Source organism: Lissotriton helveticus, chromosome 9 (assembly GCF_964261635.1).
Source record: "Lissotriton helveticus chromosome 9, aLisHel1.1, whole genome shotgun sequence".
NCBI classification, from domain to species: Eukaryota; Metazoa; Chordata; class Amphibia; order Caudata; family Salamandridae; genus Lissotriton; species Lissotriton helveticus.
The window spans coordinates 636,260,390-636,332,478 of NC_136070.1; the positions used below are offsets into that span (position 1 = coordinate 636,260,390).

At 45.7% G+C, this 72,089-nt stretch overlaps 1 protein-coding gene across 1 annotated transcript; it reads left to right on the forward strand.

Annotated features, from left to right (window-relative positions):
* The first annotated feature begins 9,631 nt into the window (after window positions 1-9,631).
* LOC144781726 (uncharacterized) lies at window positions 9,632-27,555 on the forward strand. The gene is made up of 11 exons (XM_078660701.1): window positions 9,632-9,786; window positions 13,596-13,727; window positions 14,742-14,822; window positions 15,626-15,709; window positions 17,055-17,138; window positions 17,567-17,773; window positions 18,551-18,622; window positions 19,639-19,681; window positions 21,820-21,882; window positions 24,041-24,220; window positions 25,390-27,555. Exons 2-11 carry the CDS (start codon window positions 13,698-13,700, stop codon window positions 25,644-25,646), a joined length of 1,101 nt encoding a protein of 366 aa, XP_078516827.1. The 5' UTR covers window positions 9,632-9,786; window positions 13,596-13,697; the 3' UTR covers window positions 25,647-27,555.
* The last annotated feature ends 44,534 nt before the right edge of the window (window positions 27,556-72,089 follow it).

The window sequence follows — 72,089 nt, forward strand, 5'->3', positions numbered from 1 at the left end:
CGTTGAAGAGGGTGGGGCTGAGTGAGGATCCTTGTGGTACGCCGCAGATGATTTCAGAGGCCTCGGACTTGAATGGTGGGAGGCGGACTCTCTGGGTTCTTCCGGAGAGGAACGAGGTGATCCATTCCAGTGCCTTTCCTTGGATTCCGATGTTTCTGAGGCGCTGTAAAAGGGTGCTGTGGCAGACTGTATCGAAGGCTGCGGAGAGGTCGAGGAGGATGAGGGCGACTGTGTCTCCATTGTCCAGTAGAGTTCGAATGTCGTCTGTTGCTGCGATGAGGGCGGTCTCAGTGCTGTGTTTTGCTCGGAAGCCAGATTGTGAGGAGTCGAGGGATTTGTTGGCTTCGAGGAAGGCGGCGAGCTGGTTGTTGACAGCTTTCTCGATGACTTTGGCCGGGAATGGAAGAAGTGAGATGGGGCGGTAGTTTTTGAGTTCGGTGGGGTCTGCTGTTGGTTTTTTCAGAAGGGCGGTGAGTTCAGCGTGTTTCCAGTCTTCTGGGAAGGTAGCGGAGTTGAAGGAGCAGTTGATGACGTCTCGGAGGTGCGGGGCTATGACGGAGTCTGCTTTGTTGAAGATGTGGTGAGGGCATGGGTCTGTGGGGGATCCAGAGTGGATGGAATTCATCAGGCGGATGGTGTCCTCAGTGGAGATTGGGTTCCAGGCGTTAAGGGTGTTAACTGGGGGAAGATGGTCAGCAGATGGTAGGGTGGGTTGGTTTCCGGGTTGGTTGTCAAAGCTGTTGTGGATGTCTGCAATCTTGTTGTGGAAAAATGAGGCTAGGGAGTCGCAGAGGGTTTGAGAGGGAGTGATGTCGTTGGAGTTGGCCGAGGGGTTGGAAAATTCCTTGACGATGTTGAAAAGTTCCTTGCTGTTGTGGGCGTTGTTGTCGAGTCGATCCTTGAATGCTGTTTTTTTGGCTTTTCGGATCAGTTGGTGGTGTGTACGGATGGCGTTTTTGAAGGCGTCCTTGTTGCTGGTGGATAAGTCTTTTTTCCAGGCCTTTTCAAGGGAGCGGCATAGTTTCTTGGATTTCTTGAGGTCCTTGTTGAACCATGAGGCCTTCTTGATTTTGTGTTGGCGTTTTTTCAGTGGTGCTAAGGTGTCTGCGGTGTTGGATAACCAAAGGGTGAGGTTGGAGGCGGCTTCGTTGGCGTTAGAAGAGAGGGCAGGGGAGGTTTGAAGGAGCGATGAGGAGATCTGTTCCGTGGTGATTTTGTTCCAGTTTCTTTGTAGAGTTGGTTGGAGGTGGATGATGGGTTTCGGCTTGTTGTAGGTGAAGTGGACGCAGCTGTGGTCAGTCCAGAGGAGCTCCGTAGTGTGGTTGAAAGAGACATGGTTGCTAGAGGTGAAGATGGGGTCGAGTGTGTGACCTGCGATGTGGGTGGGGGAAGTGACCAGTTGTTTAAGTCCGAGGTTGGCGAGGTTGTCTAAGAGGGTGGCGGTGTTGCGGTCGTTGAACTTCTCAAGGTGGAAGTTGAGGTCTCCCAGGAGGATGTAGTCTTTGGAGGGGAGCGCGTGTGGGGTGATGAAGTCCGTGATGTCTTCACTGAATTTTGCGCGGGGTCCTGGTGGTCTGTAGAGGAGGGTGCCTCTGAGTGTGGTCTTGGGGTCGATGTGGATCTGGAAGTGAAGGTGTTCGGAGTTGGCGAGGTTGGCGTCAGAGCTGGTTGAGATGCGGATTGATTTCTTATGGACGATAGCGATTCCTCCTCCTGTTTGGTCGGTGCGGTCTTTGCGTGTAATCTTATAGTCGTCAGGGATAGCGATGGCGATGTCAGGGGCGGAGGAAGCGTTCATCCATGTTTCCGTTAGGAAGGCGACGTCAGGAGAGATGGTGTCTAGTAGGTTCCAAAGGTCAATGGCGTGCCTGTGGACCGAGCGGGTGTTGAGAAGGATGCATTCTAGGTGGTTGGGGTCGGGAATCTGTGGTGTGGTCGGAGCGGAGACGTTGACGGTGCCGCTGAATTTGCAGGAGAGGCAGGAGAACGGTCCATGGGTGCGTCCTGGAGCGGCTTGGAAGCAGTTGGGGGCGCGACCGGGGTTAAGGGCTAGGAGGGTGGCGGCATCGTAGGTAACGCGGGGGGGCTGGGCAGTGCGAGGGGCAGGGGGTCTGGCGCTGGGCGCGGTCCAGGCGCGGACGGGCGTAGACGGGCTTACCTTTGGCGCACCTTCGGCGTGGACGCTGCGCGTGGGGGCATTGGCCATAAATGGATGGTGGGGGGAGGGGCGAGGGCGCTTCAGCTGGGAGGCGGGGCGGGCTAAGGAGGACGATAAACAACAGCAAAATGGAGGTGGAGGGGTCAGGGCGGCAGGAGAGCTTGGGGGGGACACGCAAGGACTGAAGCAGGGTCGCGCTGGTCACCAGGATGCAAAGTAGCACAAGCGGCGATGAGTCAATAAATTAAACTGCAGAGTCACGCTGGTGGAGTTGCACTGTGAATGGGCAGATCGTCAATTACAGCAAATTAAATGTTCAAAGCTGCGAGCAAAATGGGCAGAGCGGCAGGAGCAAAACAGCCAATATGTGTTTCACCACATAGCAGCGCACAGGCCTGGGGCCTTGTCAAGGCTGAAAAATATCATGGCCATGAAGGTGCATCAGAATCATTACAATAAGTATTCCTAAAATATCTCCAAGTATTAAAAGTTACTTACCTTCGGTAACAATGTATCTGGTAGAGACGATTCTAGCTGCAGATTCTTTCACGTAGAATTATCCCAGGCGTCAGACTGGATCCGGAAAACTCTTTTGCCACAGCATCCCTGCGCGCCGGGGGCGGGGCCGCATCACGGGACTCCGCCCAGGCATCGTCCGCGTATGTGACGTCAGCGAGGTCACATAAGACCCGCCCGGCGTGCCTAGGTCAGTTTTCTTAGAAGAACTTTTCCGCACCACAATGCAGAGACACCAGATGAAAAACTGTGGAAGCATGGGAACAGTATACGAAGAGCAGAAAATTTGGAAAATAAGTGGTGACTAACAACACCACAAGAGCAGTGTCCACACTGCAGAACCCAAAGGCAGGGAAAGGAGAAAGAACAAGCAGAGCCCTTAGCAGCCACCCTGCCAGTACACAGACAGCCTCTCATCCCCTTGCCCCAGAGGCATGGAACATGCGTGAAGTCATGACACACATAGCAGACCTACCACCCCCATCCTGAACGAGGAAGGGGCACAGTCCCAAGACAGAAAGGGACAACAACATCCAAGCCACCCCAACATAGAGGGTAACCACCCGCAAGAGAACAAGGGCAAGGCGTGGCCGGTTGACCCCCAATCAGAGGTTAGCAATGGAAGGAAGGGAGGGGAGGGGAGGACAGAGTTAGAAAACAAACCCCCAAGTCTGGAACAGCCAGAGCAGCAAGGCACCTGAGCATCGGAACCCCATCCTCCAAGAACCAAGAGAGGGAATGAACCGCCCCCAGACGGAGCCACCTGTCAAGAGCCAAGAAGGCACTCACAGGAGACACAGCCCTCCACCGAGAGGCGAGTACCGAAGACCAATCCAAGGTTCCTCGCAGAATGGGAAGGAAGGGCGGGCTGTGAAGGAATCTGCGACTAGAATCGTCTTTACCAGATACATTGTTACCGAAGGTAAGTAACTCGTACATCTGATAGAGACTACTAGCCGCAGATTCCTGCACGTAGAATAGATACCCTAGCAATACCCCCCGGGAAGGACGGTCTGTGAAATGACCCCACCTGCTTAGACAGAACAGAGGGTCCAACAAGGGACCACGTCTGTGGACCACGTAAGAACCTCACCCCTACCAGGCAAGGGGAAACCCCCACAAGCAAAACACCACCGACCCCCAGAGGATGTAGGGGGGAGAAGAAGGCTGAAGAGGGCCTCACACTCATAGCAGAGGAACCAAGGGCAAGGACAAGAAGGCCGAAGCACCACACTCCCCCACAAGGCAACATAGCTTCCATCCAATTCCAAGATAGGAAGAGGAGAAGAGGAAGAAGTCTAGAGGACCCAAGGAAATGAGGGAAAAGAAGGCGAGCCCACTCCAGGTGGAGAGCAACATGCCAGCCAGAACGGCGCCGGCAGTCAAAAGCTGCCAGAAGCAAGAAGAACAGCCCGGGGTCCCAGGAAGGCCGGGCAGGCGGCACCTGACAAGGAAGAACACAGAATCCTTCCAGACCTCAGGACAGGAGCAGGAAGAGGAGGAGATGCCCGGGCACACCACTACGAGTGGCCGCGCACAAGACCTCAAGAAGTAAGAGCAACTTACATAAATGCCATGGAGGACAAGCACACGAAGGCGACCAGAACTTCCTATTAGAGCGCAATCTATAGAAGAGCTACCACTACCCTACATAGGGTACGTCAAGTCCCGAGATATGGGAACACTCTTTGGAAAAAACTTCCGCAGCAGAGGAAAAACCAAAAGAGCCACGGGGAAAACACCCCAGCGGAAGACTGGACAAGCAGATGGCCTAATCTCAGGGCCAAGGCTGCACAACAACCAGCAAAGACACAGAAAACAGTCAACAAAGGGCTGTCCAGCAGCCAACTATGCCAAAGTCCCAAGGGAGGACGCAATGGCCAGAAAACACACCCCTCAGCCAAAGCAACCGGCGCAAGAAGGCCCAGAGTCAGCCCAACTCAGCAGTCACAGAGGAGGGGAAGGAGGAGGAGGATAAGGTGGAGGAGGAGGACGGAGCCCTGCCAAGAGCCTTTGGATGGCGGAGTCACCCGGGGCATGGAACAACAGGCTGCCATCAAACGGGAGGTCGATGAGTCGCTCCCGAATATTCTCGGGGAATACCCCATCCCGAAGCCAAGCATGGCAACTGAGAGCGACTGAGGAAGATATGACCCGGCCCAGCAGCTATGAGATGTCCAGAGCGGAGTGGAGAATAAATGCCGCAAGCTCCTGGCCATCTAAAGCATGATGCTGTAAGTCCACCTGACCAGTATCTTGGGACGCTGTGGATACCAGAGACTCAACAGAGTCCCACAAACAGGAGGAGGCCTTAGCCAGAACACACAATGGCAGCGCTGGTCGAGGCGAACATGTTGTGCCCCCAACAGTCCAGCCAGTGGGCCTCCCGGGACGTCGGAGTCAACAGTGGCGGCAGGGAGGGAAAAGCAGTCCACAAAACAGGGTTGGCAGCAGACGGGTTAAAGGAAAGACACGCCGGGTCACGCGGCGCCGAAAGGTGCCGATGCAGAAGACGCTGAGGCGCCGGATCCACTGAGACAGGACGTCTCCAAGCCCCCCCATCAGGGAAGAAAGGAGCGAACCCTCAAAGGGAAGTAAGATTTCCCTTCCACCAGAGCCCTGATGGAGGACCTCCAAGAGATGGTCTGCCGGAAAGTGATCCACACGGGCCACCCATGCGCAGGATGCCCACAGCCGTGGACACCGCGTGAGCAAAGGCCGCACTTGCCTCCAGAGGGCCCCGTGGTGGAGAAAGCAGCTCCTCCGTGGGCGACGGCTGCAGACTAAGGCAGCCGTCCCCGAAGCCAAGCGGGACGGGCAAGGGCCAGACCTCGAAGTCAGAAGGAACCGAGGAATGAGGGACCTGCCGCTCTTCCGACAGACACCTCTGCCTCTTGAAGGGCGGCTCTCCGCCCTTCGACGACGCCGGTGAAAAAGATACCACACGGTGACCAGTCTCCGGGGAGGACGACACTAATATACTGCCTGCCTCCGGAAAAGAAGGAGCGTCCGAAGACGAATCCGCGACACGAGCCCTGCTCGGAGTCGTAGAGTCTGCGGCTTGAGGCAGAATGTCGGCACCATCCAGCGTCGCCATACAGGGTTCCTCCAAGTCACTCCGCTCCAGGGACCGGAGTGGGGCCGGAGCCGAACCGGCCCCGGAGCCGCACTGGAGCGACGCCGACTCGACCTCCGCAGAGGCAGCCACCTGCATGGAGGAACGAGAAGGGCCTGGGGAGTGCCACAAAGCCCTCTGCCAGCCGCGGGCCAGAACGCAGCAGAGATCGCCCGGCAACCCACGTGGTAGCGCCAGGGATGATTCAACCTCCGACGAGGCAGCCGCCTTTGGGGAGGGATGAGAGGGGCCCGGAGAGGAACGAGGGGTCCTCACCCAGCCTTGACCCGTAGCGGGACAAGAAGGGTCCATCAACCCCTGTGGCTCCGCACGGTCCAACTGCTGCCAGCGCCATAGTGGCATCACCTCGGCCTTAGACAGGACCACCTTGTCAAAGGACCAAGAGGGGCTCAGGGGTGCGACCCGAGCCCCGGCGACCTACCGCATTACCACAAGGACTCCCACTGGAGTTTGCGGCTAGGCAGAGGCGCCGTGGTCTGAAGGAGGGACACCCGAGGGGCCGCACCCCAACAGCACCACATCCACCAAGCCTTGGTCTTAACCAGTCGGAGCTGCCGCCGGCGCCGCGGAGGGCACCGCGCAAGGCAAGGGATCCGTCGACACCCCAGGAGGGGAAGGAGGAGGAGACACCAGCGAGGCCTGCAAAGCCGCCGCGTATGTCTCCATCTGGACTCTCAACGCCCCGAAACCAGGAAACGGTGGACAGGACGACACGCGGGGCTGCATCACCCACGGAGAGTCCAAGCCCCCAGTTGGCCAGAAACCAGCCCCCGGGGACAAACTGCGACACTTACCCACCGGGGAGTGATGCTCACGGGACATCAGAGAAGGGCGAGGACGACCACCACGGCCATATCTGAAGCCGTCCGCCGAAGCAGACCGAGGGGAGGACGTCAACCTGGAGAGATGCGCAGAGAGTAGTCAATCCGGCGCTCCCGGACGCGATTTAGGCTTCAACTGTTGGCACGCCGCACAATCGGTGGTGCCGTGATCCTCTCCCAAACACCACATGCAAATGAGGTGAGGGTTCGTCGCCGACATAAGACGCCCACAAAACGTGCCAGTCTTGAAGCCCAAAGGCATTCGCACACTGTTCCACAAAGAAGGACAATTTGAAGAAAAAAGGGCCCAAACAGGCCCGTAGCAAAGACCGGATACGCGTTGCACACGGAAAAGGAAAAAACTGACGTAGGTGCGCTGAGGCGGGTCTTATGTGACCTCGCTGACGTCACGCATGCGGACGATGCCTGGGCGGAGTCGCGTGATGCCGCCCCGGCGCGCAGGGATGCTGTGGCAAAAGAGTTTTCCGGATCCAGTCTCATGCCTGGGATAATGCTACATGAAGGAATCTGCGGCTAGTAGTCTCTATCAGATAACAGAAATATCTAGGTGTGATATATGCTATCACCATACAAACAATAGCCCCGCTGTGCACTATTTGAGTATAAGTCTCACGGTGTGATTGATAGGTATAATAGTAACTGTCAAGATTCTGTGAAGGAAAGTTCTATTTTCTTTACTATTCACCTGGCGATGTGATAAACCAGAGGGCCAGTAAGTGCAAGATTGAATCGAGCAGGTTATAAGAGGACCTCTGACAAACAACTATATGAAGCATCAATAGACTAGTGGGTCAAACAATCCCAAAAGCAATACAGGAGCTAAGTAATCAACTCATACTGTAGGAAGCATAGCAGAATATGTGTTAGGTTAGTAAAAATAAATAAATTGTGAAACCGTCAAGGGCAGGGTATTAGGACATGTACAATTCCTAGAGAGACAAGGCGAGGATATGTTAAATGCCACTGTGTCTGTAAATCAACAAGCAAGTGAAGTATGTCCGGATAAAAGACAAGTCACATCATTGTACCTTGTGCGGGCTTGAAAATTAGTAACACATGGGAATTTTCCTTCACAGAACCTTGACATTTACTATTATACCTATCAATCTCACCTTATGACTTTTGTGACATAGCGGGTGTCTCTCAAACGTGATAGTGTCCTTGTGTGTCAAAGGGCCCACTCTATGTGTACTAATTGGAATAATGTCATCTTCTGCTAGATTCGGTAGCACATGTCTGATCAACAGCTTAACAAAGGTATCAATGGCATTACTCTCTGCATTCCTGGTGTACCCATTTTCTAATATTTAGTATCTTTAGCATTTTCAAGATCCTTCAGATGTTCTTGCAAGTCAGAATTCTGCTCTCGAAGCTTGAGAAGTTCTATTCCCATCGACTGCTTGATCTCTTGCAATTCCTTCGTGAGATCTCCTCTTAGGTCAGCTAAGTCATCACAAAGGCTCCAACACAGTTCTTCCATGGAGGATCTTGTCAGCGATGGCTCTCCGTCCATGTCTCCCTTTCTCTGACCCTGGTATTCAAAAAGGGAGCTAGACTTGGTGGGTCTGTTTTTGAGCCCCTCTCTTAATCATTTTTTTGAGTGATGTTTCTTTTTTCCCTTTAGAAACTACCATTCTATCCACAACTCCTGATAGTGTGGATGCTCGGTCGCCAGGGCCGCACAGGCCACCAGCGCACTCCTACTCAATTGCTGCGTTACTTGGCAGTTTGTGGGACTTGTCCACTTCATGCAGATTCCAGGGCCTTCATGTCTCGCAGCACCTCCTTGCATTCAATGGGCCTGCCTGCCGCCTTCTCCCTGCACCCTCAAGCCACATTCCATGTGTTATTTTCTTTAGAGGTGATGACCCACGCTGGGCGGCATAAGACATCTTGCCTGGTGAGGAGTAAGTTACCACCATCGCTATTACAGTTTCACTAGCATTGCTATTATGGCCTTATCAAAGTATTGATAAGAGGGAGTAAAGAATGCCACTCACAGTCCCATGTCCAAGTGCACTCATCAAGGCTTCTCTAGGCTGTAGCCTTGCTCCAGGCCATTAGGCTCAAGAGCTCATCCCCGCTGACCCCTGCTCCTTCGGCACTGGCTCGCACTCCGTGTAGCATATTTTCAGAATCTGCTTCCTCCGCGGGGCAGCCAGACCTGTTCCATGTCCAGAAGGGCTGGATTGCTCTTCGTTGGTCTGGGCCAGGTCTCCACATGGCCAGGGACCAGATTCTTGCCACTCACTGAACATCACTCGCCATGGTCGCCATCTTGCAGCTACCACAGCGTCACTCTTGTTCCTTGTTGCAGAGCTTTGCCATTCTTCCAAAAACCTGCCCCCAACTCTGGGGCAAGCGAGACCCTTGGTCAATGCTCCGCACCACCTTGGAGAACCGCTCTCTACAGTGGGCCCAGACAGGGAGGAGAAACACATGTCCTAATTGGCAGCCATCTTGACTCTGTCCCCCAAGTTATGAAATGTAATGCTGTATGCATTTGTTTTATTTTTTAATATGTATATTTTTTAATATTAATATATGTTTACCTATTTTGTGACAATATCTTGGTATTTTATGTTTTTGTTGTTGGTATTCTGTTCCTTATATACAACGTATGTTAAATTGATATTTTTCTCATCAATATATTTTACCAATGTTTTTTTTTATTTCGATAAATGTGGTTTACATATTTTGTCACACAACCAAAATAACCTCACACGTGTCACTTAGTCAATGCCACACAATTAAAACTATCTCATTCCGATATTGGGGTTCAGAGAATAAGGACTGGCACTTCTGTCACACTACAGAACCACCTCTCTTACCACATCCTAAAAGAATGGCGGTTGGGCTGATGTGTCTAATCCTGGCCTCCCGTCATCTGTGGAATGTGCCCTACTAAGAAATCATAGCATGCACATGAGTGTTGTCCAGGTCATCCACAAACAATTGGCCCCATTGTTTTTCAAGTAGCTGGTGGAGATTAATCAGCTGCCACTCGTGGGTGTGGACTTCGAAGTCAGCGTTTGATACTCTGAGAGTCGCATATAAAACCTCTTTCCTCTGATAAGGGTTTAGAATCGCCAGGAGCAGGCTCCACAGCTGACTTCCTCACTGGGCTCATACAGGTAAGAGCAACATCAGGGACAAAGAAGCGGCAAAGACTGTCGACGCGCCACGGCCTGTGTTAGCTTTACGAGGCCATGTTTTTGCGCCTGCGAAGTGAAGGAACCTCGTTTTGACTTGTGACTTGTCTTCCCCTGGAACCTTTATTGGCATTGAGATGAGTAAATTAAAACGAGCAGGCTGCGCCTTTACCTTGTAACAGAGAAAAACGCCCTAACCTGAGAACTGATGAAAACATGGCTCATCTAGCTTGCCGTAGCACACTGTAGACTCAATTTGGTTCCTTCTTTTTTCCGATCTTATTTTTAACCTGGGTTTTGGGGGGCCATATATCGGCTGTTCATATTTCAGTGGGCCGGTCTAATATTTGGAAGTCCTGTCTCAGTGCTACAAGCAAATGTGTCTTTGCCAAATTTACATGATAACCTTTAATTAAGTTTAACAGATTCTTGGGATTTTGTTTGGGTTGAGTGTAATGTTGCGCAATTTGCATATATTCACTTGTTAATTAATTATCTGCTTGGCTCTTGAGTATGTGTTTTCACCTGCAGAGTTTTTAGTCCAGGGTGTGGTAAAATAAGACATCTGAAATAAACTAAGGGCGAGATCTTGGAAACTGTACAGTTGATGTAACGAGGAAATTTACAGTGAGAATTTAGACAAAAGCAGAAAGAGGATTGACCTAAAGAAAGTGAGGATGGGATAGGGGAGGCAGACAGGGTGTAACAGGGAAAATAAACTAAAACAAGGTAACAAAAGGATTTAATGTCACATTTGCGCCAGGAAAAGTTATTGGAAGAAAGCTCAATGAAGAATAGCTGTAATGGAAATATAAAAAACTGAACTCTCCCCCATCCCAGCCTTACAAATGGACATTTGCTATCTTAAAAGCTTTCATCCTAAAACAGTTGTGAGCCTAGAAAGAGATTGTTTAAACAATGTGTTTTTTCGCCTTAAATCAAACCTGACCCAATTTTCCATAAGTACAACTCTACAATAAACTGAAAGATCGAGGTTGATTTGTTGAGGAAAATCAGTAAATTCTAATTTTGAAATGTACTCTTTGGTTAGTCTGCTAATATTTATTCACAATGTTGTAAGATTACCTTTAGTAATGTTCTTAGATGGTATTAACCTTACTCATATCGACATAGTGTTATTAGATTTCTTCCAACCTGGATCCCACTCATAAAATAGAGTAAATTAGGAAGCCCTTTTTATGTAGAATCTATTTGTTATGTAAAGGTTTTAGTTTAAGAGACAGGTGGCAGAAATGCAAGTGCATGAATGAGTTTCACTGATACCTCAGACAAGGATATGCACTCAGAAGAAGATCTGGAGAATCTGAGTGAAAGAAGCAAATGGGAAATTGACTTGCAGCTAGATTCATCATAATCCCGTTTTGCGAGTCTGTAATAGCGATTCATAAGGAATCGCTATTAAGGACTTGCAAAACGGGATTCATGTAGGAATTGCAATAAATATTGCGATTCCTACATCTTCCTTATTTGCGATTAGCAAATTGCTAATCGCAAATAAGGAATAACTTCCCATTCATTCCTATGGGCCTACAGGCCCATAGGAATGAATGGGGAGTTATTCCTTATTTGCGATTAGCAATTTGCTATTCGCAAATAAGGATGCGATTTCAAGGGTGCCAGGGGTGTCCAAAGGACACCCTGTAGCACCCCTGAAATGAAAATTACACAGGTGTTGCGCACACACATGTCCAAAGGACATGTGTGTGTGTAACATGAAACTGAGAAAAATGCACTAAAGGGCTTTTTTCATTTTTTTCGCTATTTACCACGAAGTCAGACTTCGTGGTAAATAGCGGGCAAATATTGCGAATTCGCAATTTAAAATTGGTTAATGAATTGCATTTAGGGAATCTCAAATAGAGATTCCTTAAATGCAATTCCTCGCACAATTGCGAATTCTATAATAGCGATTATTGCATTTGGGATGATATATCCCAAATGCAATATTGCGCTCGCAAAGGGCCAGATTCTCAGAATCTGGCCCTTTGCGAGCCGATTTCCGTTTCGTGAATCTGGCCGTTGGTGGGAATACATCTGCTCTTATTACACAAAGGACCGCCTAACATTTACTCCTAGAATTCGGTGTACAATCTGGCATTGCCATTTAAATATCAGCTTTGGATTTTGGGGTGCAAATCACTCTGTGTACACATGGGATAAAAAAGATACAGAACCAAGTGGCACAGAGGCACAGTGTCTTTCAGCGAGGGATGTCTATTAGGGCTTAGATATGATTTGCCACATTGTTTATCTCCATAGGGGTATGCGTATACAGTTTCTTGTACTATCAGAATGAATGTAGGAATTTTTGGTTTGATGATATGCCGCAGTGTTTTCAAAGGGATTCCTTCATTGTTGTAACCTTACTTCGTGTTGAATGACAGCAACTCACATCTAAGTAGTTTTCATTGAAGTCAGCCACTCAACTTAGCCCAGTGCTTCATTTCAGCTGGGGGTTACAGGTGGAGCCCATCTGCACTCAATTTGGGGGGCTGACACGTTTCCTTGTCAGACTTTGACCCAAAGTAAGAGATAGAAACATACAAAAAGGAGAAAGAAGGTGGAAGAAAAAGAAGGGAAAATAGTGATAAAGAGAGAAATCAGGGATGAAAAAGACCCTACAGGGGTAAGAAAAAGGTGCAAGTAGTGTTGGGTGGTAAATGAAAGAGGCATGAGGTGGAATCAATACTAGGCAGTCTTGGTATTTGCACCCCAAAATTCAATAGCGCAGGACGTAGACTTCTGAGCAAAACCGTAGGCCCCTGCACCTATTCTTTTAAAAATTAAGCACTGCTAGTGGCAGGTACAAATCAGTGCACATATCACTGCTGATCTTTCCCCGGTCATACATTTTCACTTGACAGTTGTGTCTAAAGTAGGGTTGCCTCAAACACAAAACTGCACTGAAATTGATTGAGAATAATAAAGAGAGGAGGTTCACAAGAAACATCAGCATTAACACTCTCACTGTTCCACATATGCCTTTTGGAAACTGGATAAAACACCTCAAAACTGCTGAAAAGCACCGAATATGGGTAATATGTGGGGCCTGATGTAGAGTTTTGTGGACAGTTACTCAGTCACAAACATGATGGATATCTCATCTGCTTACTACAAGTGCCACAGGATAAAATGCACTTTTAATAAAGCAGACTGGACATCGGTGAAGAAGTAACCCATACACCAAACTCTAAATCAGGTCCTTAATTATTATTGCACAACTGACCATGAATGTGTTAGGGACTTTCTTTTGTACTTGCCTTGCTCACAATTGTAGTGGTGTGAATATCTTATGTGTGGGACTTGTAAAGGGCACTGCTGCCCGTAAGCGTCCTGGCGCTGAAGACCGCTGCTGCCCATAAGCGTCCTGGCTTTCCCTGTGAGATGGTCCCTTCTGGGTATCTCCAAGGTGAAACCAGGCATCCCCGGCGTCTGTGGGGGGCCGTTGTAGAGATGAGGCAAGCTTAATGCCCAGAGTTGCCGAGTGTGATCCCTGGTTAGAGTAGGCACCGAGGCGAGAATTATCGAGTCCGCTGACCCTGGTCCACGACCCTGCCGCGTCGGGAATTGAACCCTGGTCCCGGGCCGTTCTCTGCTTCCGGGTCTGCTGCCTCTAACCAGTGAGCCACACCACTCCACTTTACAAGTCCCACACATAATATCTTATGAAGTATATTAAATGCCCACCTGTATTAACTCTTCCGCAGTTGGCTCTCATTGGTTAGCACTCACCCTAATCTAACGCATTCCGCTTCTTCCTAAATTGGCAGGCTTCCAAGGACACCCCTGTTTGCCGTGGGGGAGGAATAAGGAGACAAGCAAAGAAACTGAAGGCAAGAAAAATATATAACTGTCACTGAGCCCAGAAGGAGATGTCCCAACAAATAAGGCACCAAGCTCAGGTGTGTAAATGTATTCCTGTCTTAATTTATGGAAATAAGTCTCCCTTTATGCAGAAAAACTGAAATCAAGATAAAAACAGATCCATACAGCTCCTGTGTAAATAATACAAGATCTTTAGGATGCGCTTTTGACTCTTTACTAATATTTCTTACTGTGGCTCCATGCGATGGTGTTGGAGATTAAGATACATGTTATGGGCAAGGTTCAGTAAATGAATCTTCATTTATATGCTCCCAAGAGTAACCACTGTCCTGTAGAGGTCTTCAACCCCTCTTTGAAATATCATACTTTTTTCTGCAGAACTTTAGAATTAAAACATCTTTACACCCAGTTCAGTCGTTTCATTGTTGGTCTCCGTTGGTGGCTAACTAGTCTATAGGCCTTCAACAGTGGAATCAGGGATAGAGAGAAGGGGAACTTTGAGGGTTACAAGACTTGTCCAGGAGCAGTAAATCAACCAGTGTCTTGGAACATCACAAATGTTCAACAGTGTGGTTCCCGGTTTCTACAAAAAAATCCATGTGGTTAGCACACAATTAATCAATTATGATTACGCCTCCAGAATAAGACACCTGTAGTATATCTTCATATCCCACGAATCTCTGTCTGGAGATCTATCGGTTGGTTGCGCTTGTACCAGGTGGTGTGGAATGTCTGTTGGTCACAGATGTAGCAGTGGTGTCTTCCAGTTGATCATGTGCTGTATCACAACCAAGATTTAAAGCTATTTTGGTTCATTAGTTAATGTTATTCATGTCATTGGTAGGAGCTACATTCGGTATTTCAGTAATATCACTTCTATGACTGCAGTATTTTCAATTTTGAAAGCCCATGATGTGAATGGCAGCTGTCATGTATTGGGCCCACTATCATCTCTATATATTGTATATGTGGAGAGTCAATTATTGGTTAGATTGTGAATAGCTTTATTGTGTGCATTTTTGTTCAAAGAATTCATCAATCATGTTTAACTATTCGGTTGAAGGCATCACCCAACATTTATTCTTTTACAGGAACAAGCCTCACAGCTACCTTCATACCAGAGGACTCCGATTCTGAACCAACGGCTAGATAGGATCCGACCTGCTGCTCAGGTCAGTAGTAGCTGTAAGACAAGGAGGGCTCTCAAACACTCCCGTAGAGTGGGTTTTCATATAAAGAGTAAAAGCCCGTTTGAATACAAGGGCAGTTTTTGAGAAAATAATTTAGTCCATTTTTAGATTGAGGAAGTGGGTATTGTGTTCAGACATGAAGTCTCCTGTTCGGAAGAATACAGGCAGATTGGAGACAGTCCAAACAGGGGTGTCTGCATTTGTACTGGGTTTTGACCACAAGTCTTCTGTTGAGTGGGTATAACAATATACCAATGGGCATTAAAACAATGTAAAATGCTATCTTTCCTGGAAATGAGTGCTCCTAGAAACAGTGGTCACAGTATGAGGAGGCTGAAGGCACCTAGGGGCCAAGGAACAAGTTTGTATTTCATCACAGAGAAGATAATCAGTGCATGAACTAACCTCAAAGTAGCAGTGATAGAAATTAGAGCAAATTCACAACAACTCTAGCCCATTTTTAAAGGTGTCTGGAAGAATCTCTAAATACAGAGAAGGACCCACCAACTGATCTTCCTCCCGAATGCTATCCTTTTGATGGAGAAAATCCATCCAGTGCATTCTACTGTGTATATAGTTTTTCCTCCAGATATTAGAGTATTTCAGTTCCTTCCAAATTGTAAATGAGGACTTTAGGGAACAATAGGGTTGCAACAGTACTGAATAAGCAAGGACATAAACGTCAGCATTGTTTTCTATGAATTCTATGCTTCTTTGTTTGTATGGGAGGACACATGACTTTCACAGACCAGATTGAGGCACTAATGACTTTCATTGTTTAATAGGAACAAATCACTGAGGGACCGGTCGTCTTCCAGTCATCCATGATGCAGGCACAACAAGCGGAGAGAGGCTCCGCGATTTCACAGGTTAGCATCAATAGCTGAAGTCCTCCATGTTAGTGAACTGTGAACAATGTCACACAGCCAAACATAAGGACGAGGTTAACTGTGGAAGAAGCAAGCCAGCACAAACATGTTGGACTAACCTCAAGTGAGCTGCAGGCATTATCTTGGGAGGAAAAAGGTGGTGCAAGGGAAATGTAAAGCTGAGTGATAAGGAAAGCAATAACCCTTCATCCACCATATCTGCTCTGAAGTCCACTCACATTTAAGCTCTTTCAACTTGAGAACTTAATTGTCACATGGGCTGATCTGGTCGCAGTTCCTATCCGTGTGGAACACAATAGTCTGGAACCAAGTTCAAGTTCAAGTTCAGGCATTTATAAAGCGCACTACTCACCCAGAGGGTCTCAAGGCGCTAGGGGGAGGGGATCACTGTTTATCGAATAGCCAAGTTTTCAGTTCTTTTCTGAAGGAGATGTGATTCTGAGTAAGGCGGTTCAAGTGCGCTCAGTTAGGGCAAGCAGGCAGCAAGGAGCAAAGCGTCTGATGGGAGGCAGAGAGCAGGGGGAGCGATCGTTATGGACGGAGTCCAGACGGCCGAAAAAAAAACTGTTACTGAGTTCCTCTAGACAAGGTATCTCCAATAAGTAGCCTGCGAGCTACTGGTAGCTCTCCAGCTACCTGTAAGTGCCACTCTTGTGACTGGCCCAGCCTACTAAATTAGAAGTTCCGATGAATTAATATATGCATACCAAATTGAAAAGTGTGTAATCGGAATGAAAATGTGTGTTGTTTCAAAACGCACAAGCTGATGTTTGGGTAAAAATGGTTTAATTTCCAAAATATATTTAAAGCTGGTATTTGGATGATAAATCATGTGGTGGTGGGGAGACTTCTTGCTAATGGCATTTCCTTAGTGCCAGGGCAAGCTATGGTTTTTACAAACTACTTATGTGAAGGCATTTAAGATTAACGGAGCCTTTTTCACATTGCTGCTGTCCACCCTGCCTGATGCACTGAGGTGATAACAGTGAGTAATCTTGCATTGGGTAGCCAGTGATGTAATCTTGTCTGATGTGGTCACTATGACAGCACTACAAATGTTAGAAGCTCAGAATGATTCTCATTGATCATAAGTAGCTCTTATTACAGAAAAGGAAGGAGACTCCTGCTCTATACCAACTTGACTTTGTAGACTAGGTCACCAGGGGCCCTTGTCAGCAGTCTTCAAAGTCCCTCACAACATTATGGCAGTGTGGAATTGACTGAGTGGTCTTTTAGGAAACAGTGATCAGTGGGATCTCAAAGGGAACAAGTAAAACCTATGGAGGTGGGTATGGACCCAAGTAACATTTCCTTTTTTGTGTAGGCACAAGTGTCTCGGGTGCCATCCGCCTTGCAGTCCTCAACATCGTTGCTGCCCAGGCTGGAATACAACCAAGCAACTTCACAAGTGAGTAACTTGACTCCTATAGGAAACTAAGGACAGAATTATATGATGTCCTCGTTGCCCCATACATGTGTCATGGCTGAACCTATCTAATTTGGGATATGTTCACTGTAGTTTGTATTACCCAAGGGTAATTGTTCGCGCTCTATAAATGTCAGAAAATAAATAAATAAATAAATAGTTCTATAGCAGTTATTCCTGGCTTAGGATGTGAATTAACTGAAAGAGAGTGGAGTAAGCTGAGACAGGGGCACGGCAGTGATACATCAGAGTCAGTCTGACTGTAGCTGGAGACGGCCTGCATCAAGCATCCTTTAAAATCATTGTGATAACCAATTAGAGAGCGGAAGGAGAGCCATCAACATTTATTTATAAGTGGCAGGCAGTTAGGTTGGATTGAGATAACACATTTCTTTTTTCTTTTTTTTTAGGTACAGCTAACTCAGCCAACGTCCACATTCCAGGCTTCGTCGTCGTCCACACAAAGAGTTGATGTAAACCATGGGATTTCATCAGCCCAACAAATGGACAATACTCATGGGAGTCCTTATGCTCAATATGTGGACAATAACCGAGGACAGTATGCCCAACGTGGGGACAATATCCATGGGAATTCAAATAACGGCAACTGCAATCCAGTAAGTTGTGAGTGGGATGACATCTCTTAGCGTACAAGCAGCCAGTAACAGTTTTTTTCCATCCAGCAGTCAGGGTTGAAGAAGTCTATGAGTGGAGCTATCAGCACTTTAGGCGAGAGAAAGAAAAGAGCTCCTAGTTATGCAGAGAAAAAAGACATATGTAACAACTGTCAGCTCCAAATCAAGACCCAAAATTTAGAAAAAGGACATATATAAACACCTGTCAGCTCCAAACCAAGACCCAAATTTTTGCTCAGATCCCATTCACAGCCCAGACAGCAACCCCACTCAGCTTCATCAAAAGCCCTCTAATCCAGCGGAGGGCAACGTTTTAATGTAACTGTTTGGTGAAATGTAATGTTATTTGCATTCCAATTCCTTTTATTCCTTAATAGGCTGAGTTGATCACTTGATTAGAAACACTGGGTGAGTGTAAATTGTTTGAGTAGCATAATGGGAAAATACACTAGGGCAGGAGTAAACCCTAGATGCTAGTTAGTATGGTATTAAGTGAGGTCCAACATAATGGAGCAGGGTGACATCGCTAAAACAGTGAATTCACTCCACGATCTTGACCCACTTATCGGCCATGTTAGTACTGGCAAAAATGATCTGGCATGGGGTCTGCAAGCCGCCTCTTGAACATCAATTACTGAACAGGGCCTATCTATTAGGTTGGTTTCCTTTAGGTGTGTTGTTGTTGTTTGATAAACTCCAGAAGAGAATGTGGCATGTAAAGCCTGACTACAGCCTTCACCAATATTTCCTGTCTTACAGGTGTTTCCAGCAGTCCCATGTGGGCCATCAGCAGCAGCATGCTCACCAAGGACGCAGACAAACTGTGCTCCTGTAAGTTCCCAAGCTGATCTCAACTGTGCTCCTTTAACTGTTTCCAACTGTGTTCCTGTAAATTCCCAAACAGTTCCAAACTCTGCTCCTTTAAGTTCCCAAGCTTTTCCCAACTGTGGCCCTGTAAGTTCCCAACTGTGTTCCTGTAAGTTTCCAACTGTGTTCCTGTAAATTCCCAAGCTGTTCCCAACCCTGCTCCTTTAAGTTCCCAAGCTGTTCCCAACTGTGGCCCTGTAAGTTCCCAACTGTGTTCCTGTAAGTTTCCAACTGTGTTCCTGTAAATTCCCAAGCTGTTCCCAACTCTTCTCCTTTAAGTTCCCAAGCTGTTCCCAACTGTGGCCCTGTAAGTTCCCAACTGTGTTCCTGTTCCCAACTCTGCTCGCGTAAGTTCAGATGGAGGCTGCTCCTGCAAGTTCCCATGGTCTGAGAGATGTGATATCCACTCTGCTGGCCAAGGCATTGTTGTGTAGTAAGAGAAAAGGCAGAATGATTGAAATGACAGCACAGATCTCTGCCAATGAAAAGAAGGGAGAGAAGCAGACAGACAATGATGTCTCCAAACCAGGTCCCACTTTGGTACCAACCCTTAGAGGTCTCAGGCGTAGGAAAATGCGGGTGAATTCATATGATCTCTCCTCAGAGGGATGGAGGGCAGACAGATGTCACCCTCTTCCAGAAATGACTAATTAACCTGGTGGCAAGAAGGGCCCTGCAGAGTTGTGCATCTGTTCTAAGTCAATGGTGACTCCAATCCAGTCCCTTTTAAAACTTGTAAATATGCCTACCTTTTCAGTGGTTCTCCTTGCAATGCCAGCATAAAAAGTATTTTGCATTTCTCCATAAGAGAAAGATGAAACGTGGATAGGAAATGCCCTAACCACGGTACATAAATAAACACGTCTTTCATTTGGAAGACTGAATAATGAAGATAAACCTTCACAACTTCCAAACTGCGAGACCTGACACCAAGTTCTGTAGAGCAAAAATTTAAATAATCTGTTTTTCGTTTTCTTTAGGAGGCATCCACCAGCTTCTGTTGCTCTATCTCCAAGTGCTTGAGTAAGTGCTCTGTTATTTAACTATCTGTTTTCAATCAGCATGTTTCATGTATTTTCATGAATTTAGTACTATACTGCTATTGCATTCATAGGAGATATGACAACTAACTTTAAGATAATAACATAGGTAGTAAGGCGATTGTGAAGTTTCTGAAATGCAGATTCCTCTGGAGGGCTGGCTGAGATTGGAAATAGCCCTCTGCCTCTTCCGATTAATGTACTGTAATGTATCATATTTGTAAAAAAAATTATTGCAATAAAATACTTTGAATTAAAAAAAAAAAAAAAGAAAACCTTTAAACTTCATGACATTCCAATCTGCCTCTGTTCATGTTTTAATCACAAATATGTGTTTCTATGGATGTGTCTTTACTGAGGTTGGGTAGTTAACTTGATTCCTTGGCTTAGTTCTGGAATGTTGAACCCTTGATTAACAAACATCTGTATATGAAAGTCCAATTGGCAGATTTGGACAGGCAGGGCTTGGTGAATCTGTATACCTGAAGAATTGCTTGTGCCCTAACATTTAAAAAGAATTTGGCATGCTACGATTTTTCCCTGGAAATTGCTTAATCGTTTAACACAAATTGCCGCCGTGCTGTGTGGCGACACCTGCATTGTACGGCTGTGCATCAGTAATTTGTCAACAGGCTTCAGCAGGCTGACCAAAGGTATAGAGAGTGCAGGATCAAAATAACAGTCAAACATGGTTGTCATGTGCAAGGCCTGCTCTTTAAGTTCAGTTAATGGTTCCAAAACCACATAATGTATTACATTTCTATTCGCAAAAAGTGATTGCAACTTGTGCACTGACTTTTTGCGAACGAAAAAGATTCTTGATAATTGATCTAAGCATGAATATGTCAGTTCTCAAAATTCCTAATTGTATTGGGTTGCATCTGACCTTCCTCATCAATATTCCTGAGTTAGTTTGCAAATTGTGACTCACTACTATTGTATTCCATCGCAAGGAGGTTGGGTCTACTGGGGTTAGCAGACCATCATGTCTGTGATTGCATTTTAATTAAGTAATATATTTTTTAAGGTAGACAATTTCCCTTTAAGGAAAACTGGTCTATATTTAAAAAGATTTTTTATTTGTTTGCATGAGAGTTGGCAGTGGTTTTGTGAACGACTGCCTACTACCCCACAATTTATTTTTAAACATTTACAAACGGGAAGGAGCCCCAAAGGGACCACCTACTATTTGCGAAAGGCTTTACACCTCCTTTGAGGTGTCTGTAAAATTTCAATATTTTTGACCTGATTTTGGTCACAAATCATTGATACAACCTTAACAAATCCTTAAGGAATATCTAAACAAGCCGAATCATGAAATGGGATTAGTACCTAATAAAAAATAATAGTACATAATAAAAAGCCTTTTTGCAGTTGCAAACCCTGTGATTTCGCCAGTTGAAGGTTTCGTGATTGCAAATTGACTTTATACATCAGGCCTATGATGTGGAAGAGCATTACCAGTAGAATACATCTTCAGTTCCTAACTTAAAAGGAAAACACGTTACCAAAAACCTGAGGGTACTGGCTGGGGATGCTATACTACATTATTGAGAAGAAATGATAGGTTGAAAACTAAATAGGGCACATCTGAAGGAGCGTTTTAATGTTTAAGACCATATATTCGCAAGGTTCCACTATAACAGCTCAGGTCTAACCTGGTGTAAGACGCTAAGTGAATGCATGCCATGACAAAGAGTGACACAGGATGCAGGGAAGTCTTGTTCGAGCATAATCTATCTGGCTCAAAAAAGTTCTATTTTTATTATTACTACATTAGTCATCTACAGGTCAAGAGAGTATTTTGAACCTGAAAATGCCTCCAACAGGTTATCCAAGACACGTCAGCATAACATAGCATAAGGCTCTAGAATAGGTCGTCCCAGGCTTTGGAATCTATTCTGGACCTTTACATTTTAGATCAAAGAAATACATAATAAACAAGTATGACCCAGAAGGATGTGTGAGACGGCCTTCGTCTGTTTTCATTGTTGCATCGCTGTAACTGCTCCGCATCTGGCCAAAGAGGCTTAGCGTTGTAAGCACCCATGTCAAACAAATGAATAAAGATTAATGGGTGCTTCCCTCATCTTGATGACTGTTGTTTCTTGTCTCTTTCAGTGGGTGTGATGGGTCTGCTCTCAACGCTTTGGGTAGCGATTGCCGTATCACAAATTGTCCTTGGTAAGTAACCCTCCCTCACCTGCTTCCTTCTTTGCACACTCTTTCTCTAACCCTATGTCTTTTTCTTCTTTATCACCATCCACTCGACACAGTAACTCACGCTCTTTTTCTGTCCATTCGGTATTCGAATTCTCCATTCATGCTTCACTTTTCTATCACAGACTTGATCCTGTCTACTTTTTCCTTTGCTCTCAACAGCCCTTCTTTTCCCTCTTATCTTGACCTCTCTTCCCATCTGATTTGTTTTTCTTAAAGTTCATTATATCCTGAGGATAAACCACAATTTAATTACCATAATGCATAGGGCAAGAAGTTAAAAAAAACATCGGAGATGCATGATCTCACGCTTTGGTTAGGGACCGCCTTCACCTGGGAGTAATGGTAGCACTGACTAATAATGCTAAGCGAGTGCGCCTTAGACTGAGTCATCAGGGCACAAGGCTAGCTGAACCGTGAAAAGAGGATTTAGACTACAAATCGGGCTCTTTGACATATAGGATTGGGTAATGTTTTGACTGATTGGATCCCTTTGCTTGCAATGGGAATTTGTTACCTGATTACACTCCTGGAGTACTGTAGTATACATCTGTATTGTAACAAAGCGCCACCCTGTGTGTGGCCTTCCCGTTGACACAGCAGAGCACACACCACACAAGCAATCACCCTCGTAGTGTTGGCATGCTAGGCCTTCTTCTGTCACTCCAGAGATAAGGGTCCAACAGATTTTTTCCATGCCACCTAAATTGTCTATGATTGTGGCTGAGGTACAAAACTGCGCCCCTTGAGTGCCACGTCGGTCACCAAAAAACATGTAGCGCCTTTACTATAAATGTGTCAAAGCTGTCTCTCCTCACACTTCCCTCACACAATACATATGCTCTGAAGATATTGTCTGAAATACTTACAGAGGGTGTAAATGCCGATCTGCCTGGAGGTACAGAGAGGAACCAAGAGGTGAAAGGACTAAGGGCCTGATTACGAGTTCGGCTGTCCTGGAGGGGGCCGCTACGCCAGCACCCCACTCCAAGACTGCCAAACTCGACCTCTGGCCACCCACCAGATTACGAGTAATTTCATGGTCTGGCGGGCGGTCATTTAACAGTCCCACGGCGGGGCCTATTTAATAGGCACCGCAATGGGAACACCAAAGCCCGTTCCTCCATAGCATGGACTGCAAAGTCCATGCCGTGCAGTAAAAGGTGGTGACTGCACACAGGGGGGCACAATATGTGCCCCTCTGCAGGCACAACTTGGCCTTGATGTAACAGGGGGGCTGTAGCGGCACCTTGAGTATATTAAGGCCTGTGATCGACACATCACCACCTTGGGATCCATGATCCCCGGCGGTTACGGCAATCCCACTGCTGTATTCGTAATACGGCAGGTGGACCATCAGTTTGGTGGTCCAGTGACCGCCGCTACGGGTCGGCGGCGGTGAACTCGTAATTAAGCCATAAGAGACTGAAAAGCAAAAAGTAAGAAGAATGGTTGAAATACAGTCTCTCACTTCAGGTTAATGTAACAGAGAGATGCAGTCAAATTTCCACGTAAAACAATCTGAGAGCACCAACTTGTTCTTACCAATCTCAGATCAACCAATCCTTAAATTCTTCGGTTTGTCCATATAATACAAGGACGCCATTGTTCATAACATAAACATTGCCTATGTGACTGTATGTCATCTAAATCTCATGAGCAAGATATTCTCCCTGTCAAGGGTTTAAAATCCTCGTCATCCTCTGGGCGATGACCTCGGTCCTACACGAACAGGACAAGAACTGGGCCCCCAAGAGAAAGGAAATATAACTGGCTGTGGATTCATGCTGAAACGACTGAGGGTCGGAAGTGGGGGATTGTTTTGTTATTATATTTGTTCCTATTAACCCTGCACTGTTATGTCACGGACTCAGTCAGTCAAGCATCTGCTGTTCTATATGGTCAATTGTGTAACTGTCCGGTGTATCTAAATCAAATAAAATCAATAAAATGTTGTCATAAAAAAGATTATCTCCCTATAAATTATAAAGGGAATGCAAAACCTCACTCTGAAATTACTGAACAGAGCAACCTGAACCTCATCTAAATGTCATGTTGGATTTTTGTAAATGTTCTGATTGTACAAACATACTCTTATCATGACTCTTTTTATCCTCCACAGGGTCCGTGTATTTGGGCACCTGCCCCCTTCAGCGCTATATCCCAATTTATTGCATTGTCAGTGGATCCACATTGCTAGCCATGATCCTGATCTCAGGCCTGGGAGCAATAAAACCGCTCAGATTCCTCCTTTCTTTCGTCGGAATTCTGGGACTCTTCTGGCTTGCCTGGTTGATTGCAGGTAATTATTCTGGCAGGCACTGCAGTATGATGCTGGTCATGAAGGAAGGTGGGCTAACACTAATTGTCATTCTCAAGATGGTGAATGAATAGGTCATAACACTTCCAAGATTGAGAACGAATGAGTAAGTAAGGGATTGCGACCGAGTGTAAGTCGAGTGCTGCAAGGCCAGTCATCTCTGTGTGCTTGATTTGTTGAGCCTGAACCCCTTCGCTGCGGGGGTTATTCCCCCGCTGTGCTGGGGGTGAGAGGGGCGCGCACAGCGCCCCCATGCTCATGATGAGCTCAGCTTGTCATGAGCTACGGCGTTTCGGTGCTCATGACGAGCTGAGCTCGTCACAGGTGTATTGGCTACCGTGGAACGCTCAGCACAGCGGGAGAATTCTCCCTGCACCTGAGCGTTCCACGGGCCATGAAGAGCTGGTCATTAGCACCGGAGCGCGTGGCTCATAACGAGCTCAGCTCGTCATGAGTGTCGAAGAGGTTAAGAGCCGACTTTCAAATGGAATCGGTATATGAAGTGCCATTCACAAGATGAGCATTGAGCCTAAAGTGCCATACTCAAGATGGCAGATGAGCATGATGTTCAATTTAAAGAGCTAGCAAACTGCATTGAAGTGCTGTTTGTGAGATGCATATGGGTATTAGGATTTAATTGCAGATTCTAAATATGCATGTCAAGCGTTGAATTTAAATCAAATATAAAAAAACGTGTAACCACTACAATAAATTATTTTCTATGGCATCAGTTTGTCTGCCATAATAAAAGCTACCACCATGTCTAGTAATACAGATATTTTTAAGATAAGCAAAATGCCATTATGGAATTTTTGTGAAACTCAAAGTAATAGCTGCTGGAAAAGTGCGAGCCCTATAAAACCCTCTTTGGTTGCACACTTTGAGATGGGTCTGGATAGGGATTAGAGAACAAGCAGGGAGAGGTCAGAATTGGCAAAAAGCACAAACGAATTTGTGTCCTTGCTGGTGCCTCCATTCTGATGGACTTGCCTTTCCTTGCCGCCATGTTCTCGTGTGTGTGTGTGTGTGTGTGTGTGTGGCGGGGTATTAAAACATACCGTCTTTGAGGGGCCAGAGATGTAGACCTGCAGCGATTAGAAGTCTCAATCACTCCTATAATCTTTTTTTTTATCTCTTCTTTTCCTCTTCAGGGAGCATCTGGACCTTCCCACACTATCATGATTATGCAAGGTGCAACCGGGTCATCTACCTGTTCACATTCTCCATGCTCATCATTCAGTGGATCATGATTGCGCTGTCTCTCCCGGCCCTGATTGCTCAAATTGTGTCTCTGATCTCTTCTTGCACTTCTTGTTCTTTGTGCAGTTGCTGTGGTTGCTCTGCTTGCTCCCGTTGCTTGTCATGCTTGCGATGCTCTTCTTGCTGTTCCGGCCAGGGTAAATATTAAGACTGAGGCAAGATTAACGTGAAGGTGTAAAATTACGATTTGGGGACGCCTTCAAAACCACTGACTAGTGAGAAATGTTAAACCTACAACTGACTGTTATTTTGTCCGATCACAGGCGCTGACCGAATTTGATACCTGTGTTTAGACTGGGTAGATTGTAAGTGGCCAGGATGGAGTTTACCACTCCAAAACTGAGGGCAACTAATTTGCCAACATATAATCTGTGGCACATTGTGCCATTGCTTTCCCCATCACCATGTGCCTGAAAACATTGGTTTGGAAACCCAAACCGTGGAAAAGGCTCAGTCACTCTCATGAGCAAGAAATGAGCCAGGATGCTCCTGATGTAAGTGTCCAGTCCAGTGAACAGCATGTTTGGGGTCAGAAAAGGCATTCTGGTTCCATTATATAATCACTGGCTTTCCATTGGGCCGGCGGCTTTGCCCTTGAGTAAGGTACCTTTGGTACAGCTGATGCCACTGACAATATTTTTTTGGGGCACTAGCAAAGGCACACAGATCCAGAAAGCACTGTTGTGTCATTCCTGACAGTCTTGTAAAAGTTCCTAGCTAATGTAACACAATAAAACAACAAAACAGACACAATGTGTCTTGAATTATATCTCAAGTTCTTATTTAAAATAGGCAAATAAAACCTTTTTTTAGACGCCAGGGTTATGGGATGTTCAAATGTAACTTATTTGCCTTTTGATACAAATACAACCTCCCATGTTACCTAACCTGACTCAAACATTTTAGAAATTAGGACCTGCATCTGATTCACTGGGATCTCAAATAAACTACACTCATTCCTACCTCAAACAGCAAAACAGTGTTTTTGCAATTATCAGGTGATATAAATGCTCCAGACTAGAATAACTGTAGATTTCCAAAGAAAAACACGACAGCTTGACTCTTCCTAGACTTGAAAATGTAAACAATGATTGCACCAACTTAATTTGATTTGGTGACTTCACAGCACAAGAAAAAAAAAACAGCACAGGCAATGACTGAAGTAAATTTAATCTCTGATTTAAAGGATAGATTATAATGTGAAAAAACACTTGTTAAGCAGTCTTAAAAAGAGCCACCAAAGATGAAAAGGCAACTGTTTACTTAGTTAATATAGGGAATTTAAATGTGAATTTTTATATTGATCTAAAAAAAATTATGGTTCATCAATAGTATTTTGAATCATTTCAAAAACATTTTTAAAGGTTTGAAATCCTGAACATGTGCTTTGCTTATTATCATAACCTGCCTGATCTGAAGGAGTCCTCAGACAAACAATAAAAGATTCGTTGTAATCATTTCGCTTCAAACACTCAACTATTAGAGATTAGAAAATCCATAAAACAAAAACAAGTTTACAAATACAGCCCTTTGCTGGAAAGAGAGATTAAATGAAATCTCCATATGCACCGCGTTGGACCATGTAGACTCAATGACGAGACAGAATACAATATGTGTTTAGAAGTTATATTCTTACTTATAAAATAAATAAGTATTTAAATCATATCTGTATAAAGTTACAGTTCCTTTGTGGGGCCATAATTGTAATTATTATCTGCTATATTATTTTCTTTATTATATTTATAACATTTGACATTTTCTAAAATATATTCTTAATTTATTTTTCTTCTTTAAGCTGTAGTAAACTGAAGTTAATACACAGCAGTATAGGAAGAACTGCCTAGGTATATGAAGACAATGTACTTAAGTAGACGCTTGTTTCTGTGCCTCTATGGAGTACAGTACAAATGTAAAAATAATTATGAATATATTTTTCTCAAGTACATAAATGTATGTCCTGCTGTATTTTTGAAATGACTAATGTATCATGTGTAGTCTATCAATATTTTCGTGGACATGTTTTAACTTCCTCAATAAATCAGTTTGGATTAATTTGAGATATTCATGTTTCATTTGGGACTATTTGTATTGCAATTTGTTGGTGTCAACATCAAGAAAAATATCTGACTTCACATTACCAAAACATGGCTAATAATAGACGCTGACAAGTGACCTGAACTCTGTAAGCAGCACTGTTAAACCTTCAAGACTAGAGGCCACAAATGATGGTAATCCTCCATTATTTCCTGTCTTTGCCCCTACGCAAGTTTACCCCACTAACGTATGCAGCCAGACTGTTGTGGGGAATAGCCGAACTCTGAAGTAAAGCTGTGGCAATAGTATTGTCAAGTAATGCATGGCCTAAGAGTGCATACATTACAACTAGGGCGGGCTTTAGGGCAGTGCAGCTGGTGGTGTTGCACTGGGCTATGACCTTGAGGAGGGGCACTGGCCTCAAGGGGGGGGGCTGTGTTTAGCAATAAGGTACGATTTAAAAGCACCTTCCGGAGAGTTCCTTGTGCTTCCAGCTTTCAGGCAGCCATCAAATGTCACGATATCTCTAGTGACTATTGTTCTTCTAAAGAGAGAGATCAGAGTTCTGTCTAGCAGCAGTTTTGACTCCCCATAAAGTAGTGCAGAGAGTTAATATGCCTGCTGCAAAGAACAGATCAGTATTTTTTGTGGATAGCTGAGTGGATTAATAAAGCTAGCCTTTACCAGCACTTTAAAACAAATGAAGTGTATATGAGTGAGGGCCATAGGGCAGGGCTGGACTAGACGTAGAGGGCATCAGGCCTTTTACCAGGAGGCTGTAAGGGTGGAGGTCAGTTTTGAAGCAGTATGGGCAGGTTTTGTTACTGAGGGCCGAATTTGCAGCAATATCAGCCTCCAGTAACAAAATCAGCAAACAATCGTTTCCAGTCTCCCGGGGCAGGTAGCTTCCCCAGGGGCCAGCCAGCCATCCCGACCCCCTCCCCCCGTTGCAGGGATTATGTGAAATCACAGAACTTTGCTTAGGTTTATGGGACCTTAGAAGGCTGGGACTGAGTTATCCTACTACCTTAGTACCCATGAGTCCGGGACAGACTAGCTATAGTGTCTCATTTGCCCTCCTACTCACTCACAGAGGAACAAGTGATTAGACACCCCAGAACACAACACTCCCGACTCTCTCAGGAATCGTGGTTTCGCTCACATTCTTGTACTCGTCCACTATACGATCTGACAGAGACACAAAAAAGTTTAAAATGTTTATTTTAACTAACGTGCTCTAGTAGGTAAATGCCTAACAAAAATACGGTCAGCATAGCAAGCAGTCCGTAAATCATAAAAGGAGCTTTCATGCTATACGACAGAGTAGCATAACCTCCCTCCCCTTGTATAGAAGCAAGATGATTATATATTAGAAGATGTCTGGGTGTTATCAGCAAACCTTGTACCTCAGTCTATAGATTGTAGATCTACATCACAGGTGCTGTCACACTCTTCTCCCTGGAAAGGTCCCTCTCCAAGTGTGAGTTACCTATGGGTGTACCTTCATACGACCTAGGTATGTGTTCCCAAACAACAGCTGCATCTGCATGTTTTGTCTAGGTACTAGGGCCTGACCAGAACAGAATAACAAGGGGCATTGTTGTTTGACCTTGTTCACAATGCTCAGACTAAATCCCAGGAATGAGAAAAGTGCACAAAGAACAGTATGTTCTATGTGAAATTCAGTTTAGCACAAGCAAAATAAATGTGTGAAGTAACGTGCACAAAACAGCAGACAGTCAGCAACGTGCCCATGCTAACAAAGGGAAGACGACAATGTCCATATGGGCCAAGTGACTCCCCTCACCACTCCCAGAGTTAGTCCAGGAAAATTGCCAGTCCTGCCTTCGGTTTCCAGTCCGGTCCTTGTCAATGGAGAGATGAAGGGTACTTTTGCCAGGTGGTTGTGAGAGAATCTGAGGAAGGGGCCATATGGAGGTGGGGCACCAAACAAGATTGTTGCACCAGGTGCCACCAGCGTCCTGATTACAACAGCGGGTGGTGTTTGTTTACTCTCACTTCAAACTTTCTCACACTACCAACCAATGATAACTGATTACTTAGCAAACATACTAGGAGGTAGTAACAACATCAGCACTGGTAAGGATTAAAGAGAACAGGTTGGAAAAATAGCCCCTGAATTTATTTTGCCACAGAACTGGTGAAGTCAGTTGCCACGGACCCCAGGTCACAAGCCTGTTGGTCCTCATGTTGCCAAAGCAATTAACTTTTCTGGAAATGGATTTCAGAAAATAAGAGTGAACAGATAATACTATGTCTTGTTGGGTGCTGGTATGGTGCTTACACTGCCCTATGGTCACTTGAAAGTATTGCAGGGAGCAGAAGAGAAGAAAGAGTACATTAAATGAACTAATCAAATTAATGAGAAGGACATAGATAACATTATGTTTGGTTAAGTTGGTTGATCACACAAGGCACGATCACAAATACAAGTTTAAATGTGCAACAGTCTTAGATGCGTGGAATAAGATGCTGACTTCCTTCATATGATGCGGTCTTGCCCTGCTTTATCCTTACACTGGACACAAATAGCACACTCACTGCGAGATGTGGTGGGTGGACAAGCGGGGGCCTGTATATCAGGTCTTTACCCACACCCTAAGGGGTATATAGTACAGGCGAGGTTTGCAGATCTTGCACTCATATTAGCGAAACGTCTCATAACGAAACAATGGAAATCAGCGAGACCGCCAACTGTTACTGCTTGGAGGGTGGAACTAAAACATTGAGGACTGACAGAAAGTGCGGCGATATGAAAGGAAGAAAGGCGAGGATTACATAAAATACCTATTGCCATTTCCTGGGATACATTTTTCTGGAGTCCTTCTAAGCTCTGGACACGGATGAACCCCACAGGCTTGCAGATGATATACACATAGCAACACCCGCAAATAAGCCTCATCCTGTGACACACATAGCAGAGAGGAGTAACCGAGGTGAGGAAGTGGAAGACGAAGGTATAGTTCATATTATATACCCATCCACCTTCCAGTACCACAAAAAGGATGCTTACATGATGTACTAACTCGAATCCAGAGAAAGATGAGGTCTCACTTTGGTCCCTTACACAACTGGCTGGTGGAGAGGTTGCCCTATTAGTTAGCTTAACGGGGGTCTTTGGTTGACAATGGTATACACTAACAGAGATTCATAACATAAGATACAGGTCCCTTGGGCATGTTAAATGATAGTCCTGGGGCAGTTTTTACCAATTTCAGAACTGATGCCTATTATATGCTCATGAATACACATTACCTTTAGCATTATATACAGCTTAACACTGTATGCTATACTGTGCCTAATAAGATGAAGAGAAATGTACTATAACTTCACATATATGCTCAATACTGTATTTACAACAAATACAATCTGTTTAAAAAATAATGTGCAACAATCTTCATTTGATGGGGTTTCATCCTTACAATTGGGATTCATTCATGTGGTAATTTTGCCAGTGTTTTGGAATTTCTATGTGAGCAAATCAGGACTAACTAGAGATTCACTGAAGTTTGCCACAACACATAGCATAGGCAATGAAGGTAGGAATCCAAGCAGTAGGTATACGGAATACGTTGTCAACTTCATGACTTTAAAATGTACCTCTTCCCCGGGCCAAAAAATTACTGTCATTGCTTCCATATATTTGTTATGTTTAAAGATGTTTTTATTTTAAGTTTTCAAAATAAGACATGAGCAACATGAAGATTCCAACAGTGTGAAAATGCAGCATTACCCCACAGATGCAGTCCACAATACCTGCGGACCCCCGATCACACATCTTGGGGAGGGGGAGACAGTTCCATCGCACTCCATCAGTATAATAAAATGAAATTTAAACACATACCAGCTCAGCCCAGACCCACAGACCCTACATATGCCTCCTCCCAGAACCACTCACCAAAGCTCCTGCGCCCTGTTCACCAGTCATTCCAACATCTCACCTCAGAGTTCCAAGTTGCGTTCTGCATATTCGTCCACTCATACCTTTTTTAGTCTGCCTTTCTCCTCTACAGTCCACTCGCACAAGTCTGCCAGCCAACCTATGCGGTGGCAGTGCAGGTCCAGCTATCCAATATTGTGCGGGAGAGTTTGGCATACAGCAGAAACTGACAAATATCACCAGTAACAACAGGCCAGCCTCAGCCATTGTAATAAAAGTGCTGTTCAGGTAGAGATCCCCTACTCTGTGACAACCATCAGCCGTCCATTGTGACATTTCCATCAGTATGCATGCACTGAAAGGGCTTCAACCACCAGAGTAGGAGCAGTCGAGCATACCGGGCTTCCACATTACGTGCTTCACTGCTACCTCCATACCCTTGACACCTGCTGCAGCACATATGGGCATTCCTCCGGCACCCTCGCTGGACATTAGGTGCTTGGGAAGGTTGTCCTCCTCCACCATTCCGGTCAGGAGTCGCTTTTTCTATTATCGCCCTCCATGCACCACAACGCAACATATTGTAGTATCCCAGCTATTTAGTACAGCTGCGGATCAGGGAGTCCAGGCCCTCCCTTGTAAGGGTCCAGTTTCAGGAAGGCAAGTTTAACTCTGCTCCTCATGGGGCGTGGCCAGCAGCATGGCCGGTTGAGACGTGCCTTGCCGGAGCTCCCGACGAGCTGCACAAAGATCCGCCGTTTTGCTATCCCCAGTGAACCACCACGTCGGCTAACGGGAGCCGCAGCCCCACGGGGACTTCCGGAGGTCCATTCACCGCTACGACGGTGCGCGGCGCCACAACGAACCGAGCCTGAAGCCCCGACTCGGCGCCTCGCGGCGAGGCCAAGATGGCGGTCAGGGAGCCCGAGAGTTGCCGGGGTGCATAGGAGCCTTCCCGCGGCCAGGCGGAATCGGAGAACGCAGCCTCGTAGAAGCGGCGGACAGGTCGGTCCGCGGGACTGGCTGCCCGGGATACGGTGAGGAGAACGGGAGACGCCGACCACCGGCCGCCTTTACCAAGATGGCGGCCGGCGCGACCCAGTGACGGTGAGAGGGAGCCGGGCCTGTCGCCTTTGTTATCCCCCGCGCACACCTACAGGCAGTGAAGCCCGGGAGCAGAACGGCTCAGGTGCTACTCCGACGGAGGAGCGGCTTCGGGGGGCGGCTGACACAGGACCCTGAGCCTTGCCCACAGACCCGGATCCTTTACCAAAATGGCTGCGGTGTACGGGAGCTGCCCGAAATAGATGACCGAGGCGGGAGCGCTCTGCCCGCGGTGAGATAGCGGACCTTGCGCCCCCCCCCCTCCACCCCCCCCCACCTGGCGGCCGCTTGAGAGCTGTTCACTCGCTGCCCTGCCCGCCTGATTGTCTGGGGGGGGCCCCGGAGTACCAGCTGTGCAGACGGTGGTAGTGGCCCTGGGTGCCCGACGGGGCAGCGCTCACCGTGGGTGGCAGTCGGTGAACCCACGTTCATACGGGCACACGAAACAGAGCCGGACACAAACGGATGGAGCCGCGCCTATCACTGGCCGGGGGGTCAAGGGTCTGTAACCTACAAAATAAGACGACTTTCCCCCCCCCAACGATATTATTGGCTCATCAGGGGTCTGAAGCTTGCGGCCTGTCCTGGTGGCCCCCACCCGCAGAAAGCACAGCCATGGGGAAAAGAGACGTGATTCCTAAAACCGCGAAACAGGGCCCCATGGACAACTTCGCGGTGCAAGACACGTGGCGGTACACCACGTGCTGACACCCGGAGTGCGGACTGATACAGCGCTGCTGATGGAAGCCATTCAAGCATCCAGAACGGACATCCAAGAGTCCCGGGCGGCCCTGGAGGTTAAGATCGGGGAAGTGGGCTCAGAGGTCACACTCCTACGGCAAGATTTCCGGAAACTGTCCGAGAGAGTGACGGAGACTGAAACGAGGATAAACGACAACGACGCTGCGATATCCGCCTTGAAGAAAGACATGGCGGAACTGCAGGCCTCGCACCGCCAGCTGCTGTGGAAGGTGGACGATGCGGAAAATAGATCACGACGCAACAACCTGCGCTTCGTGGGTTTTAGAGAGGGAATTGAAGGGACAAGCATTTCATCGTTCCTCCACGACTGGTTGAAGACCACCTTCCCGACAGCACAGTTCTCCCTGTGTTTCATCATTGAAAGAGCACACAGGGCCCTCCTAGCGAAACCTCCGGAGAGAGCGAGACCGCGGCCGGTCATAGCGCGCTTCTTGAACTTTGTGGACAGAGATCTAATCTTAAGAGAAGCCAGACAAATGGGGGAGATACGCTCGGAGAACACGACCATAATGATTTTCCCGACTACAGCCAAGAAGTTTCGAAACAACGTCGGTCTTTTGACTCTGTAAAGGCAAAACTGAGGTCCCTGGACATTCGATACATGCTCCTTTTCCCCGCTAAGCTCAAGGTGATCTACAAAGATAAAGCCATGTTTTTCTCACACCCAGAGGACGCCTGGCAATGGCTCGAGGAACGCCCTGTACTAAACAGCAGAGAAGCCGTCGGGCGAGAAGTCCTGGAGAGGTCGCTACGGGAGGGGACACGATGGGAGCTGCCTAAACCACAGAGACGGAAATCACGGAGAGTGAGAAAGTTGACACCTGCGACTCCGTACCGATCCCGTGCCACGGAAGACATACGGGGTGGTGGATCGACGACAACTGGAAATGGCTCAGTGGCGGGTTCCAGATTCAGTTGCTTGCGAAATGGCATCCGCTCAGAAGGAGATGAAGAGGAAGAATCGGAAGGCCGCGCATCTGGAGGAGAGGAGGAGGTGGAGGACTTGCTCCACCCACTGGTCCAGGAAATCCACCACCTGGAGCAAGACTCCTCGGGGCGATCCGGCGCACCTGAAATGGACATGCAAGACTCACACTCGTGAAAGATGGTGCACTGGGATTCAGGGGATTGCAGCTCGTCCTATGGGAGCACGCAAGTTGATACGCCCTTCTATGTTCTTTAAGTTTCTCTCACTGTTTTTGAGTTTGTGAAGGAAGGGATGTGTGGGAGGGCGACAGGCCTTCCCCTGCGGATAGTTGGGTCCTATGGTAGGATGCGACTGGAAGGGGAGGGAGGCGGGGAGGTGGGTGGGGGGGACGACAAGTTTTCAAACTCTCTCAAGTTGGGGAAGGAGAGGGTCAAGAGAGGGAGGGGGGCCACTTACACTAGATTTATGCAGCAGCGCACACTGAACCCACGCACCACCTGCACATGCCGGAATTGGACCACACGCACTTACCCCGCAGTCCAATGGCAAGTACCATAGCTACACCGATAGGGGTTGATAGGAAACTGAGTATCCTGACATGGAATGTCAATCGTTTGGGTTCTAAAATCAAGAGGGGACTGGTGAATGCGTATATTAAGAGGGTGGACCCGGACTTTACTTTCCTGCAGGAAACACACCTCTGGGGTACTGCATGCGCTTTTCTCGCAAGGGGGGGACACAGGGTGTTGGCACATGCGGGATACACTTCGGACTCTAGAGGGGTTGCGATTATTGCTAAAATAGCCTCCCCGTTTTGCATTACCCGCACCTGGCTGGATCCACAAGGAACATACGCTGGAGTGCAGGGCACCTGGAACAGACGCACCTACACACTTGTCGCGGTATATGCACCACCCAAACTGCAATCACGCACCCTTACGGCGCTCATACTCTTAGAGACCTCAGATACCATACAAGTAGTGGGAGGGGACTTCAATGATGTTATGGACACTCAACACAATAGATCAGGAGAAGGGGCAAGAGGCGAGACCCGAACGACACTCTGCAGCCAGATGTCCGCCATAGGACTTACAGATATTTGGAGGTGGCTTTGATGAAGCAAAGCTTCGCATATTTTGCGGCTTGCCGAAATCAAGAACCTCATTTATGTGTAATAAGGTAACAAAGTATGTTTTACTAACACTTATTTTGTTTAAAACAAAGTTCTCGAAGCTTGCCTATGTGTATTTCTAATGAAATTAATCCGTGTCCTTTTAAAATGGCCGTCGCTTGTATTTTAGTTACTGCGCATGCGTCAGCCACACTCACGTGTCCTGACGCGTCTGCAGAAGTGGAGGGAAAGTTATGCGCATGCGTAATTCATAGCTGTGCTTATCATGTGGTACTGCTCGTGCCACTGCTCTTGTGTCCGTCTCAATGTAGCTAACATTTAAATGCATAAGTTTATTTCTTGATGATGAGTTAAAAGTACAAACCCTGTGATGTGTTTTCCTAATGACATTATTATGTATTAATTTGTTTTCGCTTACTTTTCATGTACCGCGGGAAATGGGGGTCTGAGTGAGAGGAGAGCCATATTGGAGGTCCCTTCTGCGCCTGTGCGACATTCGGCAGCACGAGGGACCTTGGCTGATGGAACATAGCCAGCTGGCAGTGATGGGCGAGATGCTCCTGAGAAAGTCACCTCTGCCCTGCGAGAACAGCGAATGTGGCTCCTTATGTGATACATTGTAATATTGCGCTACTGTTAGCTCATGGGAACCCCAAACCTGCTAGGCGGTACCCAAATATGTTAATGAAGGCTTCAATTCGCGTATTGTGATTGGTGTGTTACCCAAACCCTACCTTAGGACCAATCGAAATTGAGGGATTCTGACACTTTGCAACATTGGGGGGTGGTACACTGTCCCCAAACTGTATATCTACCCTGGGTTCACCTAGTGAACCGTCCGACTTGTCTGGTTTAGCTGACCTGTCACTGACCCAACGCACTCAATAGGTGACTGAAGATACAGAGCGCTGCGGAGCACTCTGTCCGAATTTGACCATAGACTAAGGTTCTACTGAACCTTAAAGTGCTGGCAAAGCACTTAGCTGGGAGTTCGCTGACCCAATCGGGGTCTTGATCGATAACTGCAGAGCGGGTGGAGCGCAGGCGTTGCTTCCGAACTGTGGGTTCCGGTTCTGTCCTGAAGAGGGTCCTGTCCTGAGGGTTTGCTGTCCTGTCCTGAGGGTCCTGTCCTGATTCCTATTCCGAGGGTATCCTGTCCTGTCCTGGGTGTCCATTCTGCACCTGCTGTCCTTTGAGGGGTATCCTTCCTTGAGGGTTTCCTGTCCTTAACCGACCCGTGGCCAGGGTTTGGTTTCCACACCTTTCTAGGTAAATATTGCTCTGAACCTCTTGAAATTCTTGCACCTTCTGAATTTCTAACTTTTGCTTTAATAAAGTTCAACATTGCATATGTGATATTTTCCATGCCTTTTCGCAACTACTGAAAGTCATTTATATTTTCCCTAAAGTTTATTCCTATGTCTTCTCATTTGTTAGAAATTATATTTTGCATAGCAGTGTGTCATTTTCTGATATGGTCTAGAACTTCGTTGCCTAGATTGTTCAAAGGCCCCTTCACCTTAAGTGAAGCGTGTTATTCATTATAAGCTCTCCTATAGTCACACACACTTAGCCTATCCCTGTTTAGATAATACTGACTTACATAGTATTTTCTCGCTACATTTTATTAGTACCTTGATGATTACTCTGTCATTATTTCTTCATGCTTATGTGATTTATGTTATCCTGGTTATTGATTGCATTATTTTACTGTACCTCATGCAAGAAAATATTGAACTTTAGATAAACATTTTAAAACTTCCAGTTGTCCGTGGTCATTTAAACAGTATTTGAATGTTATTGGTTGGGTTTGTATTTTGTTGCCTTTCCTTTACAGCTAGCTCCCTGATTCATTCTGGTCATTAGGCACCCGCATCGGTGGATGGTAAGTCGGGTGCACCGAAAATTGGTAGCAGGGAACACACACACACCAACTTGGTAGAGCTCGTGAAGTCACCTGATCGATGTATATGGTGATTTGAAAAGTATATGGGCCCTGAAGCCGGAAACGGCGAAAACTGTTGGTCGGGTGGCCTCGCGCGCTCTATCAGTTTTCTGGTAGCTAGAGGATGGTTAGGGACTAGTTGAGAGTAAGGCAGGGATTAGTTGGACTAGTTAAGTCGGAAGCTGCTATTATATTAATGCTGCTATAAGAGTGGCTGTTCTAAGAGACCTGATCAATCTCTTGTGAATACGCACGAATAATATCTTGTAAAAATAATTCATGAATTACTGTATTGTTATTATTCTTGTTCTTATATTGTTATATGTACTAATCCATGCAATTGTCAACCGTCTTGTTTCTTGTTGTCCGAACTCCCCGGGGAATTGAAAGGGCAAGTGGTGAATAGAATCCATTGTCCTGAGGTCACAGGTTCGAGGAAAGTTAGGTGCAGGTTAGGATAACCGGGAAGCACTAACTAGGGTTTTCTGAATATATGTGTGAATAAATGACAGTAACGGGGTTCATTGGCAAAATTCCCATAGTGGCGTAACCTAGTAAGGGTCACATCGGAAGAGTAGCAGGTTCCTCGGAGCTAGCGTGAAAGCAGAGGGGTCCGCTGAGAAACCTTAAACTCGGAATATATCCCGGAAAGAAGTGGATGAGTTTAGGGGAATAACAGGTTCACCGATGCTAGAGTGAAGGGTAGGTGGAAGAGATCTGCCCGCAGCGAGTGAAAAGTAAATGGAAGTAGTTTACTTGCTGTAAAAGAATTCTTTCTCTGTCTAGACACTTGAGCACTGTGGCGAATGTGTATTTGTTGTAAAATAACCAAGCACTGAGCACTTTAAAAGTAAGAAAGTTTCCGTTACCTTGTGAAAGGAGGGAGTCAGTCGCGAAGCGCCTCTGACGTCACTCTGTGCCGCGCTGGGATTGGTAGAAGCAGCGGGCGGGTAGCGGAGCTGAAATTGTAAAGGAGGGGTGAGCGCCGGAGCGTGGGAACTGTCTCACGAAGGGGCCGCGCACCCATTGGCGGAGCTTATTTTGTGTCGCGCACCCATTGGTTGCACGAATTTCTGAAGCGCGTTCTGATTGGAGGTAGTTTGTAAACAAAGTTGGCGCAGAAGTCGTATGTGGCACTCGCAGACTACAGGAACTCGACCTGATCCAAGGCACCTAGGGTTTGAAAGGGATCAGTGGAAGACTAATAGATACGATATTATGTACGGAACCAAGAGAAAAATGTCCCTTGTAAATAAAGTGAAAAATTATTTTAAAACGGACAAACCGATTAAATCTAGGGAAGGTGTTCTTGTCCCAGCACCCAATACTCCTGCCTCATTCATGATGTTTGACCGAGGGTACAATACCTGTGTGTGGCTGGAGAATTGGGTGAAGTACACAAAAGATGACGGAGTATTGGCTTTTCCGTTAGATGGTACTTTCAATGGTAGGATCTTATTTAATTTAAGAACCCGAATGAATGAACTGCATCCCAGACCGAGACTAACGCAGTATGAGGCATTAGAGGAATGGGAGATTGAGGCTTTTGAAAGAGAAAGACCCCGAATGGACAAGGGTTTGACCAAGTGGTACCCCAGGCAGAAACAAGAGTCCAGGGATAAAAGGATGAAACAATGGAGACAGAGCATGATTGTTGAAGGTCTGTTTCCCATGATGCCGGCATGTCATAACATTGGAGCGGGTGAGAAAAGTACTGAAAAATGTAAGCATTGGGGGGCCCTGGGGGATTCAGATGACGAACTAATAGATGACATATGTACCAGAAGTCCGCCACCTTACAATGAGGGAACCCGACCTTCCAGTGTAGGAGATGTTCCCCGACGCCACTTCCTAAAGGAAGAAGACAGGTCCCTGGGACTGGGAGGGGGTGGTCAAGTATTACCCTATCCTGAGAAACCCGAACTGGCGGAAACAAGGGATATATATCCCAAAGTGCCCGCAAGTCAGGAAGAAAAATATCCACGTACGAAAACTTTTTTCCCCAGACCCTTGTATGAAAGCGATGAGAAACCCTCGAATTCGGGACTGCCTTTTGTTCAACCTCCATATGGGGAAGAGCGCAGGTCCTTTAATACTGGAACTTTATTCCCGAAACCAAATTATGGGGGAGGACCAAGTGAAACGCATCCTACTGCCCCGAGTTTTACTCCTCCATTGACCCCCCAGATATTACATGACACAACTCTAAGAAGGGTACTAGTGGAAAAGGAGCAAGAGGCTCTAGCTAGACAAAGAACAGAAATAATTCAGAAAATTTCTCAGATAAATACCAGCCCTGAGGCATTGACTATTCCAGTAACTATTGGACCGGTGGTCCCGTTATACGGAAATGGTCAGGGAAATCCGATTACTCCAGTTATGACCCCAGTCATGGCAACCCCGAGACAGGAACCGATCATTATAGATGATCAGTCCAGTGAGTGCGAGTCTGAAGTTGCGTTTTTGGAATTGCCAAACAAACAGACTGGAAAGGGAACACAGCAGAGGTATAACCCTTTTAATACAAAAGAAATTAAATTAGAGACAGCAACAGGTACTAGGAATGTCTCTCTGGTAACTCCGGATGAAATTGAGAGTTGGAGTCGTGAATTAGAGAAGCAGACTCCGCAAACAAAGCCTTTAGATCTCTACAAGCTGAGGGTTGAAATAGAAGAATTAATGGCAGGAAATGTGGGGTTGGATCGATTGAATACCTACTCTGAGGAAGAATTGTCGTTCATATGTAAAAGCTTTACAAGGAACACCAGAGTGCTCCACGAAAAACTGACCGAAACAGCAGTTAGTATGGGGGTAGATATCTCAAAATCCAAGCCCTTACAGAAACCGTACAGAGCAGACTTCTCAGACAAAGATATAGAACACCTGAATGTGGCAGGGAAGAAGTTGCAGATTAAAGAATTAATGGGGGTACTGCAGAAATGGGGAGATGTGGAAAGATGGAGAAGCAGGTGGGCGAAAAAGAGGGAAGAGGTTCGCTCCCGACAAGTGACTCCCGAGTTTGCTTTAAGAGAGGTAGAAAAACCTGAGCAGTTATGCCCCATGCGCGAAGTTCCAGGAGGGAAATATGTGCATGTTCCTTGGTCTAGGCAGGATATTGTGTCCTTCACGAACGATTTTCCAAAATTACGAGAGAAACCAGTTGACTGGTACCGGCAAGTGGAGAGGTTCGTGAAGGTACAGAAATGTCTGTGGAAAGACCTGGATGGGTTTTTCGACATTGTGGTTCCAGTAGATTTATGGACCCAGTGTAAAATAAACATAGACTGGCCGAGTGAGGAGTACCCAAGAAATAAAGAAACAGGGGAGCCATCAAAGGATGTCATGCGAAAGTATGAGCAGGTAATTCAGCACTTGAAAGAAAAGGTGCCCGCTAAGGAAACTGATTGGACAAAAATAGATAGAACAACACAGGAAAGGGACGAGACAGTGCACTCCTTCTATGAGAGGTTATTGCAGGTATTTAAAACATACAGTGGTATTGACAACATCGACCTGAAGGATATGACGCACTTTATTTACAGGTTTGTAAATGGTTTAAGACCTGAAATTTGTCAGTGGATAAAAGACAATAAAATCTGTTGGCATACTAAGAAAATGGATGAGGTCCTGCGGTACGCTAAGTACTGCGAGGACGAGATGGCAGAAAAGAAGAAGGCCCTTAAGGAGAAGGTTATGTGGGCTCAGGTGAAGCTCGCAGAACAACAGGAAAAACAATTGAGTAACATGGTTAAAAATGCTGAGAACAAAAGTCCTGGGGGAGGGGGTGGAGGAAAGCCCCGGCCCAAATTTAGCAGGGAAGAAGCTATGAAAAAATTTCCCTGCCATCAGTGCGGCGAAATTGGACACTGGCGAAACGAGTGTCCCCAATTAGTCGATGTTAATGAGAAAACTCCTGATTTAATTCCACAGACGCAGAAAGAAAGACCAAGAAAGACTCAACCCCAGGTAAAAACAGTTCAGGTGCCTCGAGCACCCAAGCAGGTATACAGGGGAAGACAGGCAGAAAATGAAGAAATAGAGGTTTGGGAAAGCGGGGAGAACAGAAATACAGCAACTTCGCAGTATCTGCTGAATGATACCTTCCTTTGTAATGATCAGGACTGACGGGGCCTGAGAGGGGAGGACGAGGAGTGCGTACTTGGCGCTTCCTTGCCGGTAGACCAGTCTGGACCATATATTGAAGGAAAGGTTGACGGAAATGATGTCACCTTTCTGTTGGACACTGGCGCTACCCGTTCTACTGTAAGAACAGTGGACGTTCCAAACCTACCCCTCTCGGGAGAAAATATCCAAGTAGTAGGTGTATCTAATCAATTGATTAGTACTCCTGTTACCGAACCAATGGAGATTTCAATTGGAAATTTTAAACAGATGCATAGATTTGTCGTCTGTGACACCAGTCCAGTAAATTTACTGGGACGTGATTTGCTGTGCAAAATGAACTGTACCATCTTTTGCACACCAAAAGGTGTTGAAATACAGACCCCAGATGAAGACGGCATTTATAAATTATTGTTGCTTAGACCTGACTCAGAAATTAAAAGATTGACCCTGCAGGACTTGCCCCAAGAACTACAGGAAGCCGTAAAGCCAGAGGTGTGGGATTTCACTGGAAAGGATGTGGGGTTGATGAAAGATGTGGACCCCATACAAATAGCCATCAAGGACAATGCAGTATATCCTAACACTAGGCCCTACCGAATGAATGCTGAGGTGAAAGCAGGTGTCACTCTGGAAATACAAAAATTATTGGAAGGAAACATCATACAGGAAGTGATAAGCAGCCCATGCAACTCACCGATTATGGGCATCAAAAAGCCTAGTGGCAAGTATAGGGTAGTGCAGGACCTGAGAAAGGTTAACAAAATTGTAGTTCCTTGCTGCCCTATTGTCCCAAACCCGGCAGTGATATTATATCAGATTCCTTGGGATGCTGAATGGTTCACTGTGATTGATTTGTGTCATGCATTCTTTTCGATACCCCTGCACCCCGACAGCAAATTTCTTTTCTCATTTGCCTTCGAGGGTCACGTGTATTGTTGGAACAGGGTCCCTCAAGGGTATAGAGAGAGTCCCTCTATTTTTAATCAGATCTTGAAAAAATGTCTAGAGACTTTGATCTTACCTGGGAACTCTGTGTTAGTCCAGTACATAGACGACCTTCTACTGGCGTCTAAAAGTCACCGGGACTGTGTAGTTGACACCATTGCCCTCCTAAATCACCTGTGCGAGAAAGGGCATAAAGTGGCCCCTGACAAACTACAGTTCTGTGCAAAATCAGTAAAATATCTAGGACACCAGATAGAAAAGGGTGTCAGAAAAGTCACTTCAGAAAGAGTGAGAATAATTCAAAAGATGCAGTTGCCCCGTACTCAAAAGGATGTCAGAATGTTCCTGGGGGTATTAGGGTACTGCAGGCAGTGGATTCTGGGATTTGCAGCCTTAGCCAGGCCCTTGATAAAAATGACCACGAGAGGAATGCCAGATGTTGTACAGTGGGACGATGAAAGTCTAATGGCTTTCACAAGATTGAAAAACTGTCTGTGTACAGCTCCTGCGTTGGGAATGCCAGATTATTCCAAAGAGTTTGCCCTTTTCTGTGACACTCGCGATAATTGCGCATTGTCTGTCCTGACTCAAGAACATGGCACGACCAGAAGGCCTGTGGCCTATTTCTCTGCCACACTGGACCCAGTAGCTGCTGGGTTACCAGGCTGTCTGAAAGCAGTAGCTGCTACCTGTGCAAGTTTGGAACAGAGTGAGTCCATTGTCATGGGACATCCTGTGACCGTGTATGTTTCACATGGAGTGGTAATTCTATTGACCAGAACTAAAACACAGTATCTCACCCCTAGTCGGTTGACTAAATACGAGAGGATTCTTGTGGGTGCAGCAAATGTAAGCATTGTTAGGTGCGGTATTCTGAACCCTGCCACCTTACTCCCCGACCCCTTGGAAATGGAAGGTGGGGATGATGATGAACATGATTGTATTGACCTGACAGAGTTCAGTACTAAGCCACGCCCAGACATAAAAGAAGTACCATTGCCTGAGCATGATAAAGAACTATTTGTGGATGGTTCCTGTCTAAGACATGAATTAGGAGGCTTGAGTGCTGCTTATGCAGTAGTGTCTTTCACAAAAATTGAACAAGCAGGTTACCTATATAACATCAAGTCTGCACAAGTAGCCGAATTGATAGCCATGATAATGGCTTGCAAAATTGGGAAGGACTTACGCATAACAGTGTATACTGACAGTCAGTACTGTTATGGCGTTGTGCATGACTTTGGCCAATTATGGCTACAGAGGGAATTCATGACTTCCTCAGGTACTCCCATTCGGAATGCAAAAGTTGTTCATGACCTTTTAGAGGCCATCCAGTTGCCCAAAGAACTGGCAGTGGTAAAATGTACCGCTCATCAAAGGAGCATGGACAGAGTATCACTGGGAAACGATTATGCTGATCGAGTGGCTCAATGGTGTGCCAAAGATCGGTATATTGTAAATCCAAAACGAGGGGGGCCAGGAACCAGCTGCCAGCTTCAGGTGTTTGAGGAAGTGCCTACATGGGATGAGGTGAGAGAGTGGCAGGAGTCGGCTCCTTGGCAAGAAAGAGAGAAATGGAAGGAGGATGGATGTAGACCGAGACGTGTGGATGGTGTCATCTTGGGCCCAACTGGTATGCCTGTGTTACCCCGACACTTGCTTGGCACAATGGCAAGATTAATACATGAAGGATCACACATTGGTAGGGATGCCATGATTCTGGTATTTCAACAGACTTGGTACAGTAAAAAGTTCAGGAAGGTAGCAGAGTCCCTCTGCCAGAGGTGCCTGTCATGTCAACAGATGAACCCAGGCAAGAGGACAATGGTTGAACTGAGCAAGATTGGGAGATCAGGGGGTCCCTTTATAAAGATACAGGTTGATTTCATCACCATGCCCCGTTGTGAAGGGAAACGATATGTCCTTGTCATTGTTTGCGTATTTTCAAAATGGGTAGAAGCTTACCCTACTCCTCAAAGTGACGCACTGACAGTAGCGAAGTGTTTACTAAAAGAACTGATACCTAGGTTCGGAATACCATGCATTATTGAATCAGATAAGGGTGGACATTTCCAGAATGACATACTGGCTGAACTCTGTAAGGCCTTTGGAATAAGGCAGAAACTCCATTGTGCATACCACCCAGAGGCTTCTGGAATAGTGGAACAAGTAAATGGAACTATCAAAAACAGACTAGCAAAGCTGACAGATGCTACTGGCATGACCTGGGTGAAGGCCCTGCCCCTGGTCCTGATGGGACTGAGAAGTGTTCCAGACCGCAAGACAGGCCTAAGTCCCCATGAAATCATTATGGGAAGAGTGATGAGACAAGCATGGGTGCCAGGAAGCAAACTGTTGAGTATTACTGATGATTTGGTGCTTGAATACTGCAGAAGATTGGGTGACCAAGTGCGTTCTATCTCTCGCCAGATTGGAGACGACGGCATCCTCAATCCAACGACTCCTCTCCACAGCTTGGTTCCAGGAGATTGGGTCAAAATAAAGAAGCACACTCGATCAAGCTGTCTGGCACCAAGGTGGGGAAAGAAACGCCAAGTAATCCTGGTGACAACCACTGCAGTGAAGGTCGCAGGTGTTCCTCAGTGGATCCACGCTGGACACACCCAGAAGGTATTGCCAGACAAAGGATTTGAAGAAGCAGGGCAACCAGCAGAGGACCCTGAAGGAGCCAGACCAGAAGCAACTGACAACGAGCAGCCCAGCACCAGTCAGGTTGCAGGAACAGCAGACGTTGGCCCAGGAGTAGTTGACTACGAACTGCCAAGAATCCAGCCTGCTGAAGAGGTCCAGGAAACTGAGCCAGGAGTAGCTGAAGACGAGCTGCCAAGCATATGGCCAGAAGAATGGATACCGATGATTGATCTGACTGAAGATCCTATCAGAACAAGAGAACGACTTAGTGAAGGTAGAGAGTGGACTAGTCAGGAAAAGCAAGGCACAGGCGAAGAACCTCAGCCGCTTGAGATTCAAATCAAAACTGAGGAAGGAGAAGGTCAGACAGGGACAGAGCAGGTATTCGATACACCACCGCGAACACCTGATGCAGATAAGGGAGAGACTAGAAAAAGAGTGATAGTTCGAGCAGAAGAAAATCAAGAGATCGAAGTGCTTGAACAGGATCAGAGAGGGTTAGAAGAACGGGTTCAGGAAACAGAAACAGAAATAAAGACAATCGAAAGCCAAAAGCAAAATATTCCTGAACAAGGCCAGATTAACAACCAGGCAGAAGAATTTGATGCTAGCCCTGGAACTAGTCAGATAAGGGAAGTAGGAGAAGAAAGTGGAGAAGAATTACCACAAGATAAAGAGAACAAGAGAAGAAGAAAAGAAAGTGAAGTCCAAGTACCGACTAAGAGACTAAAGAAAAGAAACAACCTTGAGCCTAGGTTTGTAAAAAGACTGAGACTAAGGATAAAGACAGTGGAAGAAAAACGTGCAGAAGCAAGAAGAAGTGCTCGAATAGCAGAGCAAGAAGAAGACTCTTCCAAAAGAAGGAGTGAGCGAATAAAAAGACAAAACAAAAAGTACAAGTCTCCTGAATGGACACTGGTTTTGGAAGAACTTGAAGATCTTGATATAACTGACGTGAGCGACGGAGAACCTGTCCCAGAGTACTCAGCTGAAGAGGAAGACGAGCCACCGTGAATTTGCACAAAGTAAGCTAGTTGTGTAAAAAGTAAAAAAGAGGGGTGAGAACACTCCTATTGAGCTAAAATGTCTGATTCAACAGTGAATGGTAGTCCTAGTTGCAGCCGGTTTAAGACGTGTTGCAAGGTGTGTATATGTAGTGTAGTAGTACTGATAGTTATCTGGATAGGATTAACAATTTTCATTCCCTTTGCTGTAAGTAAAGATACTAACATTGTCCCTACTGAAGTTGTAAATACTGACAATGAGGAGCTGACAACACAGAGTGTAGAAAGACATGAGAGAGCATTGAGACAAACTAAACGAGACTTAGAAGCATCAGATGAGAAAGGACTACATTATCATGGAATGAAAAACAGGACACATTTGAATGTTTATGCAAACTTGTTAATACACTATGTAGAGACTATGGAAATTGAAGATTGCTATGTCTGCATGAAGCTACCTACTTCGGTGGCTGAAGGCGTGACATACCATCATCTGCCATTGACATATGGAATTTCCTGTAGCATTTTAGCTAGTTTATTTTACAAAAGGGGACCGTTACAGTATTATTACTCTAACAATGACGTGATCTTTTCTGAACTTCCTATACGTGGGAACTTGAATCCTGTACATACCAAAACTGACACCATAAGATATATGGGAGACTATTTTCTGACTATAGGGAACATTGACATAGCAGATGCACACAGAGATAACTTGACTTGTTCTTTGCGTGAGCAGGAAAAGATGTTCCTGAACATGGCAGAGAAAAGGAGAATTAAAATTCAGAAGAAGGCTAATGACGAAAGTCAGAAAAAGCCAAAGTGGGCAGAAAACATGGAAGGCACCTCATCTGGTGGAGCGGGTCCTGCTCTGTTGCTGGATTTTGAAAAGAAAGGCAAGCTATGTCTTCACCGCGAGAAGACTAGCTATTATAATAATGTTTTCATTGGTTCCAGTGAATGCGAACATAATTACAAGGTAATTGGAGGTTGGGGTTTCAAAAATGGGTCAGAGCCTGTGTTTCCTGGAATTTATTATATTTGTGGGGACAAGGCTTATTTCAAATTGCCGGATCACTGGTATGGGAGCTGCTACTTTGGCATTGTTTTCCCAAAAATATACCATGTGAATGGAAAAGCTGGAAGCAATGAAGATACTAATGGCTTAGTGCGTAGTAAAAGAGAGAGTATAGGTGAAATTATGGGTAGTATTTTCAGTGCACTGATACCTGGAGTGGGAGTGGTTCTGAACACTCACAGAATTTGCAAATTGTCTACTATAGTAGATGTGCTGTCTACTGAAACAGCTCATGGATTTCTGCTGGTCAATACCGAAATGGTTGCGATCAGATCAATGGTTTTACAAAATCGACTTGCTCTTGACACCTTATTAGCGAAAGAGGGCGGAGTCTGCCGGATGTTGAAGGCGCAACATTGTTGCACTTATATTCCGGACAAAAGTGTACAGATCAAAAGATATGTGAAAAACATTACTAATTTGGCAAAGGAACTCAAACCACTCGAGGTTGATAGTGCCTGGAAGAGACTGGTAGATGGTCTCTCAAATGTAGGTCATTGGCTTGCTAGCATAGGTAAAAGCTTATTATTCAAAATTCTGATGCCAATTGGTATTATAGGTCTTATTATACTTTCCATTTTCTTATGCTGTAAATACCGCAAGCGCACCAAAAAGCACGAGGTAAATGCAAGAGGAGTGAAACGAAGTGTGGATGAGATTGAATTAGAGGAAGTGAATGATCAGATATACAAAAAGGTGAAAACTTCTCACCCTGCTAAAACGGAAAGAGAAAAGTTAGAGCGGTTGCTGGAAGAAATAGAACTTTATAAAGTGTGAAAGAAAGTTGGCATCTGGTTCCATTATAATTTGTGATGATAGTAGATATCATCAAAGAGGGGATTGATGAAGCAAAGCTTCGCATATTTTGCGGCTTGCCGAAATCAAGAACCTCATTTATGTGTAATAAGGTAACAAAGTATGTTTTACTAACACTTATTTTGTTTAAAACAAAGTTCTCGAAGCTTGCCTATGTGTATTTCTAATGAAATTAATCCGTGTCCTTTTAAAATGGCCGTCGCTTGTATTTTAGTTACTGCGCATGCGTCAGCCACACTCACGTGTCCTGACGCGTCTGCAGAAGTGGAGGGAAAGTTATGCGCATGCGTAATTCATAGCTGTGCTTATCATGTGGTACTGCTCGTGCCACTGCTCTTGTGTCCGTCTCAATGTAGCTAACATTTAAATGCATAAGTTTATTTCTTGATGATGAGTTAAAAGTACAAACCCTGTGATGTGTTTTCCTAATGACATTATTATGTATTAATTTGTTTTCGCTTACTTTTCATGTACCGCGGGAAATGGGGGTCTGAGTGAGAGGAGAGCCATATTGGAGGTCCCTTCTGCGCCTGTGCGACATTCGGCAGCACGAGGGACCTTGGCTGATGGAACATAGCCAGCTGGCAGTGATGGGCGAGATGCTCCTGAGAAAGTCACCTCTGCCCTGCGAGAACAGCGAATGTGGCTCCTTATGTGATACATTGTAATATTGCGCTACTGTTAGCTCATGGGAACCCCAAACCTGCTAGGCGGTACCCAAATATGTTAATGAAGGCTTCAATTCGCGTATTGTGATTGGTGTGTTACCCAAACCCTACCTTAGGACCAATCGAAATTGAGGGATTCTGACACTTTGCAACATTGGGGGGTGGTACACTGTCCCCAAACTGTATATCTACCCTGGGTTCACCTAGTGAACCGTCCGACTTGTCTGGTTTAGCTGACCTGTCACTGACCCAACGCACTCAATAGGTGACTGAAGATACAGAGCGCTGCGGAGCACTCTGTCCGAATTTGACCATAGACTAAGGTTCTACTGAACCTTAAAGTGCTGGCAAAGCACTTAGCTGGGAGTTCGCTGACCCAATCGGGGTCTTGATCGATAACTGCAGAGCGGGTGGAGCGCAGGCGTTGCTTCCGAACTGTGGGTTCCGGTTCTGTCCTGAAGAGGGTCCTGTCCTGAGGGTTTGCTGTCCTGTCCTGAGGGTCCTGTCCTGATTCCTATTCCGAGGGTATCCTGTCCTGTCCTGGGTGTCCATTCTGCACCTGCTGTCCTTTGAGGGGTATCCTTCCTTGAGGGTTTCCTGTCCTTAACCGACCCGTGGCCAGGGTTTGGTTTCCACACCTTTCTAGGTAAATATTGCTCTGAACCTCTTGAAATTCTTGCACCTTCTGAATTTCTAACTTTTGCTTTAATAAAGTTCAACATTGCATATGTGATATTTTCCATGCCTTTTCGCAACTACTGAAAGTCATTTATATTTTCCCTAAAGTTTATTCCTATGTCTTCTCATTTGTTAGAAATTATATTTTGCATAGCAGTGTGTCATTTTCTGATATGGTCTAGAACTTCGTTGCCTAGATTGTTCAAAGGCCCCTTCACCTTAAGTGAAGCGTGTTATTCATTATAAGCTCTCCTATAGTCACACACACTTAGCCTATCCCTGTTTAGATAATACTGACTTACATAGTATTTTCTCGCTACATTTTATTAGTACCTTGATGATTACTCTGTCATTATTTCTTCATGCTTATGTGATTTATGTTATCCTGGTTATTGATTGCATTATTTTACTGTACCTCATGCAAGAAAATATTGAACTTTAGATAAACATTTTAAAACTTCCAGTTGTCTGTGGTCATTTAAACAGTATTTGAATGTTATTGGTTGGGTTTGTATTTTGTTGCCTTTCCTTTACAGCTAGCTCCCTGATTCATTGTGGTCATTAGGCACCCGCATCGGTGGATGGTAAGTCGGGTGCACCGAAAATTGGTAGCAGGGAACACACACACTCCAACCTGATAGAGCTCGTGAAGTCACCTGATCGATGTATATGGTGATTTGAAAAGTATATGGGCCCTGAAGCCGGAAACGGCGAAAACTGTTGGTCGGGTGGCCTCGCGCGCTCTATCAGTTTCACCCGGCAACACGCGCATACTCATACTACTCCGGGGCACATAAGGTGTTCTCGCGCCTTGACTATGTTTTTATGTCCCGTCACTACCTGAGAATAGATGATGTTGCAGAATACAGGGCCAGGGGTATATCAGATCATTCGCCGTTGTATGTAAGGGTAGGACGAGACCAGGCTAGACACACTGGAACTTGGCGCCTGGCAGCCTGGGATTTACAAAATGCGGCTCTACTTAAAGGTATACGGGCTGACATTGAGGTGTACTTGGCGGAGAATGTGGGCACAGTGGACTCAAAGGTCACCCTGTGGGAAGCCCTGAAGCCGGTCCTTAGGGATAGGATAAATTCTAGGCGGGGTGAAGAAAGACGTAAACTCCAGGCAGAGGTGACCGCCCTAGAACAGACGATCCTAGAAAGAGAAAGGGAACATCTCGCCCAAAAACGCGACGAGACCCTCAGAAAGCTGCTGGATGTCCAGAATCAGTATAGGGAACTAGTGAACGAGGAAGCGAAGACCCAAGCCCTTGCCACCCTCCACAGGCTATATGACGTAGGGGACAAGTCGGGGAAGCTTTTGGCATGGCTCAGCAGGAAAGAGAGGGCGGCGAGATGGATTGACGAAGTGCAAGCCGGAAATGGTGTTATTGTTAACACGGATAGGGAGATAGCCGAAACTTTTGCCACGCACTTTGAGGAATTCTATGCGGCGCGTGACCTTGCCACACTGGAGGAGGCGTTATGCTACCTAGAAGCGGCAGACCTGCCGTCCCTTCCCCCCGAGTCAATGGAGACTCTAGAGACGGCCATAACGGTGGATGACATCACAGAGGCCATTATCAGGTTGAGGCCCGGCAAAACCCCGGGAACCAATGGCTTCCCGGCAGAGCTTTTCAAGCGGACAGCAGACCTACTGTCGCGACATCTTGGGGGACTCTTTACAGGCACCTTCGAGGAGGGTGAGCGGCCCCCTGACTTGGTGAGGGCAACGATTGTCCCGATTTATAAGGAGGGCAAACCACGCGTGGATTGCGCCTCATATCGACCCATCTCCCTACTGAACGTTGAGGTGAAGCTGCTGGCCACCATCCTGGCTACCAGACTGCGAGCTGTGATCACAGATCTAGTGCATCTAGATCAATCGGGATTCCTACCAGACAGGGCCACCAAATTCAATCTTAGAAGGACCCACAACTAGTTGCAGGAGGTGCGGGGCCGCGCTGACCCCCACTGGTTCCTCTCCTTAGATGCCGAAAAGGCGTTCGACGCAGTACACTGGCCTTTTCTCTTCACTGTTCTCAGTAAGTTCGGCTTTGGGCCCAATTTCATTCGGTGGATACGGCTCCTTTACACTGCCCCTAAGGCCAGAGTGCACTCTATCTCGAGAGTTTCAGATTCAGAGAGGCACCCGACAAGGATGCCCCCTGTCCCCCCTCTTGTTCACGCTTACAATAGAGGTACTGGCCGCCAGGGTCCGGCAGAACACTGACATCCGCGGTTTTGCGAGCGGCGCCACTGACTCGTTGCCTGAGAAAATCTCACTCTACGCAGACGACGTTTTACTCTACATAACAGAACCGGAAACCACTATCCCAGAGCTCTTCCGAGAAATAGCAAGCTACGGCAGGATGGCCGGGCACAAAATTAACTGGCACAAATCAGTACTTTATGACCCTGGGGGGTGCGATCGTTGGGGAATTCTGCCAAACGACCTTCTGACTACCACCGAGGGCTTTCAGTACCTCGGGGTATTCATTACCGTAAACGAGGCCCTATCCTTTAGTAGGAACGTAGAAAGAATCATACTTAATGCGGTGGCGGATATGAACCGGTGGAGACAGCTCCCGCTGACTCTCCTTGGAAGGGCGGCCATGTATAAAATGGTCACGTTGCCAAAATTCCTCTACGCTCTACAAAATGAGTATTATCCGATACAGGCGTCGGTCTTCCGTAGGATCCATGCAGATTTGAGATCCTTTCTCTGGTTAGGCAAGCACGCTAGGGTGGCTCTGTCCACTCTCCAGAGACATCAATACAGTGGTGGGATCTCACTCCCGAATCTAGAGGCCTACTACTGGGCGGAACATCTGACACCAATAAATGATTGGCTCCATGCCCCGGCGGATCACCCCACGTACGCTCTAGAGAGAGATAAGATGTCGGCCCAAAATTTGCTGTGTTTCCTCTATGGGTCTCCAGGGAGGGCCTCCCTCCTCCCGGCCACGTCGGTGACGCTGTACGCGTGGAGGAAGGCTAACCGTCATATGGGATGGGATAAAAAGCCAACACGACAGACGCCGCTATGGCACTGCCAGTGGTTAACGGAACTCCACAAACTAAAAGGTTTCCAGAGATGGGATGATATTGGCATCTCCTGTATAGGGGATGTCATTGCCAGGGGGGAATTCAAATCGTTTCAGACCCTTAAGTCAGAATTCGGGCTCCACAACACACAACAGTTTAAATATATGCAACTACGACACGCCTGGCAGGCGCAAAAAACCGTGCTCGTAGACATCCCAGAATATGCACCTCTAGAGGGGAGGCTTCTACAGGAGCAGATGCAGGGGAAGGCAGTATCCCTGACATATAAGACTTTGACTAACCATATGCTGGGGGATTTGGCAAAACTCAGGGCCACTTGGGAAGCGGAGGTGGGTGGGATGGAGGACTTGGACTGGGATACAGTACTGATGCATCCCCGGGAGGTAGCTATCAAGTCCCGACTACGATTGATTCAGCTGAATGTACTCCATAGAACCTACTATGACAGACAACGGCTGTGTAGAATGGGGAAAATTGAGGACCCAAACTGCCTTAGATGCACTCAGGAGATTGGGGGTTTTTACCACACGCTATGGTCATGCAGTGTCATACAAACATACTGGACCCATGTGTTCAAAGAATTGGAGGAGGTCCTAGAGGTCTCAATCACGCAAGAGCCCAAATTAGCTCTATTGGGTATGACCAACGAGGTAGACCTGGCATGTCCCCTTCTTATATTCCTGGTCTTGGCACTGGTGGTGGCAAAACGAGACATTGCAAAACATTGGGGAGCACCAGAGCCCCCCGACATGGGGGAGTGGAGAAGGGGGCTTGACATGTACATGGCAGCCGAACGGGTGACGTATAAGGCCAGGGGTTGCCCTAAAAAATTCTGTAGAATTTGGGCTAAATGGAGACGATACCGAGGACTAGATGGAGGGTTGTGAGTGTGGATCCGCTGGTTGAGGGTGGGGGGAGTGCCGAGTCTGAGGAATGGTGGCAGGGAGAAGCTGCTGAATGAATACTGCACCCGGGAACTGTGAGGCGATAATTAGGAAGTGTGATGCGGATATAAAAAGCGACATAGCTGACGTGGGCGGAGGGGGGGGTGGGTGGGAAGATGTGGCTGCTGCTGGATTTCTTTCTGCATTTAGTTTGAAGGATGCATTTGCCTAAGCTTTTCACTGTTCATAGGGGGGAAGGGGGGGGGGGGGGTGTTTTTCAGCAAAAAGGAAAATCTGCAGAGGTCGAGATTGGCCCTTGTAATGCTCTGAAAATACACTGGTCAACACGAAAGCGCTTGATTGAAAATTGCCGCCCGACCTCCGGGATGTGGGCTTAATGGCTGTGTATCCACCGGTGGGGAATGAGGGGCGCTATCCGTGGCAATTGAGGGTGCCTGAGTATTTGTTATCTGATCACTGTGACTCTGCAATAAAAATAAAAAACAAAATAAAATAAAACTCTGCTGCTCATGCCTGCCCACATCAAGGCCACCAGTAGGCTATTCGGTTCCAAAAACGTGGACCTCGGTATGTCACAGAATGAGGTATGTAGGACATAGAGGCAGTGGGCAGAAGGACCATTTGGCTCAGATCCACCCTGCCCATCACTGAGAATGGCAATGTGTTTTAAAGTCAGCGGAGGCACACAGACAGTCAAGGACCCAGCCCATATTGAGACTGTATTGGAGACTCAGTGTATGTGTAATGTGCAATCTTCAGATACAGGAGCCTCTCTGTTTCCCAGAGCAGCTCCGTCCCAGTAAGATCAATCGTTGGACATCCTGCCAGTCATGCCAGAGGGAAGAGGATTGTCTTTTGTTTGTTAATGTGCATCCCAGACACCCTCCCAAATTCCTTCATAATTACCAACATCATGGGCATCAAGCGGTCCGGACTGCTCAAGTAGATGAGGGTATCATCTGCATTCATTGATACAGTATGCATAGTATTCCTAGTGTTCCTGACCGTATACCACAGTACCTAAGATCCTGTCTCAGGCGTAACGCCAATGCTTTCATAACCAGCACAAAAAGGAGTGGGAACAGACGGCAGTTCTGCTGCATACCTCTCCGTATACAGATGGGCTCCGACACTATGCTCCTCAGCGTACACAGCCACACCCGGAGAGGAAACCTTGCCCCATCCTCATGCGTGTCATCAGGGTGTCAAAAGCTTTTTCGATATAAAGGCACCACAAGCGCAGCCTCCATATCTGTCCCATGGACCGAGTGCACTTTGTGAGAGAGGCATTTTAGATTCATATGGGCTCCTCTTCCGAGCATAAACTCACACTGGTCATCGGTGACCAGATGGGTAAAGCTCACCAAATCGCAAGCAACTTGGAGAGAATTTTCATATCAACTCCCAGCATTGACAGCGGTCCATAAGACCCTGGATCTCTCAGGTCCTCACGGAGCTTCGGGACTATTACAATTAGGGCATCTCACATAGACAGAGGCAATACACCATGGGGCAGATTTACAGGTCCCTTGTGGCACTTTTGCGCTGCCTTTGAGTCACCTTTTGTGACACAGTGGCGGCGTAAACAATGCGCTGTGTTGCAGCCAATTTACAATGTGACGCATCTAGGGAGATGGTATAATGTCTGCAGGATGGGCGTTCTCATGCAGAAAAGCCTTGTGGAAGTGATGCAGAGAAATCTACAAGATTTCACTGCGCCATTTCTGGGGCGCCACCGTGTCAAAACTCTACGCCTGCTTGGAGCAGGCATAAGGAGTGGTGCAGTGTATTAAGAATAGGCCTCCCCATGCATTGCTGGAGTTGCGTTGTGCTTGCGACATGACTAGAGCAATGAGGGACTATTGCGCCGCCAGATATGTCAAAATTTCTGACGCATCTGTCAATCTTTGCGCCATGGTGTGCCTTATTGTAAATATGGCGCATTCATGGTGGCACAAAGGTTTTGCATGCAGGCGCAGGGAAACTGACTCCCTCACTACCAGCAGGAAACTCTATTGATATGTTCTCAAAAAGAGTATCTGAGGATCTAGACAAGGAATTTCTGAAATACAAAGCAAAGCAAAACAGAAATACATCCCCAATAACATCTCTGCAAAAGAAAGATTGGCCTTGAATGACCTGAGACAAAATGAAAATTTAACAATCAAAGAAGCAGACAAAGGAGGCAATGTTGTGCTTTTAAACACCTCAGATTACCTATTAGAAGCCCAAAGACAACTGGAGGACAAAACATGCTATGAAATGCTGGACCACAATCCCACCCAACATATCCAAGAGAAATTAACTACCCTATTGAACCTCTGGTATGAAAAGGATTACTGAGTATGGAAGAAAAAAATCTACTTCATATCAAAAACCCAAATACACCTACATTATATCTGTTGCCCAAAGTGCACAAGCCGGGAAGAATACCAAAAGGAAGACCAATAATTGCAGGCATAGACTCCATCTGCTCAAATGTAGGAGCATTCATAGATGCAGAACTACAACCTCTAATGAAAGCGATACCATCTTTCCTAAAAGACACCAAGGATGTTTTACAAAAATTAGAAAATATAACATGGCAAGAAGATTACTTCCTCACAACAATTGACATCAACAGTCTGTACACCTCAATTAGACATTCTGATGGTCTAGCTGCATCAAGGAAATATCTACAGACCAGATCAGTCCATCTAACTGCACAAAACAAAATGGTGTTGGACCTATTAGAATTCTGCCTCTTCAACAACTACTTCCTTTTCAACGGGAAGTACTATGCTCAACTGCAAGGGACTGCAATGGGGGCCAAATTTGCTCCTCCCTATGCCTGCCTCCTGATGGGAGCAGTAGAAGAACACTGGCTCTGGCAAGAGCGATATGATGACGTTACTGACAACATAATTATGTGGGGTCGCTACATAGATGACATTCTTCTAATTTGGCAAGGTAGTGAAAAAAAGTTGAGAACCTTTATCAAATCTCTGGTACCAAACAAATGGGGCATTGAAATCACATTCAACATCTCAAGAACAGAAATAGATTTCCTGGATTTAACTATCTATGTCTCGGATCAACAATTACAGACAAAAATACACAGGAAATCAACATCTGCAAACTCAATCCTCCATGCCTCCAGCAGTCATCCATCACATACAATTGCAAACATTCCAGGAGGAGAATATAGACGGGCTCGTCTAAACTGCAGTTCAACTGAAGAATACCAAAGCTACTCTGAGGAAGTAACACAACGACTCAAACAAAGAGGCTACAAGGAACAATCACTAACTAAAGCTCAAGAAAAATTCTCGAACCTTAACAGACAATCCTTACTCCAATACAACATCATCACAGAGAAAAAATCAATTATTCGCTTCAATTCTGAATACCATAGTGGACAATACACCATTCGAAAAATCTTGAACAGGCACTGGCATCTCTTGAGAGATAACCCCACTCTGTCAGATTCTCTAACAGATAAACCACAACTAGGATTCTCCAGAAGCAGGAATCTTCGTGACTTCCTTTGTCCTTCTTTCTTTGAAGTAAAGAACAAAATCAAGGACTTTCCACCACAAACTACAGGCTTTTATACCTGTACAAATTGCTCAATCTGTAAACTTGGCAACTCCAAGACTAAAGAAGTCAACATAAATGGACACAGATACAAAATCAAAGATTTCATCAACTGCGAAAGCACCAATGTAATATACTTAATCACATGTCCGTGTGGCCAACATTATATTGGAAGCTCAAGGAGACCTCTTAAAATTCGTATTCAAGAACACTATCGGAATATTCATAAAACAGACACCAGACAATCTTTAGTGGAACATTTCTTGAAATACCATGAACATCACTTAACATTTTCCTTTGTAGGTATAAAAAGACTAAAAACTCCGAAACGTGGTGGCGACTTGGACCGCCTCCTACGAAGAGAAGAGAGCTCACTGATCATAAAAATGGAGACAGTTGAAAAGGGCCTAAACCAAGAATACGAATGGCACCATTGGCTAGAGTAAACTGTGCCTGTGAACTGGACTCTGATACAAAGACTTCATGGCTGGGAATTGATTTCTACTATGAGCAAAATGTCTCTTACCAACCATAGAAAGACATTGAAAGTATAGGGTTCGTTAAACTGATTATATCATTTCTTTATTACATGTTAGCTGAAAATCTTGCGATTTTCCTTGATATATGCTGATCTTAGATATAACCAAAAAGCAAGTAATGTGATTGCCCATCCCATAAGTTTCACACACACTGACGTTAGCTCTTCTATATGCAAACCCGAGCATGGGGACTCCGTGCACCACATAACATTGCTTTAGACTAATTGGTGCAACCTTGCCCATTTCCCACGCAGAATATAAAAACATTGAAGTAATGTTGACTATTCTTTTGCCAACCCTGTAATTAAAACGTTATCCCACGGACACTCGCTCTGTCCATCGTAACTATAAAATAGCGAACTAACCTAAATAACGCCACTCTAAAATGGTGGAGGTTATGAACACGATCTTATGTCCTGAATTAGTCCGTTTTTGATTTTTACCATAATACGTCACACTGCCTAAATCCTCCGGGTCAACCGGTGGGAATACCCATGTACAAATAATGATAATAAACGAAACAACACGACTTGATATTAGTACCCATCGAGTCTGCTTATTTTAGAACGCATACCATGCACGGTTTATTTGAAACATCAGAAACAAAGTAAACAATTTTGTCCCCGCAAAACCGTACTGGCTCTGCCTTCCGGGTCATTCTTTGTCCATCCGGTTTAAAAGAGGCAGCCCGCAGCAATACAAAAATATATACGCGAAAGCGGAAGGAATAACCTGCAGGTGACCGACTTCGAAACCTAGGGATTTTCCCTCATAAGTAAGTGTGCTCTTAGTTTTTATGGACAGGCTTCCCTTTGGTAACATTTTGTCTGTGTCCGAGTGATCTTATCGCTGCCCAAATACCGGACCTTGTCGCTCCCAATCGTGTAATACGCCTATAGCTAAACAACTTTGTTGGCAATAAACTCTCCCTAGATTATATACCGGAACTCACATACCAGGTCCCTAAGACTATTTCCCACCACCAACCAGAATTAGTTTAAAAAAACAGTGCCCGCACTCTTTTGAAATGCGAGTCTCGCAGAGAGAAGGTAATAATCTGCTTAGCATTAGCTCACATTGTACATAGAGAACTCTGGTCTTTCAAAAAAACGTTTAATTACACACCTATGAATACAGTGGATATAATTCTTTCCAATTGTCAATGTTGTATTAACAGATCTATATCTTGAAAAACTGGATATTTGCTTGGAAAACAGTACAAAAAACGATGAAGAATTACAATGAGCAAACTGTAATGTAAATAGGTATGCAGCATTAATTGTGAACTTTCCTCTCTGTTCTATCTTTATTTGGCATGGTAATTTGATCACTTGGAACTGTATTGGTTTGTTCTATCCAATTTTACTTGATTTCTTTGAACTTATCTGATTAATAGATAAATTAACTACACTCACTGGTTTTTAGATAATCCTTAAAACACTCAAGTATCACATAGGTGAATGTTTCTTTCGACTTGGTATTGACCTCTTCTCTGATGATCTAAGTTTGTCTTCATGGCTCTTCCAGCCTTTCGATCTATAATCAGAAAACTTTAACTTAGAAGTGTTATCATAAATCTTCAAAAGAGCTTTTTCTTTTCCTTCTCCCTCCTCACATATCACATTTTGCATGAAAGCAATGAACCAATGTAATTGGAGTCTTTTGCCTCACTTTAATCACTTTCCTTTTTTCCTTTTTTCACTCACTGGTATTGGGGTCAAAGGCCAGTCCTCAGGCAACCTGTACTAAATACACATATGTATCTTTGATCTTTTACAGCCTTGAAAAAGCCCTGGCGCGAATCGCCATAGGGGGCGAAACACGTGTCGGCTGTTCATGTTTTTACTAAAATTAATAAAAAAGCATTTTTCTACATAAAAATGGACTTTTGACTTAATCCACATGAGCCAGGATTCAGCCTAATGATACAAAGAATTGCTGTAAACACACCCACTATCCCCTTAAAGGCAGGGAAACTGACGTATCTATGCTGATGCAACAGTTTCTTGTAAATAAGGCCCATGACTTCGAGCCTCCTGTAGCATCTCCAGGAGGGGGGAGAGCAGACTAGAGTAGGTCTGATAATACTCCACCGGGAGTCCATCTGGGCTATGGCATTTACTGCAAGCCATATCTCGTATCTCGAAATCTCCTCAACCCATATCTCCCCCTCCAGTCCCTCCCCCAGGGCATCTATAAGCCTGGGAACCGAAACCTGTTCATTTTAGTTGCATCAAACAACGCTGTGGTAGGCTCCCCTTACACCCCACCATATGTTCCCTCATGAGGGGGGGAAGGGGAGGGTGGGTTAACAATAAAGTTGTTGAATATGTTTTAGTTTCGGAATTATGACAATGTCGTGGCGCAATGAATGTACTCTGCATCAATATCCTTTGCAAAACTAGATGTAAAACGGCTTTTGAAAAACTGTCAATAAAATATATTTAACAAAAAAAATGTTACCTCATCCGATCATTTATCCCGGATTGGCCCGCCACAAGGGTTCTATTTGGGTAAAAAAAGGAGCCATACAGAGTGCCATCTTTTCATACCAATACTCAGAATGCTGAGCGCTATACAATCCTACTCCTGCCACATCGCCTCCCTGATGGTCTGGTCTGGCGTTTTCACTGTGACCAAGCCAGGGACTCCCCAGAGACTGACGCCAGGATCTGGGCATCCCCCGACATCCAGCCAGTCCCACACATCTTCAGGTTGTGTGAATAAATGTGACCTCCCCTCATGGAGGACCTTCAACATTGCAGGATAGAGCAACATGTATTTAAGACGCATGGCCTTCAGTTTTTGTTTGACGCCACTAAATGTTTGTTGCAGCTGCTGCACCCATTGTGTATAATCCAGAAAGATTTGGATAGTGTGGTCCTCAAAAGTAGGGTCCCCAACTGGTCGAACCACCTGCAGGACAGCGTCCGTATCCCTGTAGTTAAAGATCTTGGTAATCACTGTTCTCGGCAGCCGCCCCCGGTGGCGTAGGAGGCAGCAGAGGAGGTGGCGGAGGAGGCGTCAGCCTCCGATGGGCATATTCAAGCACAAAGTTGGCCTCCGGTATCGACTTTCAGACCCACTACTCAAGAGTTCCGGAGCAACCCCCTCAGGGAATCCAAAAAGTCGAAGGCTGCAGTGTCATGAGCAGCCTTCCAATTCCGCAGCACTCATTTCCAGCTTCTGGGTTTGTGCCGAGATGGTGGCAATCGAGGTCTTGAGGGCAACCATTTCCTCTTGGAGTTTATTCACCTGTTGTCAGTTGCCAAGCACTACTCAGCCACCTTGCAGAGATCTACCTGCAACAGATTCATATCCCTAGAGAAAAAGTCTAGCTGAGAGTGCACAGAGGCACTGGAGACCTCAATCGCTGCCAGGATCTGTTCCCCAATTGGGCCTTGTGACACATGACGTCCCCCCTCTGACCCACCGGAGGACGTGTATTGATCCATTTTCATTTGTTGCGCATCACTCTGTCTTTGCCCATCGTCAGGCCACTAGCAAACTCCTTGCGCATGTTGAACGCAAACCTGTCCTCCGTCCAGCCCTCTCTGTGCATCCCGCCCCACCTCCCCACTACACAGCCACACACAGGCAGTTATCCTTGTATGCCAGGCACGGGAGGAGGCCGCTTGGGGCCATGGCAACTGTATGCTGTGGTCAGCCAGCTCTCCTCAGTGTCGCTCTCAGCACTTTGAGGGGGATCCACCACAGGTTTGGGGTACCCCAGCACTCCGCTGTCCTCAGTTGGAGCTGCCCCCCTTCCACAGGGGAACAATGTCCCCGGGCCGCACTCCTTGTCGCCTCTGCCACATACTTGATCTCCTCTGTGAGGCATCGGACATGGCCTACAGCACCTCATGGGCGTCCTTACCTTCAGTCCCCTCTCCTGCATCCCAGCCTGGGTCCCTCTAGCCCGCAACACACCGCCGTCCCACCAAAAGCTCAGAGAGTGGGTCTCCCTGCTCGCTGCCAAAGGAGAAGCTCATTGGGGCCCAGGCCAATCATCTTCCCTGTGGGCTCGGGTCTTCCCCTGGTCACTGGTGCACTCACAGGGCAGGAGGATGCTTACACTCACACTAGCTCCCAGAGCAGTCATTCGGACCCCGGACAGGCTACTCGCAGTCCTTGCTAGATGTTCTTAGCGCTGCCATTTTGCTTCTCTCAGCAGTCCTCAACTCTGTGTGGTTGCATGGTGGCCCCCACCATCCAAAGATTGGAGCCAGCCCCAGAGAGGCCCAGATTTGGCCCATGTGCTCCTCACTCCTAAGGCTACCTCGGCGAGCCGCCTACCAAGCCGCCCAACCCGTCTCAGGAGGGCAGTGTGGCAGAACCTAGGTCCAGCGACAAGGCTGTCCTCCGGACCCCCTCTTCTGTCCCTCTGAGGCCTCCCCTAGGCCCCGGCAGGCCACACTCGTATCAAAAACAGGGGCCACCAGCACCCACAACAAGCCCCCACAGCAGCAATCAGGGTCTCCAGGCTGGCGTTATGTGGTCCATGCTCGATTGCCTTAGCACCGCCATTATGCAGCCTGCAGCATTCTGAGTCATGGCATGTTCATGCAGCAGCTCCTGCCATCACAAGGTGCAGAGTCGGCCTCTAGAGGGGTGTAAAATATGCCTCATTGTCACGCCATAACAAATGCCTTCACAACTATGGCAATCTGCCGCAGCAGAGCTGCAGGATTTTTGAGGATTCTGTTCTCTGACCGTGAGCTCCGGTCTAGTGCTGGCGATCGGAAATCTTGCCGGCCACACGCCAAATGGCTTTCATATTTACATTAACATGTTGACACATCCAGATCTTTCATGAATCCCTTTTGTAGAGGACATGCTGATAGAGCGCGCAGGTCACCTGACCAACAATTTTACCACATATGTATCGGGCCCATATATTTCAATTTACCATATTTATTAATCGGGTAACCTTACACTCTACTACCAGTATCCCTTGTTCCTTCCTATTTATTCCTACTGTACCCGACTTACCAATCCACCGTTACGGGTACCTATGATCACAATGGATCAGGGAGCTAGCTATAAAAGAAAGGCAGACACCAAATACACTTTGCATTTACTATGTTTGCACTCGTATAATAACCACAGACTCGGGAAGATTTAAAAGTCTTTATCTGGTTTTCTTCTAATTCAGAGAGTAAGAGATTTACAGCAATTAGACTGTCAATAACTAAGATTATAAAGAGCACATATCCATATAGAAAGTTGATGAGAACCACCATTTAAGAGTCTGAAGGAAGGTAAAAACAAGGAACATGCTAATATAGGTTTCAAGGTTTGGACTCAGTATGTTGTCTAAAGGACGGGAAAAATAAGGAACATACTAGAATTTCACAGTGAAATATTTCCCCATGAAGAGGAACTATAGGTAAAGTAAGAATAGACCATATTAATAAAACAGTGCTTGAATCGACTAAAGGATGGGTAAAGAAAAAGAGCATCTAATTACTTTATGAATAGTACTTAGAACAGTGCTTATAGGATGGGGGAAAAATTGGAACATGCTAGTATAACAAGTACAATGTAAGACTTTAACATTTGTCAGCAAATCGGGAGGGTAAGAAAAAGGAACAATATGCAAATGCGATTTGTTCAAAAAGCAAGAAATGGAGAATGCAAATGGACAGGTTCCCTCAGAATTATATTTACCTAGAACGGTGTGAAGACCAACCCTGGCCACGGGTCAGTTAAGGACAGGAGGAAAACAAAGGAAGGACAGTCGCCAGTAGGCCAGCAGGTGCAGAAGGGACACCCCAGGACAGGACAGGAAAACCAGATTAGGATCAGGACAGGACCACCAAGGTGTGACCAGCACCCGCAGTTCAGAAGGAACACCTGCGCTCCACCCTCTCTGCAGCTATCAGTCAGAACCCCGATGGGTTATCGAATTCCCCAGCAAAGTGCTCCGCCAGCACTTAAGGTTTCCAAAACCCCGCTTGGGTCTCTGGAAATTACAGACAGAGTGCTCCGCAGCAGTCTGTATCAATCACCTATTGAGTGCGTTGGGTCAGTGACAGGTCAGCTATTCGGACAAGTCGGACAATTTCTCTAGCTAAACCTAGGCTAGTTATACTGTTTTCGGGTCAGTGTACCACCCCCAAAATGTTGCAAGTGTCAGAATCCCCAATTTTGATTGGTCCCCAAGTAGGATAGGTCAACACACCAACCACATTTCACCTTTACAAGACTTCATTAGCATACTCTGGGACCGCCTATTGATTTTGGGGTTCCCATGACATGTTTTACAGAATACAATGAATAAAATACAATTGTTGCATTTTCAGGACAGTTCAGCTTCTTCTGCTAGGCGAAGGTGCATCTTCCCAGGCACATCTTGGCTGGGACTTCGGGTTGGCACAGTTTCAATGCCACTGGCGGAAGACAGTCATGCGCAGAAAGGCTGTTCAATATGGAATCACGAGTGTTTCTCGGGCCCCAAATAATTCAATACATGAAAAGTAAGCGAAAACAATTTAGAAATACAGAAAAAATGAATACACTGTATACCATGAATAGCTACTCTATACCCCTTACTTTATAATAACTATAGCATTAGGGTGAGTGCAGAACAAACAACTTTGCGAAAGCAGCTTCGCAAGCACGGAGCATATGAGAAACAAAGCGGCCATTTTAGCTGTATTGCGCATGCGCAAACATTTCCCACCAGAACTGCGGGTACGTCACGTCACGTGAGTGTGACCAACGCATGCGCAGAAGAAAACCCCGCTAAGCAGCGGCCATTTTAGTGGCAAGCGTGTTATGGTTAATAAACACATAGGCAAGCATCACTAGGATACCCAAAATGTCAGAATAACGGGGAAATTAGTAAGACAAACAGGTTGAGTTAATCTATTATTGTTATTCGAGGTTCATGAGTACAAGCAAGTCGTGCAACGTGCGAATTCTTGCTCCATCAATTCTCTCTTTGATGATATTTACTATCATCACAAAAACAATAGAATCAGATGCCAACTTTTTCACATTTTGCCCATTTCAATCTCTTCCAACATTTGATTCAACTTCTCTTTCGTTTCTTTGTTAGGGGGAGAATTCTTCACCCTTTTATAAATCTGATTATTCAGTTCCTCTAATTCAAGTTCATCCACATTCCGTTTCACGCCTCTTTTGTTCACAGTATATTTCTTTTGGTGTTTGCGACATTTGCAACAGACAAATATGAGGAATATGATAAAACCTATTCCTGCAATTGGCATCAGTACCTTAAACAATAAACCTCTACCTAAATTTGCAAACCAATGACCTACAGCAGAGAGACCATCAGTAAGTCTCTTCCAGACACTGTCAACCTCCAGTGGTTTAAGTTATTTTTCCAAATGTGTAATGTTCCTCACATACCTTTGGATTCCTACGCTTTTATCAGGTATGTAAGTGCAACAATGTTGCGCTTTCAACATTCTGCAGACTCCGCCCTCTTTTGCTAATAGAGTATCTAGGGCAAGTCTGTTCTGTAAAACCATTGATCTGACCGCAACCATTTCGGTATTGACCATCAGAAAACCTCCAGCAGTGTCGGTAGATAACCGATCTACTACTGTTGACAATTTGCAAATTTTGTTTGCGTTCAGAACCACTCCCACTGCAGGTATTATTGCGCTAAAAATATCTCCTACAATTTCTCCAGCAGTTTCTCTTTTATTGCGTACTAAATGGTTAGTTTCTTCAGTGCTTCCAGTGATTTTCCCCACATGGTATATCTTTGGGAAGACAATACCAAAATAGCAACTCCCGTACCAATGGTCGGGCAATTTGAAGTAAGCCTTGTTCCCACAAAAATAATAAATTCCAGGAAACACAGGCTCTGTCCCATCTTTGAAACCCCAACCTCCAATTACCTTGTAATTATGTTCGCATTCACTGGAACCAATGAAAACATTGTTATAATAACTAGTCATTTCCCTTTTAAGACAGAGCTTCCCCTTCTTTTCGAAATCAAGGAGCATAGCAGCATTTCCTCCACCATTTGAGGTGCTCCCTATATTTTCTGCCCATTTAGGAACTTTATGGTTCTTGTCTTTGGCCTTCTTTTGGAAACTCTCTCTTCTCTTTTCTACCAGGTCCAGGAATTCTTTTTCCTTTTCATGTAAAGAACAGGTCAAGTTATTTTTATGTGCATCATCTATATACATTTTTCTACAGTTAGAAAATAATCACTCATGAATTTAGCTACATCTCTAGTCGTTTGTACAGGGTTCAGATTTCTTCGAACAGGAAGTTCAGAAAATGTTACGTCAGAGTTTGAATAGTAATACTGTAAAGGTCCTCTTTTGTAAAATAAGCTAGTTAGTATACTACAGGAGATTCCAAAGGTTAAGGGCAAGTGATGATAAGTCACGCCTTCAGCTACAGAAGTAGGTAGCTTCATGCAGACATAACAGTCGTCTATTTCCATAGTTTCTACATAATGCAATAACAGGTTTGCGAAAACGTTTAAATGAGTCTTGTTCTTAATCTTGTTAAAGTGTAATACTTCCTCATCTGGTGCTTCTAAATCTAACTGTCTTCGTTTCAGGCTAAGTGGTTTGTCCAAAGTGTCTACTCTTCGTGGTGTAATTCTAGTGTGTGATTCTACAGTGTCGTCAGGTAAATTATTATTTGGGTACAAACTTGGGTTCTTACTCATCATAGAAGGAAGGGTTACTGTTAGTCCTATCCAAAGGATCAGTACTATTGCTACACTACATAAACATACTTGACAGCATGTTTTACAACAATTTCATCTGGGTCTTTCATTCACATTTGAATCAGACATTTTCGCTCAAAAGAAGCTTTCCAACCCCTCTTTGTAACTTTGCACAAGTTGCTTACACTGGGCAACTTCAGGTTGGTTCTTCTTCTTCGGCAGGCTGGTCAGCAGTCAATTCGTCATCACTTTCGTCACTTATCTCAAGATCCTCAAATTCCTCCAACACCAGGTAAGTCCATTCAGGACCCCGATACTTTTCGTTTAGTCTCTTTATTCTGTCACTTCTTCGCTTGGAGTTCTCTCCAGTTTGTACTGTTTTACTGGAGCCCTGTTTTCTTTGCTCAATCTTTTCTTCCACTGTTTTCAGTCTTAGCCTCAGTCTTTTGATGTACCTTGGTTCTTTATTCTTTTTCTTGAATCTTTTAACTGGCAGTGTGGTTTGGCTTTCTTCTAATGCTCTTTTATTTTCGTTTTGTTGTGGCACTTCTGTTTCTGCTTCCTCCCTTTCTATCTGACTAGTCCCAGGTCTTATTTCAGTTTCTTCTGCCTGGTTGCTAAGCTGGCCTTGTTCAGGTGTATGCTGGATTTTACTTTTGGATGTTTCAATTTCTGTGTCCTGAACACATTCGTCTAATTCTATCTGATCCTGTTCAAGCACTTCGAACCTTTGATTTTCTTCCGCTTGAACTTTCGCCCTAATTTCTATCTGTCCCTTTTCAATCTCAGGAGTTCTTGGAGGTGTGTCAATCACCTGTTCTGTCCCTATATGATCTTCTTCCTCATCAGATTTGACATGGACTTCGATAATCTGATTGTCTCCTCCTATTCCTGTCTCTTCCTCACTATCCCACTCTCTGTCTGAGTATGTTTGGCTTCTGGTTCTTATGGGATCAAATGTCAGGTCGTTTACAGGTATCCATCCATCTTGACTGGTGCTCGGTTGTTCGTCATCAGCTACCTCAGGACCAACGTCTGGAGACCCCTCTGCTGGACAACCTTCAGCTTCAGTTTCTTCGTCTTCGGTTACCTTTTTCGTATGGCTGGCATGGATCCACTTTGGCACACCGGCACACTTCACCGCTGTTGTGGTCACCAGAATCACTTGTCTTGGTTTTCCCCACTTCGGTGCAAGGCAACTTGAACGGGTGTGTTTCTTTAGGACCACCCAATCTCCTGGTTTCAGATTATGGACTGGAGTTGCTGGGCTGGCGACGGCGTCTTCCCCAATCTGGTGAGAGATAGAACGCACTTGGTCACCCAGTTGCTTGCAGTACTCTAGTACCAAATCATCAGAAATGCTTATCAGTTTGTGTCCTGGTACCCATGCTTGTCGCATTTCTCTTCCCATCAGGATCTCATGGGGACTCAGACCTGTCTCTCAGTCTGGAATGCTTCTGATTCCCATCAGGACAAGAGGTAAAGCCTCTATCCAGTTCATGCCAGTAGATTCACACATCTTTCCTAGTCTGGACTTGATAGTGCCATTTAGCTGTTCCACCACTCCAGAAGCCTCTGGACGATATGCACAGTGCAGTTTTTGAGTAATTTTGAATGCTTCACAGACCTGACCAATTATTTCATTCTGAAAATGCCCACCTCTGTCTGATTCAATTGTGACTGGAACCCCGTACCTAGGTATTAGTTCTCACAGTAACAATTATGCTACAGTGATGGCATCATTTTTCTTGGCCGAATAAGCCTCTACCCATTTTGAAAACAGGCAAACAATGACAAGGACGTATCTCATTCCTCTACAAGGGGGTAACTGAATAAAGTCAATTTGTAACCTTATAAAAGGACCTTCTGCTTTCCCAATTTTCCCCAGGGAAACTACTGTTTTCTTCCCAGCATTGTATTGCTGACATGTCAAGAACCTCTGGTAGAGTCTTTCTGCTATCTTCCTGAATTTTGAATTGAACCATGTCTGCTTGAAGACACGAACCATGGCATCCCTACCGATGTGTGTATTTCTATGTATTAGCCGGGCCATAGGAGCAAGCAAGCTGTCAGGCAACACAGGCATACCATCAGAGCAAACAATGACACCATCCTCGTTTCTCTGTTGACAACCAAACTTTCCCCATCTTCTCTTTTCCTTTGGTCCTGCTGCACTCTGTAAATCTCTCAGTTCCTCCCATGTCGGCACATTCTCAAACACCATAAGTTGGCAGCTGTTTCCATATCCCCCCAATTTGATGTTGACTGACATTTGATGTCTTGCACAATGTTGGGCCAGTTGGTCAGCATATCGATTACCTGCTGTCACATTGTCATCGCCAGATTTGTGAGCAGCACACTTGACCACTGCCAATTCTTTTGGTAACTGGATTGCTTCCAGTAATTCCTGTACCACTTTTCCATTTCGGATAGGAGTACCTGAAGAAGTCAGGAACTCCCTTTGCAGCCATAATTGGCCGAAGTCATGCACAACCCCGTAACCATACTGACTGTCAGTATATATGGTTACTCTTTTATTTTTCCCAACTTTACAGGCTCTTGCCAATGCAATCAATTCGGCTACTTGTGCAGACTTTATTCCAAATAGATAGGATGCTTCTACAGCACGTGATACTACAGCATAGGCAGCACTTAAGCCTCCATTCTCATGTCTCAGACATGAGCCATCTACAAACAGCTCGTAATCTTCTACAGGCAGGGGCATTTCCTTGATATCTGGACGTGGTTTGGTACTAAACTCAGTCAGGTCAATGCAGTCATGCTCGACCTCTCCCTTTGCTTCTGCAATTAGTGAATCTGGCAATAGGGTAGCTGGATTCAATATGTAACACCGAGTAATGATTACATTTGCCGCACCCACAAGAATCCTCTCATGTTTAGTCAGCCGACTAGGTGTGAGATACTGGGTTTTAGTTCTGGTCAGTAAGATTACAACTCCATGTGGAACATACACAGTTACAGGATGTCCCATAATGATGGATTCGCTCTGTTCAAGACTCATGCAAGTTGCAGCTACCGCTTTCAGACATCCAGGCAATCCAGCAGCCACTGGATCCAAAGTAGCAGAGAAGTATGCTACTGGACGTCTAGTCAAACCATGCTCTTGGGTTAGGACTGACAGTGCACAATTGTCTCGTGTATCACAGAATAGTGCAAATTCTTTCGAATAATCAGGCATTCCTAATGCGGGGGCTGTACATAGACATTCTCGTAATTTAGTAAATGCTGTCATGATTTCTTCATCCCATTCTACTGGGTCCTTTGCTCCTTTCCTGGTCATTTTTATCAATGGTTTTGCTACGACTGCAAATCCCACAATCCATTGTCTGCAGTATCCTACAACTCCAAGAAACATTCTGATTTCTTTCTGAGTATTGGGTAATTGCATGTTTCGAATTATTCTAATTCGTTCTGAAGTAACTTTCCTGATACCCTTCTCTATCTGGTGCCCCAGATATTTTACTGAAGTGGTACAGAACTGTAGTTTGTCAGGTGATACTTTGTGTCCTCCTTCACCTAAGTGGTTCAGTAAGGCAATGGTGTCAATGACACAGTCTTTCTGACTTTTAGACGCCACCAAGAGGTCGTCTATATATTGCACCAAAACTGATTCTCCAGGTAAAATCAAAGATTCAAGGCACTTTTTCAGAATCTGAATAAAGATTGAGGGGCTTTCTGTATAACCTGAGGAACGCGATTCCAAACGAACACGTGACTGTCGAATTCAAATGAGAATAGAAATTTGCTGTCTAGATGTAATGGGATCGAAAAGAATGCGTGACATAAATCAATTACGGGGAACCACTCAGGATTCCATGGAATTTGATACAAGATCACTGCTGGGTTCGGAACAATAGGACAGCAAGGAACAACGATTTTATTTACCTTTCTTAGGTCCTGCACTACCCTGTACTTTCCACTAGGTTTCTTGATTCCGATTATGGGTGAGTTGCAAGGACTACTCAACACTTCTTGTATGATGTTTGCTTCTAGCAATCTTTTTATTTCAATGGCAACTCCTGCCTTCACTTCTGGACTCATTTTGTATTGTTTAGTATTTGGGTAAACTGCATCTCCCTTTATGGCTATTTTAATTGGGTCTACATTTGCCATTAATCCTACATCTTTTCCAGTAAAGTCCCATACTTCTGGCTTCACTGTCTGTTGAAGTTCTTCAGGTAAGTCTTGTATTGTTAGTCTTTTAATTTCTGAGTCAGGCCTTATTAACATTAATTTGTATATTCCATCTTCGTCTGGGGTTTGTATTTCGACGCCCTTTGGTGTGCAAAAGATGGTGCAGTTCATTTTACACAATAAATCACGTCCCAATAGATTTACAGGACTGGAATCACAGACAACAAATCTATGCATTTCCTTGAAATTCCCTGTTGTAATCTCCATGGGCTCAGTAACTGGGGTACTAATCAGTTGATTAGATACACCCACTACTTGGATCGCTTCTCCCGAGAGGGGTAGGTTTGGAACGCCTACTGTTCTTACAGTAGAACGGGTAGCCCCAGTGTCCAACAGAAAGGTGACATCATTTCCTTCAACCTTTCCTTCAATGTATGGCCCTGACTGGTCTACCGGCAAGGAGGCGCCAAGTACGCACTCCTCGTCCTCCCCCCTCAGGCACCGCCAGTAAGGTTCATCACAGAGGAAAGTATCATTCAACAAAAATTGTGAAGTTGCTGCATTTCTAACCTCCTTTCCTCCCCATACCTCGATGTCTTCACCCTGCTGTGCTTTACCCTTAAAATTCGGTCTAGGTGCACGGGGCAACGGACTCTGTTTTACCTGTTGCTGGGTCTTTCTTGGCTTTTCATTCTGCGTCTGTGGATTTAAATCATTTGGGGAGTTATCATTTTGTGCGTATGGACACTCGTCTCTCCAGTGCCCTATCTGTCCGCACCCGTGACAGGGAAACTTCTTTTTGGCCTCCTCTCGGCTCATTTTTACTTTGGGCTTCCCTCCACCCCCAGAACCTTGATTTTGGGCATTGTTATTCATTTTACTCAGCTGCTTTTCCTGCTGTTCAGCTAGTTTCACTTGTGCCCACATGATCTTTTCCTTTAAAGCCTTTCGTTTGTCAGCCATCTCATCTTCGCAGTATTTTGCATACCTTAACACTTCGTCAATTTTCTTAGACTGCCAACAGATTTTGTTGTCTTTGATCCATTGGCAAATTTCAGGTCTTAAACCGTTTACAAACCTGTAAGTGAAGTGAGTCATGTCCTTCATCTCAATGTTGTCTATGCCGCTGTAAGTTTTGAACACCTGTAACAGTCGCTCATAATAGGAATGCACAGTTTCATCTCTATCCTGGGTAGTTCTATCTATTCGGGTCCAATCAGTTTCCTTTGCAGGCACTTTTCCCTTCAGATGCAACATTACCTGGTTGTATTTTGCCATTACATTATCAGAAGGAGCCCCTGTGAGAGGGTCCCTCGGGTATTCCTTATTAGGCCAATCAACAGCAATTTTACATTCTGTCCACAAATCTACAGGAACTACGATATCGAAAAACCCATCCAGATCTTCCCACAGGCATTTCTGTACTTTCACAAACCTTTCTACCTGCCTATACCAATCCACAGGTTTCTCTCGTAATTTTGGGAAATCATTGGTAAAGGACACAATATCCTGTCGGGACCATGGAACATGTACATATTTTCCACCTGGCACTTCTCGCATAGGATATAATTTTTCTGCTTTGTCTGCTTCCTTTAGGACATACTCTGAAGCCATCTCTTTTGATCTAATTTCCTCCTTTTTCTTTGCCCACCTGGCTTTCCATTTTTCTAATTCTCCCTTCTAATTCTGCAACAGGTTTAATAATTCCCTGATCTGTACCTTTTTCCCGGACACATTCATGTTTTCTAAGTCTTTATCCGAGAATTCTGCTCTATAGGGTTTTTGCAATGATTTAGATTTCCCAATACCAATTCCCATACTAGCCGCGGTGTCCATCAATTTCTCATAAAACACCCGGGTATTACGGGTGATACTCTTACAGATAAACAGCAGTTCTTCTTCCGAAAAGGT

What these genes read in the sequence shown, in the direction of transcription:
- LOC144781726 (XM_078660701.1), top strand. Translation starts at nt 13,698, where the DNA reads ATGTCCCAACAAATAAGGCACCAAGCTCAG. An exon ending in ACAACCAAGCAACTTCACAA is followed by an intron (nt 17,139 to 17,566) that starts GTGAGTAACTTG and finishes CTTTTTTTTTAG; the next exon opens with GTACAGCTAACTCAGCCAAC. An exon ending in ATAACGGCAACTGCAATCCA is followed by an intron (nt 17,774 to 18,550) that starts GTAAGTTGTGAG and finishes CCTGTCTTACAG; the next exon opens with GTGTTTCCAGCAGTCCCATG.